Source organism: Microtus oregoni, unplaced genomic scaffold, assembly GCF_018167655.1.
Source record: "Microtus oregoni isolate MIOR12 unplaced genomic scaffold, Mior012 000046F_ref0000063, whole genome shotgun sequence".
Taxonomy (NCBI): Eukaryota; Metazoa; Chordata; class Mammalia; order Rodentia; family Cricetidae; genus Microtus; species Microtus oregoni.
Genome location: NW_024543220.1, coordinates 3,625,045 through 3,697,133, shown reverse-complemented (window position 1 = coordinate 3,697,133; position 72,089 = coordinate 3,625,045). Strand labels below are relative to the sequence as shown.

The following is a 72,089-nucleotide window of genomic DNA, read 5'->3' as shown; positions in this document are numbered from 1 at the left end:
GAGACTGCATTTTGAAAATATTTATTTCTCTCTCTGTGTGTCCCATATGTGTGCAGGAGCCCATGGAGAACAGAAGGGGGGGCTGAATGACCTGGTACTGTAGTTACAAGTGGTTGTGATCCAACTGACAAGTGTCCTTGGTGTGAAACTGGGGTCCACTGTTACAGATGGTTGTGAACCAACTGACAAGTGTCCTTGCCATGAAACTGGGGTCCACTGTTACAGATGGTTGTGAACCAACTGACAAGTGTCCTTGCCATGAAACTGGGGTCCACTGTTACAGATGGTTATGAACCAACTGACAAGTGTCCTTGCCATGAAACTGGGGTCCACGGTTACAGATGGCTGTGAACCAACTGACAAGTGTCCTTGGTGTGAAACTGGGGTCCACTGTTACAGATGGTTGTGAACCAACTGACAAGTGTCCTTGGTGTGAAACTGGGGTCCACTGTTACAGATGGTTGTGAACCAACTGACAAGTGTCCTTGGTGTGAAACTGGGGTCCACTGTTACAGATGGCTGTGAACCAACTGACAAGTGTCCTTGCCATGAAACTGGGGTCCACTGTTACAGATGGTTATGAACCAACTGACAAGTGTCCTTGCCATGAAACTGGGGTCCACTGTTACAGATGCTGTGAACCAACTGACAAGTGTCCTTGCCATGAAACTGGGGTCCACGGTTACAGATGGCTGTGAACCAACTGACAAGTGTCCTTGCCATGAAACTGGGGTCCAGTGGGAGAGCAGTATCACTCTTAACTCTTGAGCCTTCTCTCCAGCCTTAAGACAGAACTTCCCTTATGGAATAAATTACTGAGGTAACTCATTTCTTCAGTTATATACGTATGATTACACACATATACACACACTTTCCATTTTAAATAAAACAGTAGCAAAACAAGACTTGATGGGAAAGTTCCACAGTTATTTTACAAGGCAGGCTAACAGCCTTAGTGCAAAAAGAAAGCCATATTCTTTGAAATTTGGAATGTTAAAATGAAAATAGGTGGAAATGAGTCAGGAAAGTCCAATATGTAAGCACAGGTCACACAGTGATAGATTGTGTGCTCAAAGTGAGTTAACTTTGTGTCAATATGTGTTATCCTAAACAGGGATAAGAAATTAATTCTAATGGGATGTTAGTGGGTGACAAGCTTACAAAAATCCTTGTAAGATTTGAGTTTTTCGCCCAGCACCCCTCCCCAACCCTGCCCCACTGTATGCTAGGACCAGTGCTCAACTACAGTCTTAAGCTCCTAAACTAAGGCGACCCACCCAGAGCGGTGAGTGCCTGCCAGCCGGGCAGGCCTCAGGGTCCCCTGTAAGGGAGCCGGGCACCTTCAGCTCCGGCGCCAGGCTTCCTGCGCGCTCCTGGATACCCCCCCCCCCCCCACTTGCTCCATTCATCCTGTTGGCCCTGGATCATTGGGCTACCGGCGGCCCTGTTTAGTTGCTGAGGAATCCCATCAGGACGGTTGCTGAGGAATCCCATCAGGACGGTTGCGGAGGAATCCCATCTGGACGGGAACGGTTCCTGCTTCTACACTGAAGAAATATACCCTGAGAGTCAATCACAGCAAAGTCTGGACCAAGAGACCAGGCCTCTCCTGGCTCCATTTGAAGGAAGAGATGGGAAGGCGCCAATACAAGAATCTGAAAGGCAACATGACACCACCAGAAACCAGGGATCCCGAAATAAGAAGAATTGTACACCCTACTCCTGAAGAAATAGAAGAAATCGACTCAAAAGTGAACTATATGAAAATAATAGAGGACCTTAAACAGGAGGTGAAAAACTGCCATAAACAATTAGAGATTACAAACAAAAAGGTAGAGGAAATGAATAAATCGCTCAAAGACACGCAAGAAAACCAAGAGAAACAAGAAAAAGCAATCAAACAGGTTAGGGAAGCGGTTCAAGACATGAAGAATGAAATGGAAGCAATGAAGAAAGCACAAACCGAGGGAAGAATGGAGATGGAAAATCTGAGTAAACGAACAGGAATGACAGAAACAAGTACTAACAACAGATTACAAGAGATAGAAGAGAGAATATCAGACACTGAAGATACCATAGAAAAAATAAACACACTGATCAAAGAAAACAGCAAAACCAACAAATTCTCATCACAAAACATTCAGGAAATTTGGGACACAATAAAAAGACCAAACCTAAGAATAATTGGAGTAGAAGAAGGAGAAGAAGTGCAGCTCAACGGTACAGAAAATATACTTAATAAAATTATAGAAGAAAACTTTCCCAACCTGAAGAAAGAGGTACCTATGAAGGTTCAAGAAGCATACAGAACACCAAATAGGCTGGATCAAAAAAAAACATCCCCTCGCCATATAATAATCAAAACACAAAATACACAGAATAAAGAAAGAATATTAAGAGCCGCAAAGGAAAAAGGCCAAGTTACTTATAAAGGTAAACCTATCAGACTTACACCTGACTTCTCTATGGAAACCATGAAAGCCAGAAGGTCCTGGATAGATGTACTGCAAAAACTAAGAGATCATGGATGCAAGCCCAGACTACTATATCCAGCCAAGCTTTCGTTCACTATAAATGGAGAAAACAAAATTTTCCAGGATAAAAACAGATTCAAACAATACGTAGCCACAAATCCAGCCTTACAGAAAATTATAGAAGGAAAATCACTAACCAAGGAGTCCAACAATGCCCACAATAACTCAGTCATCTAGAGACCTTTCACCAGCGCAACTCAAAGAAGGGAAACACACAAACCCTACTACTAAAAAAGTGACCGGAGTTAACAACCACTGGTCATTAATATCACTTAATGTCAATGGGCTCAACTCACCTATAAAAAGGCACAGGCTAAGGGATTGGATACGAAAACAGGATCCAACGTTCTGCTGTCTACAAGAAACACACCTCAACCACAAAGACAGGCACCTACTCAGAGTAAAGGGCTGGGATAAGGCTTATCAAGCAAATGGTCCTAAGAAACAAGCAGGTGTGGCCATACTAATTTCTAACAAAGTTGACTTCAAACTTAAATCAATCAGAAGAGATGGAGAGGGACATTTTATACTCATAACAGGAACAATTCATCAGGATGAAGTCTCAATCCTGAATATCTATGCCCCGAATATAAAAGCGCCCACGTATGTAAAAGAAACATTACTAAAACTCAAGGCAGCCATCAAACCACACACACTAATAGTAGGAGACTTCAACACTCCTCTCTCACCAATGGACAGGTCAATCAAACAGAAACCTAACAGAGAAATTAGAGAATTAATGGAGGTAATGAAGCAAATGGACTTAACAGACATCTATAGATTATTCCACCCGAAGAGGAAAGAATATACCTTCTTCTCTGCAGTTCATGGAACCTTCTCGAAAATTGACCACATACTCGGTAACAAAGCTAACTTACACAGTTACAAAAAAATATTAGTAACCACCTGTGTCTTATCAGATCACCATGGATTAAAGTTAGAATTCAACAACAATGCTACCCCCAGAAAGCCTACAAACTCATGGAAACTGAACAGTCAACTTCTGAACCATACCTGGATTAAGGAAGAAATAAAGAAAGAAATTAAAGTCTTCCTTGAATTCAATGAAAATAAAGAAACAACATACTCGAACTTATGGGACACTATGAAAGCAGTGCTAAGAGGAAAGTTCATCGCACTAAGTGCCCACTTAAAGAAAACAGAGAAAGCACATATTGAAGACTTAACAGCCCACCTGAAAGCTCTAGAAAAAAAAGAAGCAGACTCACCTAGGAAGAGTAGAAGATTGGAAATAATCAAACTAAGGGCTGAAATCAACAAAATAGAAACACAGAAAACAATCCAAAGAATCAATGAAACAAAAAGCTGGTTCCTGGAGAAAATCAACAAGATTGATAAACCCCTATCCAAACTAATCAAACGGCAGAGAGAGAATACGCAAATTAATAAGATCAGAAATGAAAAGGGGGACATAACCACAGACACAGAGGAAATTCAGAGAATCATCAGATCATATTACAAAAGCCTGTATAACACAAAACTGGAAAATGTAAAAGAAATGGACACTTTTTTAGATAAATACCATATACCAAAGTTACACCAGGACCAGGTGAACAATCTAAACAGACCTGTTGGTCGTGAAGAATTAGAAGCTGTTATCAAAAACCTCCCTACCAAAAAAAGCCCAGGACCAGATGGTTTCAATGCGGAATTCTACCAGATCTTCCAAGAAGAGCTAATACCCATACTCCTTAATGTATTCCACAATATAGAAACAGAAGGGTCATTACCTAATTCCTTTTATGAAGCTACAGTTACTCTGATACCAAAACCACAGAAAGACTCAACCAGGAAAGAGAATTACAGGCCAATCTCACTCATGAACATCGACGCAAAAATCCTCAACAAAATACTGGCAAACCGAATCCAAGAACACATTAGGAAAATTATCCATTATGATCAAGTAGGCTTCATTCCTGAGATGCAGGGCTGGTTCAACATACGAAAATCTATCAATGTAATCCAGCATATAAATAAACTGAAGGAAAATAACCATATGATCATCTCATTAGATGCTGAAAAAGCATTCGACAAAATTCAACATCCATTTATGTTAAAAGTCTTGGATAGATTAGGGATACAAGGGTCATACCTAAATATAATAAAAGCTATATACAGCAAGCCGACAGCTAACATCAAATTAAACGGAGAGAAACTCAAAGCCATCCCGCTTAACTCAGGAACACGACAAGGATGTCCACTCTCTCCATACCTCTTCAATATAGTACTTGAAGTTCTAGCAATAGCAATAAGACAACATAATGGGATCAAGGGGATTCGAATTGGAAAGGAAGAAGTTAAACTTTCGTTATTCGCAGATGATATGATAGTGTACTTAAGCGACCCCCAAAACTCCACCAAAGAACTTTTACAGCTGATAAACAGCTTTAGTAATGTGGCAGGATACAAGATCAACTCCAAAAAATCAGTCGCCCTCTTATACACAAAGGATAGGGAAGCAGAGAGGGAAATCAGAGAAGCTTCACCATTCACGATAGCCACAAACAGCATTAAATATCTTGGGGTAAATCTAACCAAGGAAGTGAAAGATCTGTTTGACAAGAACTTTAAGGCATTGAAGAAAGAAATTGAAGAGGATACCAAAAAATGGATGGATCTACCTTGCTCTTGGATTGGGAGGATCAACATAGTAAAAATGGCAATTCTACCTAAGGCAATTTATAGATTCAATGCAATCCCCATCAAGATCCCATCAAAATTCTTCACAGATCTGGAGAGGACAATAATCAACTTTATATGGAAAAACAAAAAACCCAGGATAGCCAAAACAATCCTATACAATAAAGGATCTTCTGGAGGCATTACCATCCCTGACTTCAAACTCTATTACAGAGCTACAGTAATGAAAACAGTGTGGTACTGGCATAAAAACAGAGAAGTCGACCAATGGAATCGTATAGAAGACCCAGATTTTAACCCACAAACATATGAACACCTCATTTTCGATAAAGGAGCTAAAAGTATACAATGGAAGAAAGAAAGCATCTTCAACAAATGGTGCTGGCATAACTGGATGTCAACCTGTAGAAGAATGAAAATAGACCCACATCTTTCACCGTGCACAAAACTCAAGTCCAAATCGATTAAAGACCTCAATATCAGCCCGAACACACTGAACCTGATAGAAGAGAAAGTGGGAAATACCCTACAACAGATGGGCACAGGAGATCGCTTCCTATGTATAACCCCAGAAGCACAGACATTAAGAGCAACATTGAATAAATGGGACCTACTAAAACTGAGAAGCTTCTGCAAAGCAAAGGACACTGTCACTAAGACACAAAGGCAACCTACTGACTGGGAGAAGATCTTCACCAACCCCGCAACAGACAAAGGTCTGATCTCCAAAGTATATAGAGAACTCAAGAAACTAGACTTTAAAATGCTAATTAACCCAATTAAAAAATGGGGCAATGATCTGAACAGAGAATTCTCAACAGAAGAAGTTCAAATGGCCAAAAGACACTTAAGGTCATGCTCAACTTCCTTAGCAATCAGGGAAATGCAAATCAAAACAACTTTGAGATATCATCTTACACCTGTCAGAATGGCTAAACTCAAAAACACCAAGGATAACCTTTGCTGGAGAGGTTGTGGAGGAAGGGGTACCCTCATCCATTGCTGGTGGGAATGCAATCTTGTGCAACCACTATGGAAGTCAGTGTTTCGGTTTCTTAGGAAATTCGGGATCAACCTACCCCTGGACCCAGCAATACCACTGTTGGGAATATACCCAAGAAATGCCCTATCATATGACAAAAGCATTTGTTCAACTATGTTCATAGCAGTATTATTTGTAATAGCCAGAACCTGGAAACAACCTAGATGCCCTTCAATGGAAGAATGGATGAAGAAAGTATGGAATATCTACACATTAGAGTACTACTCAGCGGTAAAAAACAATGACTTCTCGAATTTTGCATGCAAATGGATGGAAATAGAAAACACTATCCTGAGTGAGGTATCCCAGGCCCAAAAAGATGAACATGGGATGTACTCACTCATAATTGGTTTCTAGCCATAAATAAGGGTCACGGAGTCTACAATAGGTGAATCTAAAGAAGCTAAGTAAGAAGGGGAACCCAAGGAAAAACATATAGTTATCCTCTTGGCTAAGGGAAGTAGACAAAATTGACGGGGAGAAAATTGGGATCTTGGGGTGGGGTCGGTTGGGGGTAAGGGGAGATGGGGAGAGAAAAGTTAGAAGGGAAGGAGGTCGGGCCTTGGGAAAGCAGGAGGATTGGGATAAAGGAAGGTTGGACAGGGGAGCATGGAACCACAATTCTTATTTAAGGGAACCACTTTAGGGCTGGCAAGAGACCTGACCCTAGAGGGGCTCCCAGGTGCCCAAGCTGAGGTCCCCAGTTAGTTCCTTGGGCAGTTGAGAATAGGGAACCTGAAATGACCCTATCCTTGAGCAATACTGACGAATATCTTGCATATCATCATAGAACCTTCATCTGGTGATGGATGGAGATAGAGACAGAGACCCACACTGGAGCACTGGACTGAGCTCCCAAAGTCCCAATGAGGAGCAGAAGGAGGGAGAACATGAGCAAAGAAGTCGGGACCACGAGGGATGCACCCACCCACTGAGACAGTGGAGCTTATCTATTGAGAGCTCACCAAGACCAGCTGGACTGTGACTGAAAAAGCATGGGATAAAACTGGACTCTCTGAACATGGCGAACTATGAGGGCTGATGAGACGCAAAGGACAATGGCACGGGGGTTTGATCCTACGTAATGTGATGGCTTTGTGGGAGCCCAGCCAGTTTGGATGTTCACCTTCCTAGATATGGACGGAGGTGGGAGGTCCTAGGTCTTACCACAGGGCAGAAAACCCTGACTGCTCTTTGGACTGGAGAAGGAGGGGGAAAGGAGTGGGGGGAGTGGGAGAAGGGTGGGAGGAGGGGGCGTAGGGGGGGAGGAGGGGGAGGGAAATGGGAGGCTGGGAGGAGGTGGAAACTTGTTTTTTTTTCTCCTTTTCTCAAAAAAAAAATTAAAAAATAAAAAAAAAGCAAAAAAAAAAAGATTTGAGTTTTTCATTACTCAAGGCTTCTTTTTCAAATGACAAAAACCTTATGAAGTCTTTTTAGCCTAATTATTTTATATAAATTAAGTCATACTTAATTAAACCTTTGCTATTAAAAAAAATTTTTGAGGCAGAGTCTCTGTACATTAGCTTACTGTGTAGATCAGGCTGGCCTCAAACCCACAGTGATCTGCCTGCCTCTGCTTCCTGAGTGCTGGAATTCACGACCAGTGCAGCCATACCCAGTCTTTTCTTTCGTTTTTATTTTATGTGTGTGGATTTTCTGCCTGCATGTGCACACAGTGACCCTGGAAGCCAGAAGAGGGGTTTGTATCCACTGGGACTGGAGTTACTAAGTTGCCTTGTGGGTACTGAGAATCAAACCTGTGTCCTTTGGAAGAGCAACAAGTGGTTATAACCACCTAACCATCTCTGGGTTAAATCTGTTTTGGAGTTCCGATGGTTCCCTCTGCTCTCTGATGGTTTCTGCCCTCTTGCACACTAAGTGACTTTCTCCTTTGCCTACTGATCCACACTTCCGAGTGAGTAGAGATGGTCATGATCTCTCAGTCCAATGCTTCCCTCGTTTGTTTTCTTTATTTTTTCTCTCATACACACTTTGTTACTAGCCCAATGCCCATATCTAGAATACAGGATATAGATACTTTATGGGTCAAGAAATGCCTACTGTGTGAGGGACCACAGATGTGAGCCTGTTCCACCTTGACTAAAGGTCCCAGAGTTTGATCTTCATTTTGTTCTTCCAAAGTTGTTGACAACAGGTGTGGCTACAAACCAAAGATACTTAGGGTGTGGTTAATTAGCATTTTGAGTATAGATGTGACTCCCTCCACCTTGCTATTCCTGCTCCTTCAAAGGAGATTGGCAGGAGGTTCCAGAGAGTAGCTGCCCAAGGATACCTGGTTTATTCCTTATATTATGTTAATGAAGTCTGTTGCCTCTTCCTTCCCCCTTTGGAGTGAGCTATTTAAGACATGTGAAACATAAATGTGGGCAATTCAGTGTTCACTGAGTTTCCCTCCCAATGCTGTTCTGCATTTCTGTCATCTCTCATTTCTCTCAGTTTCTTTTGCTTAATAATTCTAATACGCACGCTCCTATCCTGGCACATATGAACTCCATCGAGGCTGGATCCCTACAGATGCCTCCCCAGCGAGGGGTTTAAGACACTAATGACCTACTCATAGACATTCTCTCTAATAAAAAACTTGAGAAGAAGCAACATGTGCATCTGTAGGCCTTTAGCCTAAATCCTGTGTGGGAACATGAACACTGAGGTGGAATGAGAACAAAATTCATTTTGTGTTGCTTTTAGTTTCAGATTCAAGATTGTGACCACTGAATACATTAAGCTGTTAGCTATTTGGTTGAGAATTCAAGTACATTGAATAAATTGGAAAACCGATAATTGAGGGGAAACCAGAATTATCTTTTAGGATTATAATATATTTTAAGAAAGATATTAACAAACTCAATTTATCAGGGTTTTATTTAGATTTTGCATTTATATATTCAGTGATATTTATTTATATTTACTATTTTTTATTTATTCTTTGAAAACAGACATAGGCACAATATATCTTGATATTATCATCCCTATGCTTCTGCTTCCTCTTTCTCTAGGATTCTGTAAAGTTTCTTGTGTTGCATTTTTTTGTGAAGTTATAATAACTTATAGAATCTGTTGAGCACCGTTCTTGTGCTTCTCTGAAATTGTTCAATTTTTTAAAAAATATATTTTCGCTTTTTTTTTGTCCCTGGCTTATTGGGCTACCAGGCGCCCCTGTTTAGGTGCTGAGGAGTTCCATCTGGATGGGTCTTTTGCTCAAGAACAGTTCTCTGCTCCTACACTAAGACTACCCACCCAGAGCGGTGAGCGCCTGCATACAGGGCAGGCCTCAAGGTCCCCTGCAAGGGAGCCCGGGCACCTTCAGCTTGTGCTGCAGGGTCTCCTGTGCTCCTCTGGATCCCGACCCCGCCCTGCCTGCCATGTTCTTCCCTTTGTCCCCTGCTCATTGGGCTACCAGGCATCCCTGTGTAGGTGCTGAGGAGTTCCATCTGGACAGGTGAGTGTGTGCTATCCAGGGGCGGATTGTCCCGGAAGAGAGCACAAACCCCCCTCCCCCAGCTCCTTCTTCAGGGCTGTCTTTCTTACACACGACCTCCCCCCTCCCCCAAAGCCTGCGTTTTCTGTAAGGTCCTTTGCTCAGGAACAGTTTCCTGCACCTACACTAAGGCTACCCAACCAGAGCAGTGAGTGCCTGCCTATCAGTCAGGCCTCTAGGACCCCGGCAAAGGAGCCCGAGCACCTTCAGCTTGTGCTGCAGGGTCTCCTGTGCTCTACTCGACCCTGCCCTGCCTCCACAAGTTCGCCCTTTTATCCGCGGGTCATTGGACTACCAGGCGTCCATGTTTCGGTGCTGAGGAGGTCCATCTGCACGGGAAAACGGTTCCTGCTTCTACACTGAGGAGATACACCCAGAGAGTCAGTCACAGCAAAGACTGGACCAAGACACCAGGCCTCTCCTGGCTCCATTTGAAGAAAGAGATGGGAAGGCACCAATGCAAGAATTCCTCTAACAACCTGAAAGGCAACATGACATCACCAGAATCCAGGGATCCCAAAATAAGAAGATTTGTACACCCCACTCCAGAAGAATTAGAAGAAATCGACTCAAAGGTGAATTATGTGAAATTAATAGAGGATCTAAAACAGGAGGTGAAAAACTGCCATAAACAATTAGAGATCACAAACAAAAAGGTAGAGGAAGTGAATAAATCACTCAAAGATACCCAAGAAAACCAAGAGAAACAAGAAAAAGCAATCAAACAGGTAAGGGAAGCGGTTCAAGACTTGAAGAATGAAATGGAAGTAATGAAGAAAACATAAACCGAGGGAAGGATGGAGATGGAAAATCTGGGTAAACGAACAGGAACTACAGAGACAAGTACTACTAACAGATTACAAGAGATAGAAGAAAGAATGTCAGACACTGAAGATACCACAGAGAAAATAAACACACTGATCAAAGAAAACAACAAAACCAACAGTCTCATCACAAAACATTCAGAAAATCTGGGACACAATAAAAAGACCAAACTTAAGAATAATTGGGATAGAAGAAGAAGAAGAAGTACATCTCAACGGTCCAGAAAATATATTTAATAAAATTATAGAAGAAAACTTTCCCAACCTAAAGAAAGATATTCCTTTGAAGGTTCAAGAAGCATACAGAACACCGAATAGACTGGACCAAAAAAAAAAAAATCTCCTCATCATATAATTATCAAAACACAAAACATACAGAATAAAGAAAGAATATTAAGAGCTGCAAAGGAAAAAGGTCAAGTTACTTATAAAGGTAAACCTATCAGACTTACGCCTGACTTCTCTATGGAAACCATGAAAGCCAGAAGGTCCTGGATAGATGTACTGCAGAAATAAAGAGACCATGGAAGCAAGCCTAGACTACTATACCCAGCCAAGCTTTTGTTCACTATAAATGGAGAAAACAAAATTTTCCAGGATAAAAACAAATTTAAACAATACATAGCCACAAATCCCGCCTTACAGAAAGTAATAGAAGGAAAATCACAACCCAAGGAGTCCAACAATGCCCACAATAACTTAGACATCTAGAGACCCTTCACCAGCACAGCTCGAAAAAGGGAAACACACAAACCCTAATTCCAAAAAAAGAAATAATGACCAGAGTTAACAACCACTGGTCATTAATATCACTTAACATCAATGGACTCAACTCACCTATAAAGAGGCACAGGCTAAGAGATTGGATACGAAAACAGGATCCAACATTCTGCTGTTTACAAGAAACACACCTCAACCACAAAGACAGGCACCTACTCAGAGTAAAGGGCTGGGAAAAGGTTTATCAAGCAAATGGACCTAAGAAACAAGCAGGTGTGGCCATACTAATTTCTAACAACGTTGACTTCAAACTAAAATCAATCAGAAGAGATGGAGATGGACATTTTTTACACATAACAGGAACAATTCATCAGGATGAAGTCTCAATCCTGAATATCTATGCCCCTAATAAAAAAGCACCCACATACGTAAAAGAAACATTACTAAAACTCAAGGCAGCCATCAAACCGCACACACTAATAGTAGGAGACTTCAACATTCCTCTCTCACCAACGGACAGTTCAATCAGACAGAAACCTAACAGAGAAATTAGAGAATTAATGGAGGTAATGAATCAATTGGACTTAACAGACATCTATAGAATATTCCACCCAAATAGGAAAGAATATACGTTCTTCTCTGCAGCTCATGGAACCTTCTTGAAAATTGACCACATGCTGGGAAACAAAGCAAACTTCTACAGTTACAAAAAAATATTCATAACCTCCTGTGTCTTATCAGATCACCATGGATTAACATTAGAATTCAACAACAATGCTACCCCCAGAAAGCCTACAAACTCATGGAAACTGAACAGTCAACTACTGAACCACACCTGGATCAAGGAAGAAATAAAGAAAGAAATTAAAGTCTTTCTTGAATTCAATGAAAATAAAGACTCAACATACTCAAACCTATGGGACACTATGAAAGCAGTCCTAAGAGGAAAGTTCATAGCACTAAGTGCCCACTTAAAGAAAACAGAGAAAGTACACATTGAAGACCTTAGAGCCCACCTGAAAGCTCTAGAAAAAAAAAAAGAAGCAGACTCACCTAGGAGGAGTAGAAGACTGGAAGTAATCAAACTAAGGGCTGAAATCAACAAAATAGAAACACAGAAAACAATCCAAAGAATCAATGAAACAAAAAGCTGGTTCTTGGAGAAAATTAACAAGATCGATAAACCCCTATCCAAACTAATCAAACGGCGAAGAGAGAATACGCAAATTAACAAGTCAGAAATGAAAAGGGAGACATAACCACAGACACAGAGGAAATTCAGAAAATCATTGGATCTTACTACAAAAGCCTGTATGCCACAAAATTGGAAAATGTTAAAGAAATGGACACTTTTTTAGATAAGTACCATATACCAAAGTTAGACCAGGACCAGGTGAACAATCTAAGTAGACCTGTTAGTTGCGAAGAATTAGAAGTTGTTATAAAAAACCTCCCTACCAAAAAAAGCCCAGGTCCAGTCGGTTTCAATGCAGAATTCTACCAGAACTTCCAAGAAGACCTAATACCTATACTCCTTAATGTATTTCACAATATAAAAACAGAAAAGTCATTGCCAAATTCCTTCCATGAAGCTACAGTTACCCTGATACCAAAACCACACAAAGACTCAACCAAGAAAGAGAACTACAGGCCAATCTCACTCATGAACATCGATGCGAAAATCCTCAATAAAATACTGGCAAAGCAAATCCAAGAACACATTAGAAAAATTATCCATTATAATTAAGTAGGCTTCCAGGGATGCAGGGCTGGTTCAACATATGAAAATCTATCAATGTAATCCATCATATAAATAAACTGAAAGAAAAAAAACCATATGATCATTTCATTAGATGCTGAAAAAGCATTTGACAAAATTCAACATCCCTTTATGATAAAGGTCTTAGAGAGATTAGAAATACAAGGGTCATACCTAACTATAATAAAAGCTATTTATAGCAAGCTGACAGCTAACATCAAATTAAATGTAGAGAAACCCAAAGCTATCCCACTAAAATCAGGAACACGACAAGGCTGTCCACTCTCTCCATACCTCTTCAATATAGTGCTTGAAGTTCTAGCAATAGTAACAAGACAACATACGGGGATCAAAGGAATTTGAATTGGTAAGGAAGAAATTAAACTTTCATTATTTGCAGATGATATGATAGTGTACATAAGCGACCCCCAAAACTCCACCAAAGAACTCCTACAGCTGATAAACACCTTTAGTAGCGTGGCAGGATACAAAATCAATTCCAAAAAATCAGTTGCCCTCCTATACACAAAGGATAAGAAAGCAGAGAGGGAAATCAGAGAAGCATCACCTTTCACGATATCCACAAATAGCATAAAATATCTTGGGGTAAATCTAACCAAGGAAGTAAAGGATCTATTTGACAAGAACTTTAAGTCTTTGAAGAAAGAAATTGAGGGGGATACCAGAAAGTGGAAGGATCTCCCTTGCTCTTGGATTGGGAGGATCAACATAGTAAAAATGGCAATTCTACCAAGGGCAATTTATAGATTCAATGCAATCCCCATTAAAATCCCATCGAAATTCTTCACTGATCTTGAGAAGACATAAATCAACTTTATATGGAAAAACAAAACACCAAGGATAGCCAAAACAATCTTATACAATAAAGGAACTTCTGGAGGCATTACCATTCCTGACTTCAAACTCTGTTACAGAGCTTCAGTATTGAAAACAGCTTGGTATTGGCATAAAAACAAAGAAGTCGACCAATGGAACCAAATAGAAGATCAAGATTTTAACCCACAAACCTATGAACACCTAATTTTTGATAAAGGAGCTAAAAGTATTCAATGGAAGAAAGAAAGCATCTTCAACAAATGGTGCTGGCACAACCGGCTGTCAACCTGTAGAAGAATGAAAATAGATTCATATCTATTGCCATGCACAAAACTCAAGTCCAAATGGATTAAAGACCTCAATATCAGGCTGAACACACTGAACCTAATAGAAGAGAAAGTGGGAAGTACTCTACAACAGATGGACACAGGAGAGCACTTCCTACGTATATCCTCAGCAGCACAGACATTAAGGACAACATTGAATAAATGGGACCTAGTGAAACTGAGAAACTTCTATAAAGCAAAGGACACTGTCACTAAGACAAAAAGGCAACCTACTGACTGGGAGAAGATCTTCACCAACCCTGCAATAGACAAAGGTCTGATCTCTAAAATATATAAAGAACTCAAGAAACTAGACTTTACAATGCTTATTAACCCAATTAAAAAATGGGGCACTGAACTGAACAGAGAATTCTCGACAGAAGAAATTCAAATGGCCAAAAGACACTTAAGGTCATGCTCAACCTTCTTGGCAATCAGGGAAATGCAAATTAAAACAACTTTGAGATACCATCTTATACCTGTCAGAATGGCTAAAATCAAAAACTCCAATGATAGCCTTTGCTGGAGAGGTTGTGGAGAAAGGGGTGCACTCATCCATTGCTGGTGGGAATGCAAACTTGTGCAACCACTTTGGAAATCAGTGTGGCGGTTTCTCAGGAAATTCGGGATCAACCTACCCCAAGATCCAGTAATACCACTCTTGGGAATATACCCAAGAGATGCCCTATCATATGACAAAAGCATTTGTTCAACTATGTTCATAGCAGTATTATTTGTAATAGCCAGAACCTGGAAACAACCTAGATGTCCTTCAATGGAAGAATGGATGAAGAAAGTGTGGAATATATACACATTAGAGTACTACTCAGCGATAAAAAACAATGACTTCTCGAATTTTGCATGCAAATGGATGGAAATAGAAAACACTATCCTGAGTGAGGTATCCCAGACCCAAAAAGATGAACATGGGATGTACTCACTCATAATTGGTTTCTAGCCATAAATAAAGGATATTGAGCAAATAATTTGTGATCCTAGAGAAACTAAATAAGAAGGTGAACCCAAAGAAAAACATATAGTCATCCGCTTGGATATGGGAAGTAGACAAGATTGCCGGGCAAAAACTGGGTACTTGGGGGTGAGGTGGCATGGGGCTAAGGGGAATTGAGGTGATAAACGTGAGAAGAGGAGGATTGGGGGAGCTTGGGGAAATGGAATGGGATGGTTGGGACACGGGAGCAGAGAAATATATATCCTAATTAAGGGAGCCACCTTAGGGTTGACAAGAGACTTGACTCTAGAGGGGCTCGCAGGTGTTTAGGGAGATGTCCCCAGTTAGTACCTTGGGCAACTGAGGAGAGGGAACCTGGAATGACCCTATCCTATAGCCATACTTATGAATATCTTGCATATCACCTTAGAACCTTCGTGTGGCGATGGATCGAGATAGAGACAGAGACCCACATAGGAGCACTGGACTGAGCTCTTAAGATCCAAATGAGGAGCAGAAGGAGGGAGAACATGAGCAAGGAAGTCAGGACCACGAGGGGTGCACCCACTCATTGTGACAGTGGAACTGATCTATTGGGAGCTCACCAAGGACAGCGGGACTGGGACTGAATAAGCATGGGATGAAACCGAACTTTCTGAACATGGCGGACAATGAAGGCTGATGAGAAGCCAAGGACAATGGCACTAGGTTTTGATCCTAATACATGAACTGGCTTTGTGGGAGCCTAGCCTGTTTGGATGCTCACCTTCTGGACCTGGATAGAAGTGGGAGGACCTTGGACTTCCCGCAGGGCAGGGAATCTGGACTGCTCTTCATTCTTGAGAGGGAGGGGGAATAGAGTGGGGGGGAGGAAGAGAGGAGGAGGGGATTGGGGGAGGGGGCAATGTGTGGGAGGAAAGGGAGGGAAATGGGAAATGGGGAGGAGGCGGGAACTTTTTTTTTTCTTCAACTACTAAAAAAATAAAAAAAAAAAAGAAAAAAATATATTATCATTGAAGATTCTGTAAACTTCACACAGGTGTTCTTCCCTTTTAGAGGTGATAGTTGGTGAGAGACAGATGTTTGATATAAATTAAATTTTTTTTAATAGTGACTTGCATCTAAATTATTTACATTTCCAGACAAAATCTTTTTTCATATAGGGTTTCAACTGTCTTTGGCCGAAAATTACTCATATGAGTGTGGAATAAATCCCTGCTAGAGCTGCAGCTAGTGCGAACTTTTGTTTCCTGATATTGTTTATTATTTGTGTCTTTCCCCATTGTTTTCGAATTAGACATTGGTACAATTTTAAGGCTTTCCAGTGTCTGTACAAATTTTATTTATCCTTGTTTTTCTGATTTAATTTAATTTAAATGATATTTCTATCTTTATTCTTTAGTTGCATTTTGTCACTTTCAATTTTATTTTATTCATTTATTTTTCTGTTTTTATTGAGCTATACATTTTTGTTTGCTCCCTTTTCTTCCTCCCTCTCCTTTTCTACCCTGTCCCATGACTCCCACACTCCCCACTTACTCGGGAGATCTTGTCTTTTTCTCCTTCCTATATTGATCCATGAATGTCTCTCTTAGAGTCCTCTTTGTTGTCTAGTTTCTCTGAGGTTGTGGTCTGTAGGCTGTATTTTTTTCTTTTTTCTTTATGTCTAAAGTCACTTATGAGTGAGTACGTATTATATTTGTTTTTCTTGGTCTGGGTTACTTCACTCAATATAGTTTTTTTAGCTCTATCCTTTTGCCTTCAAATGTCAAGATTTCATCAATTTTTTTTTTACGACTGTCCAGTATGCCATTGTGTAAAGGTGCCACATTTTCTTTATCCATTCTTTGGTTTAAGGGCATCTAGATATTTTCTGGGTTCTGGTTATTACAAATAATGCTGCTATGAACATAGTTGAACATGTTTTTGTAGTATGATTGAACATCCTTTAGGTAAATGCCCAAGAGTGGTATTGCTGGTTGATTGTAGGTTGTAGGTTGATTTCCAATTTTCTGAGAAACCTCCATACTGCTTTCCAGAGTGGTTGTATGAGTTTGTATTCATACCAACAAAGGGGGAGTGCTCCTCTTCCCTTACATCCTCTCCAGCATAAGAAGTCATCAGTGTTTTTTATTTTGGCCATTCTGACAGTTGTAAGATGGAATCTCAGAGTTTTTTTTTTTCTTTTTTGATTTGCATTTCTCTGATAGCCAAGGATGTTGAGCATTTCCTTAACTGTCTTTCAGCCATTTTAGATTCAGCTGTTGAGAGTTTTCTGTTTAGGTCTGTGTTCCATCTTTTTATTGGATTTTTTGCTCTTTTGATGACTAATTTTTGAGTTCTTTATCTGATTTTGGAGATCAGACCTCTGTCTGATGTGGGGTTGGTGAAGATCTTTTCCCATTCTGTAGGCTGTAGTTTTGTCTTGTTGACTGTGTACTTTGCAAGGCAGAAGTTTCTCAGTTTCAGAAGATCCCATTTATTAATTGTTTCTCTCAGTGTCTGTGCTACTGCGGTTGTATTTAGGAAATGGTCTCTTTTGCCAATGCGTTCAAGTGTATGTCCCACTTTCTGTCTATGAGGTTCAGTGCAATTGGTTTTATGTTGAGGTTTTTAATCTATTTGGATTTGAGTTTTGTTCATGGTGACAGATATGGATCTATTTGCATTCTTCTACATGTTGGTATCAAATTAGGCCAGCACCATTTGCTGAATATACTTTCTTTATTCTGTTTTATTTTTTTATCTTTATTTTTTTGTCAAAAATCAGGTGTTCGTAGGTGTGTGGATTGATATCTGGGTCTTCAATTTGATTCTATTGGTCCTTCTGTCTGTTTTTATGCCAATAGCAGGCTGTTTTTATTACTGTAGCTCTGTAGTAGAGTTTGAAGTGAAGGATTGTGATGCCTCCAAAAGTTCCTTTATTATACAGAATTATTTTGGCTAATCTGTTTTTTTAATTTTTCCATATGAAGTTGGATATTGTTCTTTCAAGGTCTGTGAAGTATTTTGCTGAGATTTTGATGGGCATTGCATTGAATCTGTAGATTGCTTTTGGTAGTATTGGCATTTTTACTATGTTAATTCTACCTACCCAAGAGCTTGGTAGGTATTTCCATTTTCTGGTGTCTTCTTCAATTTCTTTCTTCAAAGATTTAAAGTTCTTGTTATATGGGTCTTTCACTTATTTGGTTTGAGTTACTCCAAGATATTTTATGTTATTTGTGGCTATTGAGAAGGTTGATATTTTTCTGCTTTCTTTCTCAGCTCATTTATCAACTTTATAAAGGAGGGCTACTGATTTTTTTGATTAATCTTGTATCCTGCTATGTTACTGTAGGTGTTTATGAGATGTAGGAGTTCCCTGGTAGAATTTTTTGGGTCACTCATGTATATTATAATATCATCAGGAAATAGTGAAAGTTTGACTTCTTCTTTTCCAGTTTGTATCCCTTTGAACTCTTTTTGTTGTCTTATTGCTCTTGCAAGAACTTGGATAAAAGTTTGTCTATCTTGTTGATTTTCTCGAGGAACCAACTCTTTGTCTCATTGATTCTTTGTATTATTTTCTTTGTTTATATTTTGTTGATTTTGGCTCTCAATTTGATTATTTCTTTCATCTAGTCCTCCTGGGTGAGATTGCTTCTTTTTGTTTTATAGCTTTCAGGTGTGGGATTTTTCACTAGTGTGGGATTTTTCAAGCTTCTGTATGTAGGCATTTAGTGCTCTGAACTTTCCTCTTAACACTGCTTTCATTGTGTCTCATAAGTTTGGCTATGTTATACAGTCATTTTTGTTGAATTTTAGAAAGTATTTAATTTCTTTCTTGACCCACTGGTGATTCATTGTTCAATTTCCATGTGTTTGTGGGCTTCCTGAAATTAGTGCTTCTGTTGAATTCTAACTTTAAGCCATGGTGATCTGATAAGATGCAAGGGGTGATTCCATTTTTTTTTTTGTATATGTTGAGGTCTGTTTTGTTACTGAGTATGTAGTCAATTTTTGAGAAGGTTCTATGAGGTGCTGAGAAGAAGGTATATTGTTTTATGTTTGGATGAAATGTTCTATAGATGTCTGTTAAGTCCACTTGATTCATAACATCTATTAGTTTCCTTGTTTTTCTGTTAAGTTTCTGTCTTGCAGTCCTGGCCAGTGGTGAGAGTGGGGTATTGAAGTCTTCCACTATTAATGTGTGGGGTTTAATGTGTGACTTAAGCTTTGGTAATGTTCCTTTTAAATATGAGGGTGCCCTTGTATTTGGGGCATAGATGTTCAGAATTGACATATTCCCTTGATAGATTTTTTTCTGTGACAAACATGAAATGTGCTCCTTTGTCTTTTTTGCTTGGTTTTAGTTTGAAGTCTCTCTTGTTGGATATTATGATAGCTGCACTGGTTTGTTTCTTAGGTCCATTTGATTGAAAAAATTTCCAAACCCTTTACTCTGAACTGATATCTGTCTTTAAGGTTGAGGTATGTTTCTTGCAAGCAGCAGAAGGATGGATTGTTTTTGTATTCAATCTATTAGTCTGTGTCTTTTTATAGGTAAGTTGAGATCATTTATATTAAGAAATATTAATGACCAGTGATTGCTAGTTCCTGTCAGTTTAGTTTTGGTTGATGATGATGCTATTGTGTGTAGTTTTTCCTTCTTTGGAATTTGCTGTTGTGAGACCATCTATTGTCTGTGTTTTTGTGGATGTAGCTGACTTCCTCTGGTTGGAGTTTTCCTTCCAGGACTTTATGTAGGACTAGATTTGTGTCTAGGTATTATTTAAATATGGTTCTCTTATGAAATATCTTGTTTTCTCCATCTATGGTGATTGAAAGTTTTGCTGAGTTTAGTAGTCTGGGCTGGCATGGCTGGCATCCATGGTTTCTTAATGTCTGCGTAATGTTTGACCAGGACCTTCTGGATTTCATTGTTTCCACTGACAATTCAGGTGTAATTCTGATAGGTCTGCCTTTATATGTTACTTGGCCTTTTTCCTTTGCAGCTCTTAATATTCTTACTTTATTTTGTATGTTTAGTGTTTTGATTATTATGTGGCGAGGGGACTTGGTCAAGTTTATGGTCAAGTTTATTTGGTGTTCTGTAGGCTTCTTGTATTTTCATATGCATGTCCTTTTTTAGGTTTCTGGGAAATTTTTCTTCTATGGTTTTTGTTGAATATATTTTCTTTGCCTTTGAGTTGACCTTCTCCTATCCCTATTATTTTTAAGTTTGGTCTTTTCATGGTGTTCCATATTTCCTTGATGTTTTGTGTTAGCCTTTGTTAGAGTTAAATTTTTCTTTGACCTATGCATCTATTTTTTCTATCATATCTTCAGCTTCTGAGAGTGTTTCTTTCATATCTTGTATTTTGCTGTTTATCCTTGCATTTGTAGTTCCTCATTGTTTATCCATATTTTCCATTTCCAGAATTCCCTTGGTTTGTGTTTTCTTTATTCCTCTATTTCAGTTTTCAAGTTTGAGTCTTTTCTTTCACCTGTTTGATTGCATTTTCTTGGTTTTCTTTAAGGGATTTGCTGATTTCTTCCAAGTTCTTTTTGTCTTTCCTCCATTTCCATGAGTGAATTTTTCATTTTCTCTCTAAGGTCCTCAAATATTTTCCTAAAGTTCTTTTTAAGGTTATTTTCTTCTGATTCATCTGTGTTGGGGTGTTCAAGACTTGCTGTTGTACAGCCACTAGTTTTTGGTGGTGTCTGTTGCTCTTTGTGTTTTGAGTGTGTTCTTACTTTGTTGTTTATCCACATTTTCCCCCAATTAGTGTAATTGGGGTTGTGTCTCTGATGATCACTTCTCCAGGTGCCACTGGGTTCAAGGCTCCGAGAATTGCTACTTGAGGTGGAGTTGGGCAATGATTCTGGTTGCTTGGTGTATTTTAAATTAAAACATAATTTTATTACTCCTCACTTCCCTTTCCTTCCTTCAGTATCTCCGCACCATGCTTGCTCACTCTCAAATTGATAGCCTATTTTTCTTGGATAATTACTACTATTTTTTATTTTTTTTAGTTGAAAACCTGATATAAAAATCTTATAAGTATACTCATTTAAACTGAGTCACATATCCCTCGTCCCTGTAAAATTAGCTGTGTATACTTGTTTTGTAATTTGTTTACAACTGCTTTGCTACTTGCTTTATAACTTCCCTTTCAGATTTTTTTGAACAAGCTAAATAATTGCATAGTCACACACTCTGTGTCAGTCACTCATGAGGGATATAGAAAGAAAGCATGGATCCTGTCTGTTTCTAAGACACACTAACGATAGGTTTGACAGCTGCATGGAGAATCTGCTGTGTGTTGAGTAAGTCTCTGGCTCAGCCTCAGCCTTTACTGACCCAGTTGACTAATGCCTGGGTGAGGAGTGCCAGACTAAGAGCTCGAGCCAGAGTGTCCAGAGCCCAGCCTAACTTTGGCCATAGATCAGTGAAGGTCAGTGACCACTTCAAGGCTGGAGGAGGCCACCTGGTAGGAGGAGCAGGGTCCCACAAACAGGCTAAAGAGTCAGAGACTCTCTGTTTTGGTTGTTGTAAACCCTTTCAGGCTTCCTAAGAGAGGGCACTGTTTTCATTCATTTCAAGATGAAAATGGTAACTGAAGAGCAAAGAATACTGAAGGGATTATTTTACCAAAAAATATCCAAGAGGGCATCATTAGCAATGACTGCACTATTGAATAAATAAAGTCTGGCTAAAAACTATGTGGGGAACTTCTACAAAGATTTATAAGAAATCAATTCCTGTGGCTAACTATTGGCCCTAAATACCTAAGTAAAGGCAATATTTCAGAGTTCTTGGCCCATGGGCATATCTGCAGGAGACGATCCCAATTCTTGACTATTTCTGGAATATACATCCTATTGTGGGTCACATCATATCCTGAACTGTATAAGCAAAGAAAGCTAGCTGAGCATGTGCAACCTAGCAAGCAAGGGTGCTTTTGTTTTTTCTCTGCTCTTCATTGTGGACACGGTATGACTAGCTGCTTGAATTCCTGCCTTACCTTTCCCTCAATTGTGGATTGTTATCTGGAACTGTAGGCTGAGCAAACCCTTTCCTGTCCTAGGCTGCTCTCTGTCAAAAGTGTTTTATTACTGCAATAGAAATGAAAATAGAGTAATGCCTTAGGAACATCTGTAATATTTAAGAGTTGGAAGACTTGTAAATCAGTTTTTAATAAATTATGCAGGTAAAGAACATATTATATTAAAAATATGAAAAATGAGTTAAATATTATTGCTAAACTTGGTGACACACACCTTTAAAACTAGCCCTTGGGGGACGGAGGGAGTGGATATCTGTGGATCCAGATCAGACTGGTCTGAATAGTTCCAGGCCAGGCAGGACTACATAGTGAGATCCTGTCTCCCAAAATAAATATTATTGTTTGAGGCATGAAACTAAATCAAGTTTTGAAAAGACTTATTTTATTGAAAGATGTTAAAACACACAAAGATTTGTGTTTGTGTGTGTGTGTGTGCACATGAGCACACACGTGCACATATTGAAGCATGTATGTGAAGATGACAGATCTCTCCTTCCATCACGTGGACCTGGGGACTGCACCAAGGCTCTCAGGCTCAACAGAAGTCCTTTTACTTGCTGAGCCATCTCACTGGCTCTCCATACTTTTGTTGTTATAGAATTGAGATTGATAGTTTATGTTATTTTTTCTTTTACTCCTTTTCTCAATAAATAATAATAATAATAATAATAATAATAATAATAATAATAATACTTTGGAATAATGAGTTCAAGACACCAAGATGTGTGGGAAATGAAACCGAGAATGACATTTTCATGCATCATGGAGTGAGTGCCAAACTTTACAACAAATGACACCAATGCCTACTTCAAAGTTAATTCATATAACCTCAAGCTGGGATTCATGTGTGTCTGCAAGGCTCAAATAAATCAAATCAAAAATAAAAGAGGAAATGTTACCAACACTGATATTATACATTGCTGTCCTGTGATCAGAAATTTTAAGTGGTGTCACGATCAAGACCCCAGTGGACTGCATTCATTCTGAAGGCTGTAGATCCAAGTTTGTGCAGATTTCTGGCAAGTTTTTTTTTTTTTCAGTTCCCTTACACACAGTTCTGTGCCCCTCAGAACCACAAGTAACAAAGGCCTAATGAAGACCTTCACACAGAACAGAAGATCTTTCCATGATGACATTTTTCTTCCTTGTTACTCACTTATTTAAGGGGAAAAAACTTACAGATTGCCGTCCCAGACAACAGCCCTCTGCGCAATCAGGAAGGGAGCCTAGTTGCTGGAAGCAGAGCTGGAAGCCAGAGAGCAAAGGAGGGAAGTGGACACTTTTTTTTTTTTTGCATTTTTTTTTTATTGCGAAAAGAAGAAAAAAAAACATAAACAAAAAACAAGTTTCCACCTCCTCCCAGCCTCCCATTTCCCTTCCCCTCCTCCCACCCTTCTCCCCCTCCTCCCACCCTTCTCCCCCTCCTCCCACCCTTCTCCCCCTCCCCCCACTCCTCTCCCCCTCCCTCTCCAGTCCACAGAGCAGTCCGGGTTCCCTGCCCTGTGTTAAGTCCTAGGTCCTTCCCCCTCCGTCCATATCTAGGAAGGTGAACATCCAAACTGGCTAGGCTCCCACCAAGCCAGCACATTAAGCAGGATCAAAACCCCGTGCCATTGTCCTTTGCTTCTCATCAGCCCTCATTGTTCGCCATGTTCAGAGAGTCCAGTTTTATTTTTTTTAAAGTCATATAATGTAATAACACCTTGCTGTGGTGGTACATGGATATAAGCTCAGGAAGTTGAGACAAAGGTTTAGAGCTAGAGCGTCAACTGTAAGATCCTGCTTCAGAGCACAGATATGTAAGCAAGGAGTCTGTTTTGCACCATATAAAATCGGTGATGCGTGTCATAAGAACACCAGAGCTCTTCTTCCTTTCCTCATGACAGGGCTGCCCAGCTTCCATTTCCCACACAATTTTCATGTACTTTGAAACCTTCAGTTTCATTATTTCCGCTGTTCCCACCATCTGGTAACCTGGCAGCTTTATGGTGTTCTCGGGTTTGCTGATGAGCCAGGACACAGCGGTGGGAGGCAGTGGTACTGTTTGTGTTTTTGTGAACAGTTTGGGCTGGGAAGCATTAGCTATCTGTCATAAGGCACTGAGATAAGAGTGCACTTTGCCTCTTTCATAAATTCACTGTCTACTGCCCTTCACAAAAGAAGTATGAGTCCCATCACTATTGGATAAAAAAGTGAGTTGTATTTAAAAAAAACATTTATTTTACTCTTTGGGTTTATAATATAAATTACATCATTTTCCTCTTTCCTTTTCTACCTCCAGACCTCTCTTTTTTCTCTTTCAAATCCATAACCTTTCATTAATTTTTGCTTTATACATACATGGGTATTCATATCCACACATATTTCTAAATACATAAACATGACCTGCTCAATCTGTATATTGTTACTTATATGAATATGCTTTCAGGGCTAAACATTTGATATTAGATGACTAATTCATTTGCTGTTTCTTGGAGAAGATTATTTCTCCCACTCTCAACATTCCTTAAGTTGCATGTAGATTTGTACAGGGTTGAGGTTTCATGGGCCTCCTGTCCACTTTAGTACATTTATTATTATCCTTGTTTGGCTCACATTTAGGCAGTCATTTTGGTGAGGTTCTATGGTTGTAGCTTCTGACTTTACCATGAGACAAAAATCTCAGCAAACTCACCAATCCTCTCACCCTTACGATCTTTCTACCATCTCTTCTGCAATGATTCCCCAATGATTTGGTTCAGGGGTTGTACTATAGATATATCTGTTGGGACTGGGATCCACAGCTATTCATTTTGATTGGCTATAGTTTTCATCTTCTGGAAGAGAAGTTTCCTTGATTAGGGGTGAGGATGATTATCTGTGAGTATAAGGATAAAAGTTTAGAATGTAGTTAGGGATTATGCTGGTTTAGTAATGTGGTTGTAGGTTCTTCTCCTAGATCCTAGACTTCATTATCCCTGAGTGATTGGCTAGGTTTCCAGTACCAGGCATGATTCCCCTCTTCTTAAGGAGGTATGACTGCATCCTTAGGGTTATCATGCCATGCTGGTTATTGGTATGGCTCATAGATGTTATATTACGGCTGGGTAGGACTGTTGTTTACTTCCCTTGTTTGAAAGCCAGAATGGCCTCTTTTAGAACCATGAAAACTAATGCTGAAGAAAAATGATTTCAGGTAAGTTCTAGTTCAGGGGCCTCTAGACCTTGGGTCTGAGCTGCATGGTGTCTTCAGAAATAGGGACTTATTTCCCACCTGGGGACTGGTGATCAGTAAAGGGTGATGTCAATAGCTTCTAATGTCTTAGGAGTCTCTTAGACAACCTTGACCAACCACTCCAAAAAGTGTTTCCTATGCTTGGTGCTGGGATTTTGTTAGATGGCATTTGATTCTTAGATTAATTTTGGCTACCCAGGCTCATGTAGTCTATACTATGCATGTGGTCATTCCATATGAATTTTAGTTTTTTTCTGTTTCTATGAAGAATGAGATGGGCTCTTAAATTTCTAATCTGAGCTTTGTCAGCTCAGATTAGAAAACTTCAAGTGAACTAGACTTGTATGTTTAAACACAGATTTATGTGGATCACAATTCTTTGTGATAAGTCTCTGTTAATGAGTTTTCATGACTTTCAAAGACATCTTTACTCCTCTCTCCTTCTGTATTTATGTTCCCCCTTCTGAATTAGAGCTCTCCCTGTTCTTTCCATTTCCCCATTTACATCACTTATACCCTGCTGTTCTCCTCTCTAATGCTGACAGTAGTACTCCTTTTTGCTTTCCTGGTTTCTGTAGTTACTTCAGGATGTGTACTCATATTCTAAATTTGGGCCTAGGAACCTCAGATGAGAAATTAACATGTAACATTTGCCTTTCTGTATTTGGGTTATCTAAGTTAATATAATCCTTTCTAGTTCTATCCATTTTCCTGGAAAGTTCCTGATTTCATTTTTCTTTACAACTGAATAGTATTCCATAGTGTAGATGCATTACATTTTCTTTATCCAATGTTCAGCTGCAGGACATTTAGGTTGTTTCCACTTCCTAGGTGTCGTGCATAGTCAGTTAACATGGCTGAGCAAGTTACTGACGAGTAGGGTTTCTGTTGCGTAGGATGTTGAATCATTTTGGCATATGGCAAGGATTGGTATAACTGGGTCATATTGTAGATTTATATTCAGCTTTTTGAGAATTCTCCACACTGATTTCCAGAGTGGCTGGATCAGTTTGCAATCTCACTAACAGGGAATGAAGGGTCTTATTCCCCCATACTCCTTCCAGCATGTGCTGTTAGGTTGTTTCGCTGATCTTTCCCATTCTGACTGGGATAAGATGAAATCTCAATAATGTTTTGATTTGCATTTCCCTAATTATAAAGGATGGTGAATGTTTTTTTGAGATATTTCTTAGTCATTTATTCTTATTCTTTTCTTTCTTTTTATTTAGAATTCTCATTTAGGTCTCAGGTCTATTTTCTGAATGGACTCCTCCTCTGTTGACTCTGACATCTGAGACTTATAAAAGTATATATGTGTACTCTGGGCATTAATCCCCTGTCATATGCAAAGTTTCTATTCCATTCTGCTTTATCCAGTTGATGTGATGTTCTGTTTACACGGGCAGAAGATTTTTTTTAGTTTTAAGTCCCACTTATGGTATTTATAATAATACAAATCACTGTTGTTTGTGATATATGTATATGTGTGTCTGCATGTGTTTTATATGGTATATCCCATGTGTTTTTAACTTCTTCAGGATGTTTACATGAAGCCATGTTGAAATTGTCAAATGCCCTTTATATTAGATAGCCAACTGGTATACTCTTCCCTGGGAAAGACCATTTCTCCTGTTCTCAGCGTTCCTCATTTGCCTGTAGCTCTTTGCTTAGGTGAGAGGCCTTGTGAGCTTTCCCCATTCTCCATTAGCATGTCTATTGGTAAAATGCTTGTTCAAGTCATGTTTGGGCAGCCATGTTGATATAAATTCATGGATGAAGCTTCTGACATTTCTAGGAGACACAATCTGGAAACAAACTTGCTCCTTATGCTATTAAAAATCTTTGTGCTCTCCTTCAGTGATCTCCGAACCTTGGGTCCAGCAGTTCTGTCATAGATGTATCAGTTTGATATAATAGCATCATAAACTGAAAAAGAAATAAACTATTATCCTCAAAGTGTCTTTTTCTCTACCTATGGAGAAAAAAGCATGACTTCTGTCCTTTATTTATATTATTTATTGCATTTATTGATTTGTGTTATTGAGGTAGTCTCACACTCCTGGAATGAAATTAGCCTAGTTATGATGTATGATCTTGCTATATTCTTGAATTTAGTTTACAAGTATTTTGTCAAGAATTTTTGTATCTGCATCTATCATGGGATTGGTTTTTGGCTTCCTTCTCTGGCTATATATTTATTTGGTTTTGGTATCTGCCTAATACTGCCTTCAAAAAGCAAATTTCATAGTGTTCCTTTTCTTTCCATCTTATAGAATGATTGGAAAGTATCTGTGTTATATTATCTTAGACAGTTTTGTGGAGTTCAGCAGTGAATCCATCTACTCCTGATTTAAAAATGTTTTATGTGTTTGAGTATTTTGCCTGCTTATATTTGTGTGAGTCATATTTGTGTTCAAAATATCCAGAAGAGGGCATTGTATCACTGGGATTGGAGTTATGGACACTGTGAACCACCTTCTGAGTGCTAGGTATTGATCCCAAGTTCTGAGGAAAAGCAACAATTTCTCTTAAGCTGTTAGCCATCTTCAGCTCTTCTGGCTTTTCTTTGTAGGAAGACATTTACTTTTTGCTAAAATATTGCCATTATTAATTTATTTAAATTTTATAGATCTTCTCAGTTTAATAGATCATACCAGTTTAGAAATTTATCCAGGTGTTCTGACTTGTAGTATAACATTGCATAGTATTTTCTAGTGATTGGGTCAGGTAGAGGTATGTTGTAACACCTCTCTGTTCATTTCTAATTTTACTAATTTGTAACTTCTTTTTTTCTTTGTTTAGTTTGATGGGTTGTTTTCAGTATTGTCCATATATTGAAACAACCATCTATTTGCTTATTTGATCTTATTTGTGGATCCATATTTGTTCTTATTTCTTATTCTATACTGGCTTTGCTTTATCTTCGTATCTTTCTACAGGTTTCAGGTATATCACTCTGTTTTATCTGAGACCTCTCTGACTTTAATAAATATCCTTACTTAAATTTTGTGTGTGCATGAGTGTGTTTTTCTACACATATTTAAGTGCATAGTCATATTAGTGTTTGTGGAGGTCAGAAGGGGACATCATATGTCCTGTAACTGGAGTTACAGACAGTTGTGAGCCGCTGTGTGGATGCTGGGAACTGAAGCTTGGGTCCTCTGCAAGAGCAGCCAGTGCTTTAACTGCCAAGATACCTCTTCTGCCCTCTCTTTGACCTTTTAATACATTTACTTACAGCTATATCCATCCTTTCCACATCTGTCATGAATGTAACCTAAGGAATCTGATAGCTTGTGTTATAATTTTTATTTGATTGTTTGGATTAGAAAATACTTTTTCTCCAGTTTTTTTCAGTGATTTATTCATACTCAACATTGTAATTTTAGATCTCCAGTATTAGTGTAGGCTCTGTGTTTTCTTGGTTTCTAACTTAATCCACTCTAGTTTGGGAAGATATAAAGAATTATTCTAATAGTTTTGTATTCATGAAGTCTAGCTTTGTGTCCTCTACTGTGGTCCCTTTTATATGAAGTTCCATGAATCATTTAGGTGAACATGTACTCTTCATATGTTAGATGGGATGTTTTATAGATAGCTCTTGAAATAGTTGATATATATATATATATATATATAATTTAGCTCTGAAAATTATTTTCGACTAAAGTAAAAAAAATTCTCAATTTAAAAGTGGGATATTAAAGTCTCTCACTATTATTGTTTTAGGATGTATGTGACATTTTATATCTTTAATGATTTTGTTACTAAGCTGAATGCCCAGAGTTAAGTGAATCAATATTTACTATAGTTATGTATTCCTAATGATTTGTTCTCTCTGTTAATATTCTGGAGGATGCCATTTTCTCTTATGATTAGTTTTGTTTTCAATTTTGGTTTATCCAAAATGAGAATCATGAATCTAGATTACTTATAGTTTCTCTTTGCATGGTAAGTTGATTTCCATCCTTTGGTTTTCAGTTTTTGAATGTCTTTGCTACACAGGTGTCTTTCTTGGAGACAATAGATTATTGAAACTTATTTTTTTAAATCCAATCAGTTGCTCAGCATATTTTCCTTGGTGAGTTAATGTCATTTGCACTTAATTATTTTGAAGAGATGTCTGCTCTTTCCCATGATTTTCTTGGTTATTCTAATTGGTTGGACTATTGATAGTTCTTTTGAACCTTCCATGGTAATGCTGGGGTGAAGGCATAAATCACAAACAATCCCACACCAGTTTGCAATTATAATTAATAGAATAGTTATTTATTTAAGGGGAAAAAACTTACAGATTGCCGTCCCAGACAACAGCCCTCTGCGCAATCAGGAAGGGAGCCTAGTTGCTGGAAGCAGAGCTGGAAGCCAGAGAGCAAAGGAGGGAAGTGGACACTTTTTTTTTTTTTTTTTGCATTTTTTTTAATTGCGAAAAGAAGAAAAAAAAACATAAACAAAAAACAAGTTTCCACCTCCTCCCAGCCTCCCATTTCCCTTCCCCTCCTCCCACCCTTCTCCCCCTCCTCCCACCCTTCTCCCCCTCCTCCCACCCTTCTCCCCCTCCCCCCACTCCTCTCCCCCTCCCTCTCCAGTCCACAGAGCAGTCCAGGTTCCCTGCCCTGTGTTAAGTCCTAGGTCCTTCCCCCTCCGTCCATATCTAGGAAGGTGAACATCCAAACTGGCTAGGCTCCCACAAAGCCAGCACATTAAGTAGGATCAAAACCCCCTGCCATTGTCCTTGGTGTCTCATCAGCCCTCATTGTTCGCCATGTTCAGAGAGTCCGGTTTTATCCCAGGCTTTTTCGGTCACAGTCCAGCTGGCCTTGGTGAGCTCCCAATAGATCAGCTCCACTGTCTCAGTGGGTGGATGCACGCCTCGTGGTCCCGAATTCTTTGCTCATGTTCTCCCTCCTTCAGCTCCTCCTTGGGACCTTGGGAGCTCAGTCCAGTGCTCCTGTGTGGGTCTCTGTCTCTATCTCTATCCATCACCAGATGAAGATTCTATGATGATATGCAAGATATTCGTCAGTATTGCTCTAGGATAGGGTCATTTCAGGTTCCCAATCCTCAGCTGCCCAAGGAACTAACTGGGAACCTCATCTTGGGCACTAGGGAGCCCCTCTAGGGTCAAGTCGCTTGCCCACCCTAAAGTGGCTCCCTTAACTAAGAATTGTGGTTCCGTGCTCCCCTATCCACCTTCTTGAACACTTTTTTTAAAGGGAGAGAGACCACACCCCAATCGCTGGTATCTCAGCGGCTATTGGCTGAAAGAGCAGAAGGAGCTCCCACAACACTGGGGATCTTCTGGTTTGCCATGTTGACATGATTGGTTCTTTCCTGGCTGTCCTCTGATCATCTGCTCCTCTCACGAAATAAATGTATTCCTTTCTGTGTTTTCACTGGCGAGACTGTCTTCTCTTTTTCCCATGTATGACATTCCTTTAAGAACTTTCTACAAATGGTAGTTTAGTTTTCATGAATTGCCTTAGTTTCTCTGTCTTGAAATATTATTATTTCTCTTGTCTGTTTTAATTTGCTTGGTATGATAAAGCTGGTTGACAGTTATTTACCTTCACACTTGAAACACAGTTCTTTACATTTTTCTGTCCTGTACAGTTGCTGACAACAGATCTGATGTTAGTCTGATGGGTTTGCCCTTGTATTATAGCTGGCATTTTCTCTTTAATAATGCTTATTTTGTTTGTTTTATTTTTACTTTCAATCTGATATACTGCCTTCTCTTGACTTTGTATTCAAGACCAAAGCCAGCAACACATATGATCACTTGAGAGCACTTCTGATGTTCGTTGCAGGAGAAGAAATTTGTGTACTACACTTTTACCTCTTAAAAGTACCAGAATTGCTAAAAGACGTTGGATAAAATGTAGCTTAGATATGTTTTCTTTAGGTTTGAGGGTGTCAACAATTAATGATTAAGAGTGAAAGGAAAAGGGGTAAAAGTAGGAAATAAATAACAACAAGAAAAGTGTGTATGATAGAGAATTGAAAGGTAATAGGAAAAATATTATTTTTAGGTAAAGAGAAATATAACAGCTACGTATATATTTCAGATACAAGTTCAAACACATGAATAATTGAAGTAAAAATTAAATACTAATATTAACAAAATTAAAGTTTAAAATTAAGGTAAAAAGTAAAAATAATGAATACCTGAAAGGTAAAACAGAAGGAATTATGCCAATGGTCTATATTTCTTCCTAATTGCAAAGATGTAGTTTCTAATTTATCTTTTTAAATTTTTTTTCCTTTTTTTGTTGTGCCAGGAATCGATTTTTGGGCCTTCCAAATGCCAGGCAAACACTCTAACACTGAACCATTCCCCATTCCATAATTCATTTTTATTATGTATATACCACTCCCAAAGTTGTTAGGGAGGGGTACTAGTCTAAGAAATTCAAACAAGTTAGGTCAGTGCTTATTTCTAGAGGTTCCAGGGGAATCACTTTCTCCTGAAATTCCCCCTTCTCATTTCTCTATAGCTAACAGTTTGGGGGAAAATTATCAAGTCTGTCCTGGGCTTCCTTTTATTGATTGAGTTTCTAAGGTAGAGTGGAGATCCTATCTAGGGCAAGTTCTACTGCCAACTTCCTGTAGTCATATATATCATGTCCTGGTAGTGACCAGGATGGCTGTTGGGAGGTTGTAAGTAAGAAGAAGTGGAGTGTGAATGTGAGGGCTGGTGGGTTGGGATCTGAGTGAGTTTGTGTACCACTCAAAGCCTCAGATTCCCGTTTCCAACATTGCTGTTAATTGTCAGTACTACTGTATCAAGTTCTCTGTGTACTTCCTGTGACCTGGATCCCTTTCTTCCCCAGGCAATGGGGTCCTGCAGTGTGTGACATATGTTTTGGAAGCATGGCTGTTAAGTAGCTCTGTGTCGTTGATAGAGAATATGTTGGCCTAGGAAACAGAGTGTTGAAGTGTCATCTGTCATCATAACTTCCAGTTGTGAGCATCCTGGAAGATCAGATATGTACATAAAGTATTTGACAGTAATGTTAGATTGTTGACAAAGATTTCTGTTGCTTGTAGTCCTGCAGCCATTCAGTCCCAAAGAAACACACAGAGGCCTAAATTAATTATAAACTGGTTGGCCTATTAGCTCAGGCTTCTTCTTAACTCTTTCTTACATCTTAAATTAGTCCATAATTCTTGTCCATGTTAGCAACGTGGCTTGATACCTTTTATCAGTGAGGCATTTTCAACTTGCTTCCTCTGTGTCCGGGTCACGACTACAAACTGAGTTTTTCCTCTTCCCAGAATTCTCCTGTTCTGGTCGCCTACCTATATTTCCTGCCTGACTACTGGCCAGTCAGCATTTTATTAAACCAGCATAACTGTCAAACCATTACAGTGTACAAGAGCATTGTCCCACAGCATCAGACTGTTATCCAAAAGCCATGCCGATTTATATACTTCCACCAGCTGTGCTTCATGTTAACAGCATGCCTTTGTTTCACACTCACATTTGGAATTTTCCTTTTGTCAGCAAATTCAAAGACACAATACACAGTACACATTTGAACTTCCAAATGCGCCATGAACTCTGAGTCATTTTCTGGCCAGTAGTGGAAAAGAAGAAAAGTACAGGTCAGCTAGTCAGAGTGACAGCTGGATGGAGCTGAACTGTGATGGTGGAATAACTTGAAACTTTTGTTAGTTCTGCTTTGAGATTTCAGTGTTACTCTGGGAAGAGTTGCTCATTGTGACTTTGGGCATGCTCTCTTCTATGCCAAGTGGTGAGTCCCCAGTCCTGTCCTCAGTCACTAGGATTCTAATGTATCTGATTATTATCATTTTTTTGTGAATGCATTCTGGAAAACAGTGGTAAAGAAATCTTTGGTTATCTGGGCAGATATAGCAGTCATTTGGGGAAAATGACAAAGTCCATTATGAAGTTGTAGAAGCCTATTTTTGCATGGCTAATTGAGCACAGAGTTCATTTCAGCCTCTTTTATTTTACTACAGGGATACATACAAGACAGGAACACTTCTCCCAGTGGGTATATTGGTGACCATGATTTGTGGGAGAACTTCCAATTTATGGTGTTAAAATGATTTCATGTGTAATAGTCCCTTTGTATCCAGTTGTTGGGAATACATTCTCCAGGTCAGGACATATGCCCTTAGCTGGCACAACTTCTGCCTTCCCTTGTATGACAGCATTTGATTCAGAAAGAAAATTGGATCTGTCAACTCATGAAGTCCACATGCTGCACCCTAATCCACCCTGGATTTAACATATCCTGATTCCATTTCCTACATTCAAGATCCAGTGGCTGTTTGAACTCTGTTCCCTTACTTTCATTTCCTTCTGCTCCTCATTTCCTTTCAATGTGATTTCTCCTTATTGCTCCAGTCACTGTGCCCCTTTCTTCCTGCTACAGCATGGTATCTTTTTCTCTTACTCTGATATGTCCTGATATTCATTGTTATCTGACCTTCATAGGCAGGTAGGAAATGTTCCCACTTACCAGAGACTTCAATGTTCTGGAACAATTTGGCTTTGGGACATATGCAAGTAGTTTATGTTGCATGAGGATCAAGGTCCTTGATGTTTAGATCGTTCTCAGTACTGACTTTGACCTGAAGCAAAGGAAGTTAAAGGGGAAAGAGTTAAAGTGTGTCAATACAGAGAAGGCAGCCTCGAGTTGACCATGAAGCAAAATAAGTAATTTCCAGGATCCTATGTGCTTGGACTACCAAGTATTTCCTCTTAACTATCAGGGTACACCTGATACTTAGCAAGTTCTCTGTCATTCATGTGTCAAATTCAACTTCAGCCCCCATTAAGTGTAAGAACTGATTCTTTCCCTGGGATGAATGACTGGAGTTTATAGACCCTACTCTCTGACTTTCGTGTTCTGGCTTTGTGACAGTTTCTGTCACACTGATTTTTCTTTCTAGCTCTGGGAGATGAAAGTACCGATACCTGGATCTCTTGCAGGAGGTCATGAATCTTTATGGTACTTTCTGAGTGAAAGTTACTGTTTTAGACTTAAAGATGTTCATTGCAAACCTAAAAACAATCTCAGCTTGAATGTACCTGGCACTGTACTCTGATTAATATTTAGACATTGTTTTTTTCAACCAAAAAATATAAAACTTTTACTCAATGATCAGACATAAGGAATGACTTCTACATGGGCTAAACTATCTACTGCGTTCAAAACTGAACAGAGAGACCATTAGGGTATCTTCCCAATACCAAATCAAAAAGCATCATATTTATTTGTGTAAATATCAGCAACTGTCATATTCTATTATAGCTTTTGGGATATTTAAAACTCTCCTTCTTTTCCATCATGATGTTTTATTTTATTTATTTATTTTTTTTACAAAGATATACTTGAGCCAGGCGATGGTGGCGCATGCCTTTAATCCTAGCACTCTGGAGGCAGAGGCAGGCGGATCTCTGTGAGTTTGAGGCCAGCCTGGTCTACAAGAGCTAGTTCCAGGACTGGAACCAAAAGCTATAGAGAAACCCTGTCTCGAAAATTCAAAAAAAAAAAAGAGATATACTTGAATTTATTTTATGTGAGTGAGTGGGTGTGTGTGTCCAGTGTCCACAAAGACCACAAGATGGTATCAGATGCAGTGGAACTTGAACGATGGAGAGCTGCGAGCCATCCTGTGTCCTCTAATAGAGCAGCGAGTGCTTTTATCCACTGAGCCATATCTCCAGCCCTCAACTGTTCTTTCTTTTTGTAACTCTTCTCTAAACAACCAGAGAGAAAGTTAAGGAACTGTTAAAGACAGTGGACAGGAGGTGAAGAGTTTGAAACAATTAAAAAAAAAGTAGACCCAGGAATGTAGGCGGAAACAGTGTGTGTCTGTACTTCTTGGGTATAAATAGGCCCTCACATTGGGGAGTGGTGCATGCTCACCTCATTCCTATATTTACTGCACGTACCAAAGCGTATTGATCGGTATCTTCTTGACTTCCCACCATTACTGCTTGATGTGGAGTCAGGGTTTGAGGTAGGGACATAAGACCAATAGTATTTCCTGTTCACTGCTGCTCAGCCATATTTATCTGTGTTTCATTGCCATTTTCCCTCTCCCAATTTGTTTTCTTTCCTCCTAAATTTTAATCTTGTTTTCTTGGGAAGACCTTTAAGTTCATAGTTCAAGCCATGCTCACCTACCCTCTTTATGACACTATTATTTTAACTTTAGAATAGAAATTTGTAACACATGCATTTCTAACCCAATTTCTCTGGGTTTCAAAGCTTTTAAAATAGAAACATTAAATAGGGCAGCATTTAGCACAATATCAAAATCATTGAAATTTATTATAATACTTAATTTTTCATGTTAACTCTCAATTATTTACTTGCCACCATGCCTTTATCCACATTTTTTTTAAACTGCAAGTTCTACTATAAATTTGCTTGTATTGGCTAAATTTAAACATTAACAATATAAAACATTTTATAAGCACAAATGTTACATAACCTATTTTATTTCATTGTAGCTGATGCTTCTGATGACCATCACCTGGCATTGGCATTTCTAAAACTGTTAAGGTCCATCCTTGCAACTGGCCTTTTTTTGGGACTCTAGTCTCTGTTGCTCCCTGTGATCCCTTTACGTCTTTCACTTGTGTGACTCTTGAATTGTAAAGTTTAGCTGCCAGAGTAAGCTACATTCTTGTGTAAGAACATTGAGGTGCAGCTTTTCAATAAGGAACAACATAAAACAGTTTTAATAACATTACCTTCATCGAAAAGACATCTGAATTCTGGCTAATCCAAATCTAGTGACCAGAGCTCAGGAAAATTTACAAGTACAAAACTTACAATTACACCAGAAAATGTAGACTAACTTCAAAAAACAAACATCCATAATTTTCTCAAGAAATAGACGTAACCCTTTAGCAAGGCAAACAAGACTTTTAAAAATCAGAATTAATTTAATATGTTCAAACATTTAGCTATATATATATGTATATACATATATACATATTAGTGTTTGTAGGTATGAGAAACCACAGAAAACATATTTTATGTCCTCTGGCCCTTTAACAACATTTTTAAATGACCTAAGAGTATTTATTTAGCATATCATAAATACAGAAGATCCTTCTATTTTTTTATTTTTTAAAAAAGAAAACAAACTATCTTTTTCATTATATATACCAATCCAACTTCCCACTCCCTTCCTTCTTCGCATTTCCTCCACATACCTCCCCCCACTACATCCTCATCTAATCCTCAGAGAGGGTAGGGCACATTGCTTTGGGGAAGGTCAAGGTCCTTCCTACTATATCTTGGCTGAGCAAGGTATCTATTCAAAGAGAATAGGTTCCCCCAAAGCCAGTACAGGCAGTAAAGACAAATCTTGGTGCCACTTGTCAGTGGCCCCTCAGTCTGCCCCAGCCATATAACTGTCAACCACATTCAGAGGGACTACTTTGGTCCTATACTTGTTCCTTCCCAGTCTGGCTGATTTTGGTGAGCTTCCATTAGCTCAGGTAAACTGATTCAGTGGGTGTACCCATTTTGGTCTTGACCTCTTTGCTCATATTCTCACTCCTCCCACTCTTCAACTGGACTTTGGGAGCTCAGTCCAGTGCCCTGATGTGGGTCTCTGTTTCTATCAGTTACTGGATGAAGGTTCTCTGGTGATATTTAAGATATTCATCACTGACTATAGGGCAAGGCCAGTTCAGGTACCTTCTTCTCTATTGCTATGTTACAACTTTTTCCATACCTTTTTTGATTTTCATATAGCTTTTGCAATGTTTAGGTCTGGCTTTTTCTGTCTTTGCTCCTCTGTTGTTGTTGTTATTATTATTATTATTATTATTATTACTATTTTAATGGTCTACATTTTCTTGCTTTTTAGACAACATAAAAACCTTCATTAAAAACTTTTTTTGTCTTTTTTTTTCATTTTTTAGACAACATGAAAATTTTTATTAAAGTCTTTTTCTGTGATTTCTTTCAGCATTCCAGAACATTGCATAGATATAGCATTTAAGACAAAAACAGAATAAGTAATCTATATTTTAATTAATAATAATTTATACCAAAATTTTTTAAAAGATAATAATTATTTGTAACCCATTGGATCTAAATGACTAAAACCCATATTTTTTCCCCTGTGGAAACAAAAGCATAATTTTTCTGAACATAATGTATCTTTGACTTTTAATTTAAAATCAGTGCTTCCCAAAGTGTACAGGTTGGTATAATTTCACATTTTAATTTAAGCAGTATCAGAACAGAAAAGGGTTAAGAAGGGAAACTGCAGGCCAGCAGAAGAGACCTTGATTGTTATCGCAATGAATAAAAACTTGGCATAGAAGGAAAAGAGGGGAGAAGAGCTGGTGGGCAGAGAGTGTGTCCTTGGCTGGCAGTATTTTTGAAAAAAAAAATACCCCCCTCACTATTTCAGATTCTCTGTTTTACATTCATGCACTTTTTCAACTGCAAGCAGCCAATTCCCTGCTGACTGTGTACAGGTCTCTCCCTCCGTCAGATGCATGTGTGGATGCATGACCCTCAAGATGCAGAAATAGGGCCTTGTGGGTGGGAGGTGGAGGAGGCTGCCCCGTGGCTCACCACCGTTCTCCAGCTTGCCTGTGCCAGCCTCTCTTAGCTGCTCTGCTCCTCTTCCTTCTGAAGAGGCATCCCTCTGCCTCTTTCTTTTCCCTACATTCAAGCTCTTCCCTTCTCTCAACAAAATTTACACATGGTTGGGGTATAGGGAAATTTCTTTTTTTTTTTTTCCGTTTTTTTATTGAGAAAAGGAGAAAAAAAAAACAAGTTTCCACCTCCTCCCAGCCTCCCATTTCCCTCCCCCTCCTCCCACCCTTCTCCCCCTTCCCCCACTCCTCTCCCCCTCCCTCTCCAGTCCAAAGTGCAGTCAGGGTTCCCTGCCCTGTGGTAAGACCTAGGACCTCCCCCCTCCGTCCATATCTAGCAAGGTGAACATCCAAACTGGCTAGGCTCCCACAAAACCATCACATTACGTAGGTTCAAAACCCCGTGCCATTGTCCTTGGCTTCTCATCAGACATCATTGTTCGCCATGCTCTGAGAGTCCAGTTTTATCCCATGCTTTTTCAGTCACAGTCCAGCTGGCCTTGGTGAGCTCCCAATAGATCAGCTCCACTGTCTCAGTGGGTGGGTGCACCCCTCGTGGTCCCGACTTCTTTGCTCATGTTCTCCCTCCTTCTGCTCCTCATTGGTACCTTGGGAGGTCAGTCCAGTGCTCCAGTGTGGGTCTCTGTCTCTGTCTCCATCCATCGCCAGATGAAGGTTCTATGATGATATGCAAGATATTCGTCAGTATTGCTATAGGATAGGGTCATTTCAGGTTCCCTATGCTCAGCTGCCCAAGGAACTAACTGGGGACCTCGTCTTGGGCATCTGGGAGCCACTCTAGGTTCAAGTCTCTTGCCAACTCTAAGGTGGGCTCCCTTAACTAAGAATTGTGCTTCCATGCTCCCCTATCCAACCTTCCTTTATCCCAATCCTCCTTTTTCCCCAAGTTCCCTCCATTCTCCCTTTCTCCCTTTTTTCTCCCCATCTCCCCTTACCCCCATCCCATCCCACCCCCAAGATCTCAATTTTCTCCCCGGCAATTTTGTCTACTTTAGGGAAATTTCAAAACAGTGGTTAATCATGTATTTACAAGGATGCTTGAAGCAAGTAGATGTTGTTTGGACACCCTGGTGGGTCACTGACCAGGAGAGGCACAGTTTCTTGGGAATGTTTATGACTTTGATACACTGTATTCACCACCCTCCTTAGGTTCTGTCTAAAATGCAGTTCTTTTTCAAAATGGAGTTTGTTGTATTCTTTCACATTGAAAGCCAGGACTCAAGTGCTCTTGTAGTCAGAGACAGCACCAGAGCCAAGTGCTTGGAGACTATTTCTAGACAATACATATATCCAACAGTATGAAGTAAAGCAGGGTCAAAATAAAACATCACAGTTCTGGTGAGTGTGGGGACCTGGGCTGGCAAAGCAACATTTCTTTGTTTCCAGTCAGCATTCCACAGTAGAGATTTATGAATTTACAGTTAACCTTGGTGAAACCCTTATAACTTTTCCTTATACAATTATCTAAAATTCATCAAAGCTCTCTTTCTACCAAAAGTTGAAGTAGCAGAAGGATTTGAAACCCCAAGATCAACAAAAGGTGCTGGTGTAACTGGATGTCAACCTGTAGGAGAATGAAAATAGATCCATATCTATTGCCATGCACAAAACTCAAGTGCAAATGGATTAAAGACCTCTATATAAATCCAACCACACTTAACCTGATAGAAGAGAAAGTGGGAAGTAGTCTTCAATGCATGGGCACAGGAGACCACTTCCTAAGTACAACTCCAGTAGAACAGACAATAAGAGCAACAATGAAAAAAAAAAAGGACCTCCTGAAACTGAGACACTTCTGTAAAGAAAAGAACACAGTCCATAAGACAAAAAGGCAGCCTACTGAATGGTAAAAGGTCTTCATTCAACACCACATCACACAAACGACTTATATCCAAAACATAAAAATAACTCAAGAAATTGGACATTAAAATTCTAAATAACCCAATTAAAAAAATGGTGTACTGAATTAAACAGAGAATTCTCAACAGAAGAATTTTAAATGTCCCAAAGATACTTAAGGACATGTTCAACTTCCTTAGATATCAGGGAAATGCAAATCAAAACAACTTTAAAATACCATCTTACACCTGCCAGAATGGCTAAGATCAAAAACACCAATGGTAGTTTATGCTGAAGGGTTGTGGAGTAAGGGGAACACTCATCCATTGCTGGTGGGAATGAAAACTTGTGCAACCACTTTAGAAATCAGTATGGTGATTTTTCTGAAATAATGGGAACCAACCTACCTCAGGATCCAGCAATACCACTCTTGGGCATACACATAAAAGATGCTCAATCATACTACAAAAGCATTTGTTCAACTATGTTCATAGCAGCATTATTTGTAATACCTAGAACGTGGAAACAACCTAGATGCCCCTCAACAGAAGAATGGATATAGAAAGTGTGGCACATTTACACATTAGAGTACCACTCAGTTGTACAAAACAATGATATCTTGAATTTTGCATGCAAATAGATGGAATTAGAAAAAATATGTTATGAATGAGGTAACCCCGACCCCCCAAAACGAATATGGTATGTACTCACTTATAAGTAGATACTAGCTATAAGCAAAGGACATTGAGCCTATAGTTCATGATTCTAGAGAAGCTAAGTAATAAGGTGAACCCAAAGAAAAACACCTGGAAATTGGAAACAGACAAGATCGCCTGACAAAATTTGGGAGTATGGGGGCAGGTGGTAGAAGGAAAGGGAGAAGGGGAGGATTAAGGAGAATTTGAGAGAGTGAGATAGTCGAGATGCAGGAAGGATAGATATGAGAGCAAGAAAAAAGATATCTTGATTGAGGGAGCTATGGTAGAGTTAGCAAGAAACCTGGCTCTAGAAAAAATTCCCAGGAATCCACAAGGATGACCCTAGCTAATACCCTAAGCAATAGAGGAGAGGATGCCTGAACTGGCCTTGCCCTGTAGTCAGACTGATGATTATCTAAAATATCACCATAGAACCTTTGTCCAGCAACAGATGAAAACAGAGGCAGAGACCCACATTGGAGCACTGGAATGAGCTCCCAAGATCCAGTTGAAGAGTGGAAGGACTGAGTATGAGCACGGAAGTCAAGACCATGAGGGGTTCACCCACTGAGACAGTTTGCCTGAGCTAATGGGAGCTCACCAACTTCAACTGGACTGGGAGTGAACGAGCATGGGATCAAATTAGTCCCTCTGAATGTGGTTGATAGTTGGGGCAGACTGAGGGGCCACTGACAGTGGCACTGGGATTTTACTCTACTGCATGTACTGGCTTTTTGGGATCCAATGCTCTTTGGATGTATACCTTGTTCAACCTAGATGTAGTAGGGAGGGTCTTGGAGTTTCCACAGGGCAGGATGTCTTGCCCTCTCTTAAGACTGGAGGGGGAAGGAGTGGAGGATGAGTGGAGGGAGTGGGAGGGAGTGGGAATTTGGATTGGTATTTTTTTAAAGTAATAAAATAAAATAAGGCAATAAAAAAGAAATCTATGAAAACCCAAATGAAAGGAAGAGAAAAATGAATAAAGCAGCGTAACACATGAATGTGTAAAAAGAATCAATAAAGACAACCCCAAACTGAGGGAAAAAAGAAAACCCAGTAGTGTCCTAATTCTATTATGTGGATCAACCCAGCTTATAGTAGCAGGGATTCATCTCAATATTTTCCTTCAGTTCACTGTTCTTTAAGCCTGAGATAGGGAGCACCAAAAGTTCTAAGTGATGAAAGTTTGATTCTCAACTCAGATCCTCTTGGCATTGTTCCCTGTCTTGTCCAGTACTCTGCCTCTCTTACAGAAATGTCCCTTGGCAGGTAAAATTCCCATTTAAACCTTAATGGATTCATCACCATTTGGTAGCGTCTCCTTTTGCACATGATTCTTGGTACAACTAATGGACTCTGATTTCCCCCTGTAACTAAAGGCTTCCCTCTTGTCAAACGTCTTAGAACATGGTAGTGCATACCACCTTTAAAGCCTAGCACTCAGGAGGCAAGTGGATCTTTGTGAGTTCAAGGACAGCGTGGTTTAAAAATAAGTTCCAGGACAGCCAGAGATGTTACAGAGAAACCATGTTTGAACAACCCACAAAAAGTCTTAGAACACTTTGTATAGCATTTTCCCCTTTAGGAATTAGAATCTGATATTTAATTCTCTTTATGGTCATATACTTAGGGAACAGAATTATCACATGAGGAAACTTGGGTAAAGGAACAGGTATAGAAGAGGGGTATATGATCAAGTTTCTGCACTTTTTCTTTTGTTTAAACAAACCTACTCCAGTTGTAGTCAACAGAGTCATGCATATTATAGTTGATTGTTGTGGGAGCTGCGGGCCTCTTCCCACAGCCCTGCTCCTGGCCGCCTGCTAGCTTTACCCGAAATAACAACACAAAAACTGTATTCTTTTAAACACTGCTTGGCCCATTAGGTCTAGCCTCTTAATGGCTAATTCTCGCACGTGGACTAGCCCATTTCTAATAATGTGTGTAGCACCTCAAGGTGAGCTTACTGGGAAGATTCTAGCCTACGTCCATCCTGGGTCGGAGCTTCATCGTGTCTGCCCCAGAGAGGAAAGCTATCAAGTCTGAGCTCACTTCCTCTTCTTCCCAGCATTCTGTTCTGTTTACTCCACCCACCTATGTTTTAACCTATGAGGCCAAGCAGTTTCTTTATTAATTAAACAATGACCTTCCTCCATCATTTCCCCTTTTTCTGTTTAAACAAAAAAAAGGAAGGCTTTAACTTTAACATAGTAAAATTACATATAACAAAACAGTTATCAAGTAAAAATTACAATATTTATATCTATTTTATTTTTATCATAACTAAGGAAAACTATAACTATAACTATCTATCTATTCTTCAACTCCATCAAAGACTCCAGAAGGATATAATAATACCTGAGTAAACAAGAAATAAGCAACTTTCAAAACTCTAGAAATCACAGAGACATTTTGCTGCCTGGACAGTCACCCAAAGTTCCTCTGTACTGTTGGGGCATCCATCTTTGGCCTATAGACCCATAGTTTCCAGCAGACATTTCCATGAAGCAGGAAATTTCAAAGGCAGTTCAGTCACTTTCTGCTGTGTCCTTCAGAATGTCATGTAGATTCCTTCATGAATCAGGAACCCCAAAAGATCATCTCACCTTTAGGCAAGTTCAGTAGTCCTCTATCTGCAGGTTCTCTGTGTCCAGTTTATGCAACAGTCCAGGCAAAAGCAGTTTCTTGCCCAAATGGCTAGCCAACTCCATAAGGGGCCTCTTCGATGCCCATTTTTTTCTTGAAGTAGCTGATGCTGCCAGGAGCAGAGTATCTCATTGTCATGAAAAGCCCTAAGTTATTAAAACATTTAAAATGCCATGTTCTATAATCTTTGAAAGATATGAAGAATGCCTATCTAAAACATATCTATGTACATCTAGAAAGTCTTAACTAACATGACTACAAACTTGACTATTATAGATAACTATTTATTAACAACTTATATTCATAACATTTTTACATGAGCTACACAATCACAATACCTTAATCAATATCAGAAATACATATACACATAACAAAATTGACCTTAAATTTAAATCACTAAAGCAAAATCCATATCAATGTAAATTATTCATACCTATATCATATCCCCCTTTATATGTAAAAGAACATTTATAAACATTATTTGGGAATATGGACGGAGTTATTTCTCTCCAAACTGCTTTCTGCTGTATGGGGGCACTGATATTTAAGTCTTTCATGGTATAACCTGTGTGCTAGATTCATCTCAGTCAGAAGTCGAGTGAAGTAATTTTTTGAAGGTGTTCACAGCAACCCTTCAGGAGGGCATGGTCTATGGGATAGAAGCAATCCACAGGTGTCATCGTCTGTGAAAACAAAAGAAGAATCTCTTTTCCAAAGTGTATCCTTAGTTCCAAATTCTGAAGTCAAGGTGTTTTCAAAATATCTATCTTGGATTAGTTCAGCAGCACTTATAAACAAATATCTTTTAGCAGATGTTGCTCCTTCCTCAGCATTCAAACAATTCAAAGAGAGCATAATAGCATACAGTATCAAAATTCTCTGCTTATTTTCCATCTTTGTGCAGCTTTATTTTAACTCTATTTTGTTTATTTTTACTTTTAACTTTTTGCTTTTTGAGACAGGTTCTCTGTATATCTTTGACCTGGAATAACTCTGTGGACCAGGCTGTCCTTGAACTCTCAGGGATCCACCTGTCTCTGCCTCCCAGGCATTGGGATTAAAGGCGGGTGCTCCCACACCTTGAAGTCACAGAGGTCAATCTCCCTCTGCCTTCCAAGTGTTTGGATTAAAGGTGTGCCCTACCACACCCAACTACTCTCTTTCTTCCTTTTTTTTTGTTTTTTACTTTACGAACTTTAACTTTTAGTCTACATATATTTTCAACACACTGTAAATCATTTAGAGGTTTTCTTTGTTTTGGAATCTCTCTTTACTGTATCTCTCTTTTTCTGAACACATGAGCCTTTAAATTATGGAGCAATATGGGTAGGATTAAAGCCGTGGCTTTGGCAGCTAGATCCAGCCCATTCCTTAGTTTTCCAGCCTCATGGCAAAGGTACCGGTTGTAGCCATGTTTACCACCACAACTCTATGGCATTTTAAGGTCCCTGCCAGCAAGTAAGCTGTAGCATTCTGCTCATAGAGCACACTCAGTTGGACTGGACTGTCTGCCTGAAAGAGTCAGAGGTAGCAATGAATGAGTGTTCCCCTTACTCCGCATCTTCTCCAGCATAAGCTACCATTAGTGTTTTTGATCTTAGCCATTCTGACAGGTGTAAGATGGTATCTCAGAGTTGTTTTGATTTACATTTCCCTACTAGTTAAGGAAGTTGAAAAAATCTTAAGTATCTTTTGGCCATTTGAAATTCTATTTTTGAGAATTCTTTGTTTAGTTCTGTACCACATTTTTAAATTGGGTTATTTAGAATTATAATGTATAATTTCTTGAGTTCTTTATATGTTTTGGAGATCAGTCCTTTGTGTGATGTGGTGTTGGATGTAGATCTTTTACCATTCAGTTGGCTGCCTTTTTTGTCTTATTGACTGTATCCTTTGCTTTACAGAAGCTTCTCAGTTTCTGGAGGTCCCATTTATTTATTGTTGCTCTCAGTGTTTGTGCTACTGGGGTTGTATATAAAAGGTGGTCTCTTGTCCCCCTACATTGGAGACTACTTCCCACTTTCTCTTCTATCAGGTTCAGTGTGGTCATATTTATATGGAGGTCTTTAATCCATTTGAACTTGAGTTTTGTGCATGGGGAATAAATGTGGATTTGTTTTCATTCTTCTACAAGGTGACATCCACTTAAGACAGCACCATTTGATGAAGATGCTTTTTTTTTCCATTGTATAATTTTAGCTTCTTTTTCGAAAATCAGGTGTTCATAGGTGTCTGGATTAATGTCTGGGTCTTCAGTTCAATTCCATTGGTCAACATGTCTGTTTTTATGCCAATACCTAGTTGTTTTTATTACTGTAGCCCTGTAATAGAGTTTGATGTCAGGCATAGTGATTTCTGGAAGTCCTTTTATTGTACAGGATTGATTCGGATATCCTGGGCTTTTTTGTATTTCCATATGAAGTTGATTATTGTTCTTTCAAGAGCTGTGAAAATTGTGTTGTGATTTTGTTGGGGTTTACATTGAATCTATAGATTGCTTTTGGTAAGATTGCTATTTTTACCATGTTGAATCTTCATATCCAAGAGCATGGGAGATCTTTCCATTTTCTTGTATCTTCTTCAGTTTCTTTCTTCAGAGACTTAAAGTTCTTGTCAAATAGGTCTTTCACTTCTTTGGTTAGTGTTACCCCAAGATACTTTATGTTTTTTGTGGCTATTGTGAAAGGTGATGTTCCTCTGATTTCCTTCTCAGCTTCTTTATCCTTTGTATATAGGAGGGTACTGATTTTTTTTTTTTGAGTTGATCTTGTATCCTGCCACATCACTGAAGATATTTAACAGCTGTTAAGAGTTCTCTGATAGAGCTTTTGGGGTCACTTATATATACTATCTTATCATCTGCAAATAACAAAAGTTTGACTTCTTCCTTTCAAATTTGAATCACTTTGATATCCTTTTGTTGTTTTATTGCTATTACTAAAACTTCAAGAACTATGTTGAAGAGATATGGAGAGAGTGGACAGCCATGTCTTGTTCCTGATTTTAGTGGAATCACTTTGAGTTTCTCTTCATTTAATTTTATGTTAGCTGTCAGCTTGCTGTATATTGTTTTTTATTATATTTAGATATGTTCCTTGTATCTCTGATCTCTCCAAGACCTTTATCATGAAGGGGTGTTGGATTTTGTCAAATATTTGTCAGCATCTAATGAAATGATTCATGGTTTTTTCTTTCAGTTTATTTATATGATGGATTACATTGATAGATTTTTGATGTTGAACCAGCCCTGATTCTCTGGAATGAAGCTGACTTGATCATTGTTGATTTTTTTGTGTGTTCTTGGATTTGGTTTGCAAGTATTTTATTGAGAATTTTTGCATATATGCCCATAAGTGAGACTGGTATGTAATTCTCTTTCTTGGTTGAGTCTTTCTGTGGTTTTGGGATCAGGGTAACTGTAGCTTCATAAAAAGAGTTTGGCTAAGTCTCTTCTGTTTTTATTATGTGGAAAACTTCGAGGAGTATAGGTATTAGCTCTTCTTGGAAGTTCTGGTAAAATTCTGCACTAAAACCATCTGGCCCCGGCCTTTTTTGGGTTGGTAGTTTTTGATGACAGCTTCTATTTCCTTGTGACTTATAGGTCTACTTAAATTGCTCACCTGGTCTTGATTTAATTTTGGTATATGTTATCTATCTCAAAATTGTCCATTTTTTTTTTAAATTTTCCAATTTTGTGGAGTACAGGTTTCTATAGCAAGACCTAATGATTCTCTGAATTTCCTCAGCATCTATTGTTATGTCCCCCTTTTTGTTTCTGATTTTGTTAATTTGGATGCTCTCTCTCTGCCTTTTGATTAGTTTGGATAAGGGTTTGTAAATCTTCTTGATTTTCTCAAAGAACCAGCTCTTTGTTTCGTTGATTCTTTGTATTGTTTTCTTTGGTTCTCTTTTGTTGATTTCACCTCTCAGTTTGATTATTTTCTGTCTTCTACTCCTCCTGGGTGAGTCTGCTTCTTTTTGTTCTAGAGCTTTCAGGTGTACAATTAAGTCACTACTGTGAGCTTTCTCTGTTTTCTTTATATGGGCACCTAGTCTTATGAACTTTCCTCTTACCACAGCTTTCATAGTGTCCTGTTGGTTTGGATATGTTGTGCCTTCATTTTTGTTGAACTCAAGGAAGACTTTAATTACTTTCTTTATTTCCCCTTTGACCCAGGGGTGGTTCATTTGTTGACTGTTCAATTTCCATGAGTTTGTAAGCTTTCTGAGAGTAGTATTGTTGTTAAATTCTAACTTTAATTCCTGTTGATTTGAAGACACAGGGGGCTACTCCAATTTTTTGTATCTGTGGAGTTTTGCTTTGTTACTGAGTACATGATCAATTTTAGAGAAGGTTCCATGAGATGCTGAGAAGAAGGTATATTCTTTTGTGTTTAGGTGGAATGTTCTATAGATGTCTGTTAAGTTCATTTGATTCATTACATCTGTTGGTTCTCTTATTTCTCTGTTAAATTTCTTTTTTTTAATTTTTATTTTTTAAATTTATTTATTTATTAAGGATTTCTGCCTCGTCCCCGCAACCGCTTCCCATTTCCCTCCCCCTCCCCCGATCAAGTCCCCCTCCCTCATCTGCTCGAAGAGCAATCAGGGTTCCCTGACCTGTGGGAAGCCCAAGGACTGCCCACCTCTATCCAGGTCTCGAAAGGTGAGCATCCAAACTGCCTAGGCTCCCACAAAGCCAGTACGTGCAGTAGGATCAAAAACCCACTGCAATTGTTCTTGAATTCTCAGTATTCCTCATTGTCCGCTATGTTCAGCTAGTCCGGATTTATCCCATGCTTTTTCAGACCTAGGCCAGCTGGCCTTGGTGAGTTCCCAATAGAACATCCCCATTGTCTTAGTGTGTGGGTGCACCCCTCGTGGTCCTGAGTTCCTTGGTCGTGCTCCGTCTCCTTCTGCTCCTGATTTGGACCTTGAGATTTCTGTCCAGTGCTCCCATGTGGGTCTCTGTCTCTGTCTCCTTTCATCGCCTGATGAAGGTTAATATTCATGAGGATGCCTATGTGTTTGTCTTTGGATTCACCTTCTCATTTAGCTTCTCTAGGAACATGAATTATAAGCTCAATGTCCTTTATTTATGGCTAGAAACCAAATATGAGTGAGTACATCCCATGTTCCTCTTTTTGGGTCTGGCTTACCTCACTCAGGATAGTGTTTTCTATTTCCATCCATTTGTATGCAAAATTCAAAAAGTCCTTGTTTTTTACTGCTGAGTAATACTCTAATATGTATATATTCCATACTTTCTTCATCCATTCTTCCGTTGAAGGGCATCTAGGTTGTTTCCAGGTTCTGGCTATTACAAACAATGCTGCCATGAACATAGTTGAGCATATACTTTTGTTGTATGATAGGGGGTCTCTTGGGTATATTCCCAAGAGTGGTATTGCTGGGTCCAGGGGTAGGTTGATCCCGAATTTCCTGAGAAACCGAAACACTGCTTTCCATAGTGGTTGCACAAGTTTGCATTCCCACCAGCAATGGGTGAGTGTACCCCTTTCTCCACAACCTCTCCAGCAAAGGCTATCATTGGTGTTTTTTATTTTAGCCATTCTGACAGGTGTAAGGTGGTATCTTAAAGTTGTCTTGATTTGCATTTCCCTGATCGCTAAGGAAGTTGAGCATGACCTTAAGTGTCTTTTGGCCATTTGAAGTTCTTCTGTTGAGAATTCTCTGTTCAGCTCAGTGCCCCATTTTATAATTGGGTTGATTAGCCTTTTGCGGTCTAGTTTCTTGAGTTCTTTATATATTTTGGAGATCAAACCTTTGTCAGTTGCGGGGTTGGTGAAGATCTTCTCCCAGTCAGTGGGTTGCCTTTTTGTCTTAGTGACAGTGTCCTTTGCTTTACAGAAGCTTCTCAGCCTCAGGAGGTTCCATTTATTCAATGATGCCCTTAGTGTCTGTGCTGCTGGGGTTATATGTAGGAAGTGGTCTCCTGTGCCCATGTGCTGTAGAGTACTTCCCACTTTCTCTTCTATCAGGTTCAGTGTGTTCGGACTGATATTGAGGTCTTTAATCCATTTGGACTTGAGTTTTGTGCATGGTGATAGATATGGATCTATTTTCATTCTTCTACAGATTGACATCCAGTTTTGCCAGCACCATTTGTTGAAGATGCTCTCTTTTTTCCATTGTATACTTTTAGCTCCTTTATCAAAAATCAGGTGTTCATAGGTTTGTGGGTTAATGTCAGGGTCTTCTATTCGATTCCATTGGTCGACTTCTCTGTTTTTATGCCAATACCAAGCTGTTTTCAATACTGTAGCTCTGTAATAGAGTTTGAAGTCAGGGATGGTAATGCCTCCAGAAGATCCTTTATTGTATAAGATTGTTTTGGCTATCCTGGGTTTTTTGTTTTTCCATATAAAGTTGATTATTGTCTTCTCCAGATCTGTGAAGAATTTTGATGGGATTTTGATGGGGATTGCATTGAATCTATAGATTGCTTTTGGTAGAATTGCCATTTTTACTATGTTGATCCTCCCAATCCAAGAGCAAGGGAGGTCTTTCCATTTTCTGGTGTCTTCTTCAATTTCTTTCTTCAAAGACTTATAGTTCTTGTCAAGTAGATCTTTCACTTCCTTGGTCAGAGTTACCCCAAGATATTTTATGCTATTTGTAGCTATCGTGAAAGGTGATGCTTCTCTCATTTCCCTCTCTGCTTCCTTATCCTTAGTGTATAGGAAGGCAACTGATTTTTTGGAGTTGATCTTGTATCCTGCCACATTACTAAAGTTGTTTATCAGCTGTAGGAGTTCTTTGGTAGAATTTTTGGGGTCGCTTATGTACACTATCATATCATCTGCAAATAGCGAAAGCTTAACTTCTTCCTTTCCAATACGAATCGCCTTGATCCCCTTATGTTGTCTTATTGCTATTGCTAGAACTTCAAGCACTATATTGAAGAGGTATGGAGAGAGTGGACATCCTTGTCGTGTTCCTGATTTTAGTGGGATGGCTTTGAGTTTTTCTCCGTTTAATTTAATGTTAGCTGTTGGCTTGCTGTAAATAGCTTTTATTATATTTAGGTAGGACCCTTGTATCCCTATTCTCTCCTAGACCTTTATCATAAAGGGGTGTTGAATTTTGTCGAATGCTTTTTCAGCATCTAATGAAATGATCATATGGTTTTTTTCTTTCAGTTTATTTATATGGTGGATTACATTGATAGATTTGCGTATGTTGAACCAGCCATGCATCTCTGGGATGAAGCCTACTTGATCATAATGGATAATTTTTCTTATGTGTTCTTGGATTCGGTTTGCCAGTATTTTATTGAGAATTTTAGCATCGATGTTCATGAGTGAGATAGGTCTGTAATTCTCTTTCTTGGTTGGGTCTTTGTGTGGTTTTTGTATCAGGGTAACTGTAGCTTCATAAAAGGAATTTGGCAATGACTCTTCTGTTTCTATATTGTGAAATACATTAAGGAGTATAGGTATTAGTTCTTCTTGGAAGTTCTGGTAGAATTCTGCATTGAAACCATCTGGTCCTGGGCTTTTTTTCGAGGGGAGATTTTTGATAACCATTTCTAATTCTTCGCGAGTAACCGGTCTATTTAGATCATTCACCTGGTCTTGGTTTAGTTTTGGAATATGGTACTTATTTAAAAAAATGTCCATTTCTTTTGTATTTTCCAGTTTTGTGGCATACAGGCTTTTGTAGTAAGATCTAATGATTCTCTGAATTTCCTCTGTGTCTGTGGTTATGTCCCCCTTTTCATTTCTGATCTTATTTATTTGCTTGTTCTCTCTCTGTCGTTTAATTAGTTTGGATAGGGGTTTGTCGATCTTGTTGATTTTCTCCAAGAACCAGCTTTTTGTTTCATTGATTCTTTGGACTGTTTTCTGTGTTTCTATTTTGTTGATTTCAGCCCTCAGTTTTATTATTTCCATTCTTCTACTTCTCCTGGGCGCGTCTGCTTCTTTTTTTTCTAGAGCTTTCAGGTGTGTTGTTAAGTCCCCAATGTATGCATTCTCCGTTTTCTTTAAGTGGGCACTTAGTGCTATGAACTTTCCTCTTAGCACTGCTTTCATTGTGTCCCATAGGTTTGAGTATGTTGTCCCTTTATTTTCATTAAATTCAAGGAAGACTTTAATTTCTTTCTTGATTTCTTCCTTGACCCAGGTGTGGTTCAGTAGTTGACTGTTCAGTTTCCATGAGTTTGTCGGTTTTTTGGGGGCAGCGTGGTTGTTGCCTTCTAACTTTAATCCGTGATGATCTGATAAGACACAGGTGGACACGGATATTTTTTTGTATCTGTGGAGGTTTCCTTTGTTTCCGAGTATGTGGTCTATTTTTGAGAAGGTTCCATGAGCTGCAGAGAAGAAGGTATATTCTTTCCTATTTGGGTGGAATATTCTTTTATTTATTTATTTATTTATTTATTTATTTATTTTAATTTATTAATTTATTAAAGATTTCTGTCTCTTCCCAGCCACCGCCTCCCATTTCCCTCCCCCTCCCCTAATTAAGTCCCCCCCCCCTCAGCCCGAAAAGCAATCAGGGTTCCCTGTCCTGTGGGAAGTCCAAGGAACCCCCCACCTCCATCCAGGTCTAGTAAGTTGAACATCCAAACTGCCTAGGCTCCCACAAAGCCAGTACGTGCAGTAGGATCAGAAACCCAGTGTCATTATTCTTGAGTTCTCAGTAGTCCTCATTGTCCGTTATGTTCAGAGAGTCCGGTTTTATCCCAGGCTTTTCCAGACCCAGGCCAGCTGGTCTTGGTGAGTTCCCAGTAGAACATCTCCATTGTCTCAGTGTGTGGGTGCACCCCTCATGGTCCTGAGTCCCTTGCTCGTGCTCTCTCTCCTTCTGCTCCTGATTTGGACCTTGAGAATTCAGTCCTGTGCTCCAATGTGGGTCGCTGTCTCTGTCTCCTTTCATCGAAACAACCTAGATGCCCTTCAATGGAAGAATGGATGAAGAAAGTATGGAATATATACATATTAGAGTATTATTCAGCAGTAAGAAACAAGGACTTCTTGAATTTTGCATACAATTGGATGGAAATAGAAAACACTATCCTGAGTGAGGTAAGCCAGACCCAAAAAGAGGAACATGGGATGTACTCACTCATATTTGGTTTCTAGCCATAAACCAAGGACACTGAGCCTATAATTAGTGATCCTAGAGAAGCTAAATAAGGAGAACCCAAAGAAAAACATATAGGCATCCTCCTGAATATTAACCTTCAGCAAGCGATGAATGGGTGGAATATTCTATAGATGTCTGTTAAGTCCATTTGCTTCATTACCTCCAATAATTCTCTTAATTCTCTATTAGGTTTCTGTCTGATTGACCTGTCCCTTGGAGAGAGAGGTGTGTTGAAGTCTCCTACTACTAGTGTGTGTGGTTTGATGTCTGCCTTGAGTTCTAGTAATATTTCTTTTACATAATTAGGTGCTTTTATATTGGGGGCGTATATATTCAGGATTGAGACGTCATCCTGATGAATTGTTCCTGTTATGAGTATAAAGTGACCGTCTTGGTCTCTTCTGATTGATTTTAGTTTGAAGTCAGTTTTGTTAGAAATTAGTATGGCCACACCTGCTTTTTTCTTAGGACCATTTGCTTGAAACACCTTTTCCCAACCCTTTACTCTGAGTAGGTGCCTGTCTTTGTGGTTGAGATGCGTTTCTTGCAAACAGCAGAATGTTGGATCCTGTTTTCCTATCCAATCTTTTAGCCTGTGCCTTTTTATAGGTGAATTGAGCCCATTAATATTAAGTGATATTAATGACCAGTGGTTGTTTACTCCGGTTATTCTTATTGCTTTTGGTAGTAGAGATTGTGTGTCTCCCTTCTTTGAGATGTGCTGGTGAAGGGTCGCTAGATGCCTGAGTTATTGTAGGCAGTCTTGGCCATGTTGGATTCCTTGGGTTGCGATTTTCCTTCTAGTACTTTCTGTAGGGCTGGATTTGTGGCTACGTATTGTTTAAATTTGTTCTTATCCTGGAATGTCTTGTTTTCTCCATTGATAATGAACGATAGCTTGGCTGGGTATAGTAGTTTGGGTTTGCATCCATGGTCTCTTAGCTTCTGCAGAACCTCTATCCAGGACTTTCTGGCTTTCATGGTTTCCATAGAGAAGTCAGGTGTAAGTCTGATTGGTTTACTTTTATAAGTTTCTTGCCCCTTTTCCTTTGCAGCTCTTAATATTCTTTCTTTAACCTGTATATTTTGTGTTTTGATTATTATATGGCGAGGAGATGTTTTTCTTTGATCCAGTCTGTTTGGTGTTCTGTATGCTTCTTGAATATTTAAGTGAATATCTTTCTTTAAGTTGGGAAAGTTTTCTTCCATAATTTTGTTGAAAATATTTTCTGGGCCTTTGAGCTGTGACTCTTCTCCTTCTTCTATTCCTATTATTCTTAGGTTTGGTTTTTTTATTGTGTCCCATAGTTCCTGAATGTTTTGTGTTGAGAATTTGTTGGCTTTGCTGTTTTCTTTGATCTGTTCGTTTATTTTCTCTATGTTGTCCTCAGCATCTGAGATCCTCTCTTCTAGCTCTTGTATTCTATTGATTATGCTTGTTTCTGTAGACTCTGCTCGTTGGCCTAGATTTTCCATATCCAGCTGGTCCTCAGTTTGTATTTTCTTCCTTGCCTTCATTTCAGTTTTCAATTCTTGAACTGTTTCCATTACCTGTTTGATCGTTTTTTCTTGGTTTCCCAGGGTATCATGTACGTATTTACTCATTTCTTCAAACTTTTTGTTATACTTATCATCCATTTCTATAAGGGCATTTTTTTACATGTTGTTTAAGGGACTCTATTGTCTTCATAAATTCGATTTTTTCCACTTCTTCTGTGTTAGGTTGTTCAAATACTTCTGTTGTAAGATCCTTGGGTTCTGGTGTTTTCATGTTGTTTTTCAGATTATTGGGCGAATTCTTCCCTTGGCGCCTGCCCATCTCCTCCTATTGATCCTATCCAATGGGTCTTTTAAAAACTGGATCAGGTTTCCCTGCTGGCCAAGGGCTCCGCTTACAAAATGCCCTCACTCTCTTTCGTGGTTCCTGCTGCAGGCCAAGAACCCTCTCACCCCTCCGAAGGATCTTCAGGACAGGACCAGGCTCCCCGTGTGCCAGTGACCTGGCAAACCAAAGGCCTACCTCTTTGATTCAATTGTAGTAGGGCGATCTGCTCTCCTTATTGCATGCCTGTCCCCGCCGCTTGGGTCTCCTGCTGCTCTGGTCCCCGAAAGCCTCTTCCTGTATGCGGTGTCGCTCCGCAGTGTCTGGGCGCCACCGCTCAGCCTTGGTGAGTCTGGGCACCACCGCTCCGCCTCTCTCTCTGTTAAATTTCTGTCTGGTTGACCCGTCCATTGGCAAGAGTAGAGTGTTGAAGTCTCCTATTATTATTGTTTGGGATTTGATGTGTGATTTAAGTTTTAGTAATGTTTCTTTTACATATATGGGTGCTCTTGTATTGGGGCATAGATGTCGAGGATTAAGACTTCATCTTGATCAATTGTTCTTCTGATGAGTATAAAATGTCCTTCTCCATCTTCTCTGACTGATTTTAGCTTGAGATCTTTTTTGTTACATATTAGGATAGCCACACCCACTTGTTTCTTAAGTCCATTTGATTGGAAAACCTTTCTCCAACCATTTACTCTGAGGTATTGTCTGTCTTTGGGGTTGACGTGTGTTTCTTATAAAAAGCAGAAGGCTGGGTCCTATTTTCGTGTCCATTTTCTTAGCCTGTGTTTTTTTATAGGTGAATTGAGTCCATTGATATTAAGTGATACTAATTACCAGTGGTTGTTAACTCTGATTATTTTTTGGTAGTAGTGTTTGTGTGTCTCCCTTTTTTGGGTTATAATGGTGGGGTGTTATCTGATGATTCTGTTTTTGTGGGTGTTGTTAGTTTCCTTCAGGTGTGGTTTTTCTTCTAGTACTTTATGTAAGGCTTGGTTTGTTGATATGTATTTTTTAAATTTGTTTTTGTCATGGATTATCTTGTTTTCTCCATCCATGGTGAATGATAGCTTTGCTGGGTATAGTAGTCTGGTCTTGCATCTGTGGTCTCTTAGTGTCTGCAGCACATCTATTCAGGACCTTCTGACTTTCATGGTTTCCATTGAGAAGCTGGGTGTAATTCTGATAGGTTTACCTTTATATTTTACTTGACCTTTTTTCTTTGCAGCTCTTAATATTCTTTCTTTATTCTGTATGATTTGTGTTTTGATTATTATATGGTGAGGGGATTTTTTTTGATACAGTCTATTTGGTATTCTATAAGCTTCTTGTACCTTCATAGGGATATACATCTTTAGGTTGCGAAAGTTTTCTTCTACAATTCTTCTCCTTCTTCTACCCCTATTATTCTTAGGTTTGGTCTTTTCATAGTGTCCCAGATTTCCTAAATGTTTCGTGTTAAAAATTTGTTGGATTTAATGTTTTCTTTGACCAATGAGTCTATTTCCTCTATAATATTTTCAGCACCTGAGAGTCTTTCTTATATCTCTTGTATTCTGTTGGTTATACTTGTCTCTGTAGTTCATGTTCATATATCCAGATTTTCCATATCCAGAGTTCCCTTCATTTGGGTTTTCTTTTTACCTTTATTTCAGTCTTCAAGTCCATAACTGTTTCCTTCACCTGTTTGATTGTATTTTCTTGGGTTTCTTTGAGGGATTTATTAAATTTCTTCCAATTTTTTGTTTGTCTTCTCTTCCATTTATTTTAGAGAGTTATTCATTTCCTCTTTAAAAGTCTTCATCATTTTCATAAACTTACATTTAACTTTGTTTTCTTCTACTTTTTCTGGATTAGGATGATCAATTCTTTGTGTTGTGGAACCACTGGGTTCTGGTGTTGCTTTTTAGGTTTTTGGAGGAATTTTTGCTTCGGTCCCTACTCATCTCTTCCTTCAAATGAGGCCAGCAGTGTCTTTGCATCTTAGTCTAGTCCTTTCTGTGGCTGTCTGAGTATCTTGGAGTTTTTCTTGGTCTGATCTGTACTATCAATATCTGTCTCATAAAGCTTTTGAGGTTTCCACACACCTGCTCCCTTGGTCTTCTCTGGTGGTTTGCTGTCTTGGTGCTCCCTCTTAATTCCCTCAGTATTGTAGCAAGCTCTTGGTCCCCTCAGTATTATAGCAAGCTCTCAGTTCTTAGACAGGGTGTGGCTAGTAGCTTGGGGGCATCCAGTGAATGGGTTTGGGTTTAGGGGGAGCCTAGTTGCAGGAAACTTTTTGTTTGCTGGCTAGAAAGGCTTAGGAAATTGGGAAAGGGACCCTGGTTTTGTCCCACTGGGGAAGTCCTAGAGAGTGGGTAGGATGTTTGGTTGTGTGGTTGTTCACTCACCTCTTAAGTTCCCTCAGTATTGGAGCAAGCTGAGTTTCAGTGTTCCACCAAGGTTGCTGAAGGATAGGCGGGTTGGGGATGGGGGTGGTGTAGCTAGTAGTTTGGATATTGGCTGGATGCTTTGGGGAGGAGCCTAGCTGCAGGAAACTCCTTGCTTGCTGTCTAAAAAGCTAAGGGAGTTGGGGAAGGCCCCCTGGGTTTTGTCCCACAGGGGAGGTTCTAGAGAGTGGTGCATCTGGCCCTGTGACTGTTCACTGTCCCCTTTAGTACCCTCAGTATTGGAGCAAGCTGGATTTCACAGATCTACTGATTTCAGGAGGATCCAATTTTTTTTTTTTTTTAGTGATCTATTCATACTGAAAATTGTAGTTTAGAAACTCCAAGTATCTGTGTAGGTTTTTTGTTTTCTCTTGATGATTTTAACTTTATTCCACTGTAGTTTGATAAGATACAAGTAATTATTCTAATAGTTTTGCAATCATGAAGTCTAGTTTTGTGTCCTGTACTGTGGTTGATTTTATACAAAGTTCTAGGTACCATTTAGATGAACACATAATCTTTATATGTTAGACGCTATGTTTTATACATATCTCTTAAAATAGTTGATGTTTGGTATAATTAAGCCCTGAAATTTATTTTCAGTTAAAGTAAAAAAAAAACTCAATTTAAAAGTGGGATATTCAAGTCTCTTACCATTATTGTTTCAGGATGGATGTAACATTTTATGCCTTTAATGCTTTTGTTATTAAACTGAGAGTCCTGGTGTACAGTGAATCAGTATATAGTGTAGTTATGTTTTCTTAGTTAAGATGCCATTATCTCTGATCGTTAATTTTGTATTGAATTCTGATTCATCAAGAATGAGAATCATGACTTCAGTTTACTTACGGCTTCTCTTTGCTTGGTAGGACGATTTCCATCCATTTATTTTCAGTTTTTGGATGTCTTTGCAACACAGGTGTGTTTCTTGGAGACAGTAGATCATTGAAACTTATTGTCTAATCCAATCCACTACATAGCATCTTTTCCTTGACAAATTAATGCCATTTACATTTAAAGTTATAATGACGAGATGTCTCCTCTTTCCCATGATTGTCTGGCTGTTCTGATTGGTTGGATTATTTATAGTTCTATTGAACCTTCCTTGGTAATGTTTGGCAATTCTGGTTTTCCGTGTTGACATGATTGAGTCTTTCATGGCTGTCCTCTGATCATCTGTTCCTCTCATGATATGTACTTTTTCCTGTGTTCTCACTGTTGAGACTGTCTTCTTTTTTTTTCTTGTATATGTCATTTTTTTAAAAGAACTTTCTTCAATGTTAGTTTAGTTATCATGAATGGCTTTAACTTCTATTTATTTTGAAATATTCTTATTTCTCTATATATTTTAATTTTCTTTGTATAATAAAGTCAGTGGACAGTTACTTATTTTCACTCTTGAAATTAGAAACTTCATGCTTTCCTTACTTTTAGGGATACTGATAACAGATCTGAAGTTATTCCGATTTTTCTGACTCTATCAGAGTTGGCATTTTTTTTTCTCATTTTAACAATTCTTTTGTTTGTTTGTTTTATTTTACTTTGAATCTGATATACTATCTTCTCTTCAATTTATATTCTAGAGCAAAACCAGTAGCAGACACAATTGTTTAAAAACAGTTCTGTTGTTAGTTGAAGGAGAAGCGTACTACACTTTTGTCTGTTACAAATTTCAGAAACTCTGAAGTGCTTGTTGAATAAAATGTGTTTATATATGTTTTTCTTAGGTCTAGTTTCATCAATAATTAGTAAAGTTAGGAGGGAATTAAATAGAGGTAAAGTAGTGAAGAAAGAATAACAAGAAATGTGTATGTGATAGAGATATAAAAATTAATATAAAGTATATTACTTTTAGATAAAGAAAAGAGAAACATATATCTTTTTCATTCAGATGTAAGTTAAACAGCTCTATAGTTAAAGAAAAATTAAACACTAATAATAATGAAATAAAAAATTTAAAAAAAGGTAAAAATAAAAAAGATCCATAATGTGAAATATTTCATACACAATCTGGATGTTTCTGCCCACTGGGAGCTAATTTTTTCTACTTCATTTTAAAAATATTTTATTTCCCTTTTTTTGCACTGGTGATTGAATTTAGGTCCTCCCAAATGCCAGACAACCACTCCTCCACAGCACTATATCCCTAACCTATATTTCCTTTTTTGTTATGTACATATAACTTCTTAAAGGTGTTGGGGAAGTAGTCTAAAAATTCAAGCAAGTTAGGGCAATGTTTTTTTTTTTTTGAGGCACTGAAATTCCTCTTTCTCATTTCCCTATAGCTGGCAGTTTGGGGGTAGATTAGCAAGCCTGTGCTGGGCTTTTTTTGATTGACTGAGTCTCTGAGGTAAAGTGGAGCTCCTATCTGCCCATATTGTCCTTTTGTCTTTGTCTGTACTTAGGTTACAAAGTTCTACTTCCATTTTCCTGTGGTCATAGATCTTTATCTCTTCTCATCTATCTATCTATCTATCTATCTATCTATCTATCTATCTATCTATCTATCTATCTATTATCTATGTATCTATCTATCTATGTATCACCAATCTATCTATCGTCTATCTATCTATCTATCTATCTATCTATCTATCTTTCACTAATCTATCATCTATCTATCTATCTATCTATCTATCTATCTATTATCTATGTATCTATCTATCACCTATCTATCTATCTATCTATCTATCTATCTATCTCTCCTTCTATCCCTCCATCCATCAGCTATCTATCTATCTATCTATCTATCTATCTATCTATCTATCTTTCATCGTTTCCTGGCAGTCATGAGGTTGGGTATGAGGGGGATATGGGATGGCAGAGAAAGGAGAAAGTAGTGTGTGAATGTGAGAAAGTGGATAAGGATCTGGGTGGGTTTGTGCATGTTTCAGCTATAGACTCCCTTTCCCCAATATTGCTTATGTTTGTTTCCACTCTCAGTGCTACTATATAAAGTTCTCTGTGTACTTTCTGTGACCTGGATCCCTTTCTCCCCTAGGCAATGGCTGAAGGAAAGGGAATAAGGGTTCTGGAATGTGTGACATATATTTTGGAAGCATGGCTGTTAAGCAGCACTGTGTCCTTGAGAGAGAATATGTTGGCCCAGGAAACAGAGTGTGGAAGTGCCATCTGTCATCATCACTTCCAATTGTGAGCATCCTGGAAGGTTAAGTATATAAAGTATTTGACAGTAATGGCAGACTGTTATCCCAAAGCTTTGCCGCCGTATATTCTCCCCCAGTTGTGCTGCATGTTTCTGATATGCCTTTGTTTCACACTCACATTTGCCATTGCTCAGCTCCTCAAAGTTTACTTTTTGCAGGAAAGTCAAAGTCACAATACCCAAGATGCCTGGACTTCCAAATGCACCATGAACTCTGAGTCATTTTCTGGCCAGTAGTGGAAGAGAAGAAAAGTACAGGTCAGCTCGTCAGAGTGACAGCTGGATGGAGCTGAACTGTGATGGTGGAATAACTTGAAACTTTTGTTAGTTCTGCTTTGAGATTTCAGTGTTACTCTGGGAAGAGTTGCTCATTCTGACTTTGGGCCTGCTCTCTTTATGCCAAGTGGTGAGACCCAGTATTTTCCTTACTCACTAGGATTTGAACGCTTAATACATCATTTTGTGTGTGTGTGTGTGTGTGTGTGTGTATGTGTGTGTATGTATGTATGTATGTATGTATGTATGTATGTGTGTAAGTATGTGTGTGTATGTGTGTGTGTGTGTGTCCTGGGAAAACAGTGTTAAAGAAATCTTTGACTATTTGGGCAGATAGAGCAGTCATTTTTGGAAGAAAGATACAGATAGTCCAATGCGAAGTTGCAGAAGTTTATTTTTACATAGCTGTTTGAACACAGAGTTCATTTCACCTTCTTTTATTTTGCTGCATATATACACACAAGAAAGGAAAACTTTTCCCACTGGGAAGTTTGGTGACCATGATCAATGAAAGACCTTCCAGTTTACGGTGTTACATGGATTTCTTGAATAATATTCCCCTGGTAGGTGGTTACTCGGTGTATTCTCTCACCTTCAGGACATATGCCCTTAGCTGGCACAACTTCTGCCCTTGCTTGTAGGAAAGTGCTTTCTACAGAAAGAAAAGCAGATCTGTTACCTCATGAACTCCACATAGCTTCATCCCCACCCCTCCCTGCTTAACATACTGATTCCACTTTCTATACACATGGTACAGTAGCTGTTTGAACTCCCTTCCCTTAGTTTCGGCTCTTTCTGTCCTCTCATATCCTGTCAACTTGGTATCTTGTCAGTATTACATCCATTTTCCCCTTTTCTGCCTGCTGTCACATTGATTCTTTTATTTATTTATTTTTGAATACTCTGATACATCCTGACCTTCAGTACTCTCTGACCTTCATGAGCAGAGAGGAAATGTTCCCACTTACCAGAGACTTGGATTTTCCAGAAGAAGTCGTCTGTGGCACATATGCAAGCCGTGTATGTTGCATGAGTACTAAGGTACGTGATGTATGAATTGTCCTTAGTACTGGCTCTTACCTGAAGCAAAGTGAGTGGGGGAAGGGTTAAAGAGTGTCAAAACAGAGACGGCAGCATGAGATTGACCACGAAGCAAAATGAGCATTGCCAGGGCAGTATATGCATGGACTACCAAGTGTTTCTTCTTCACTATCAGGATATGCTTGAGACTTAGCAAGTTCTCTGTTGTTTATGTGTCAGGTTCAACTTTAGCCCCTACTGAGTGTAAGAAAGAAAGCTACTGATGTTTTCTCTGGCATAGTGAATGACTGAAGTTTAAATGTGTTTGTACACGTTGTCTATTGCATTTTCCATCTAATGCAGTGGAACTGTGTGTGAGTGACTGTGTGTGTGTGTGTGTGTGTGTGTGTGTGTGTATGTGTGATTGAGTGCATGTATCTGGGTTTTGTTTAGCTCATCAGCTGGTTTAGGGTAGATTTATTAAGACCTTTATTTTAGAAATAAGAGGGCCAAAGAATATTGTTGCATTGTGTTGAGGGCATTAGTTCTTTTTCACCTGCCTGAGGCTGAAGATCTCTAAATCTTAGTCAAAGAAAATGGTGCAAACCTCCCCAGAAACAAGAGGTATTAAAGCAGGAGGCACAGGTTCTCTACTCTGATGTATGACAAAGACTGGCAAACAAATGGAGTTTATAATCCCAGCTCTCTAACTTTGGTGTTCCGGTTTTGTGACAGAGTTCCTGCCACACTGATTTTTCTTTCTATCACTGGGAAATGATAGTACCGATACCTGGATTCCTTGCATGAGGTCATGAATCTTTGTACTATCTTAATGAAGGATACCGTTTTTAACTTAAAATAACGTGTTCATTGCACAAAGAGAAAATGTCCCAGGTTGAGAATTCTTGTCTGACTACGTTAGATTTCTTTTTTCTTTCATCCAAAAGATATTACACTTTTAATCAATGGTTATATAAAATGAATGAATTCTTGTACTTGACTTAACCCATCTGCTGTGCTCAAAACTAAGTAGAGACAATCAGCATATCTGCCCAATTCCAGATCAAATAGCATTTCTAGCACTTATTTTTTAATCCGGGTAACTACCAGGGACTTTTACCCTGTATTTCTATTATGGGTTTTGGTATAACTAAAAGTTTCCTTTCTCTTTTTGAAATAATTTTTAGTTAAGTTTTTTTTTTTAAAAAAAATTACATACATATATTGTGTGTATATATGGATGTGTTTTGTGAGCATATGTGAATGTGGTGTGTGTGTGTGTGTGTGTGTGTGTGTGTGTGGTCTGGTGTTCACAAACACACGAAGCCATGGTGTTAGATGCCCTAGAACAAGACCCATCTGGGGTCCTCCAAAAAGCAGCAAGTGCTCTTAACCATTGAACCATATCCCCTGCCCTTGAACTTTCATTTTGTTTGAACATTTTCAAAAAGACCAAGGAGAATGTTAAGGAATTGTTAAAGACAGTGAGAAGAAGGTGAACATTTTGGAACAATTGAAGAAAACAGTAGACCCAAGAATGAAGGAGGAGACATTGTGTGTCTGTGCATATTGTGTATAAATAGTCCCTCACCCTGAAGAACAGCAGAGTCACCTTTCTCCTATAGTTCCCCTTCCTTCCAAAGTATATTGATCTGCATCTTCTTGACTCTCCACCATTGCTGTATGATGTGGAGTCAGGGGAGAGAGGAGGTAGGGCCATAAGACCAATAGTGTTTCCTGTTCACTGCCAGTCCTATTTGTCTTTGTCTCATTGTGATTTTCCTTGAATTTTAGGTTTCCAATTGTTTTTCTTTCCGCTTAAACGTTCTTCTTGTTTCATTGTGAAAGACCTTTATCCACAGCTACAATTCCTCACTCACCAACCTCATTCACTACCTTATTACTTTACATTAGGAATTTCTAACACATACATTTCTAACACAAGCTCTCTGAGTTTCAAATCCACATATACAGAAACATTCAAAGGGCAGCATTTAGCACAATATTAGCTCACTGAAACTTCTTTACTATATAATACTTTTTTGTGCTAACTCTCAATTATTCACTTACCGCCATACATTTATTTTCATTGTTTGTAATTGTGAGTTTCACTTCAAATTGATTTGCATTTTTCATTGGAGAAATTTTCATGTTTAGTGAAAGTAGATTACGCCTGTAAGAGCAGAAAATGTAGAAACAAAGAATCACATTAAAGTCAAATACTCAGGTGTCCTTTATGGACAGGCAGAGAGAGCCCGCAGGACAAACTGCTTAGGAGACACCTGTAAAGCTTAACGCTTTACTCTGTAAGGCTTCTCTGTATCTGACTTATCTCAAAGTATTCCATGTTTCTAGCCAACACACGTATCTAACAGGATGAGATGATGGAGGCCAGAAAAACAAGTCACAGTCCTTGACACCCTCTTGAATGTGGATGCCAGGGCTGGCCAAGCTTCTTTCTCCTTGTCTGTTCCTAATTATCATCCCACGGTGGAACTTTATAATTTCACAGTTTACCTCAGTGCACTCATGTTTCCCTTTTCTTTATACAATTGTCTAAACCTCCCCAAATCTCTCTACCTTCCAAAAGCTGAAGTAGCAGAAGGATTTGAAACTTTCAGGTTCTCCTTATTCAATCTTGTAGATCAACCCAGCTTCATAGTAACCATTGATGTACCTCACCATTTTCCTTCAATTTGCTGCTGCTTAGGTGTGAAGTAGGGAGCAGGTACAGTTCTAGCTGACGAAATTTCAATTTGTAACTCAAATGCCCTTGGCCTCATTTCCTATGTTGCCCAGTGCTCTGCATTCCTTAGAAGGTAAATATCACTACCTAAACCAACACTGATTCATTACCATCTGGTAGAGTCTTTTTTCACATATGCTTCTGTATACTGTTAGTGGATTCTGATTCCTTTCTGTAATTAAAGGCTTCCTCTTATGAAAAGGGTTAGGAGCCTTTGTATACATTTTCTCCTTACAGGAATTAGAATCTGGTACTTCTTTCCCCTTCAGCCACAGAGTTAGATAATATAGAAACCTTGTGGTAGTATAGAAGGTGTATAACCGGTATATAAGTGGTATACAATCAAGTTTCTGCAGCGTTTTCTTTTGTTTAAACAAACTTGATTCAGTTGTGGTCCAAAACACCCTGCATATTGGAGTTGATGAAGATGTTGACTTTTACTGTACAATTTAGATAATTGTTCTGTGAGTAATTGATTCGTTTTGTTTTTGTTGTTATTTGAGTCAAGACATCCACTCTGTCACCAGGGGAGTCTTGAAAGTGCATTCCTTTGTATCTATATACCAGGTTTAAAATTAGAGATGAAATATACACTATCCATAGCTTATCCCCAAAATACAGTCAAGGCTCACCTCTCTGCCGATACTTCTCATGGTGATTAAATTGAGGAGACTGTAAACCTAGGCAGAAAAATCAGTTTGAACAGAAACTTTTGTTACCTAGTCATTTGGTATAAGGAATAGGCTTGTGAAGGTACAAAATGCTTCAGAGTTTAGAAAAGTGAAACTCAGCCACAAATAGTGAGTGAGAATCCAATATGTGTCCCCACCAAGAAGGAACATAGCTCTAGGAAGGTGGTATGGAAAAGGGGGTGCCTTACCAAGTGATCTGGCCATGGGCAGTCTCCAGAATTAAGCACACAATCAGGAAACGCATAACAGCCCTGGGCTGGTAGAAAACTTGAAGAGAAGGCATGCTGCAAGAGAGGACACTCCTGAGTCTTGACCATCTGGAACCTAGATCTCTCCTTTTATTTATAGCAGGAACACAATGAAACAAATGGGCAGCTCCACCCAGCTAAATTTGTCATATGTCGGGAACCCCTTCCATTGTGATCTTTTTTATTCTTCAGAAACAAAGGTCAGTATTCAGTTGGAACATCAAATTAGATTGTAGTGAATAAGATATGAGTTTTTTTCTGCCTGTATGTGAATAGAATGTTCTTAGATTAAGAAGATGGATCCAGTTCCAGTTTCTCTAAATAAGATTTGTTCTCTTTTATCCTTTGCTTTCTAACCTGCTCTTAATATGAAAATATGGAAATTTAAATAATTTCTCTTTGTCTCTGGAATACCATAAAATTTCACCTCCCTTGTGACTCAGAGAACTCCAACTAAAAAGTTTTCCATAGTTGAGCTAAGATTCAGAAGTTTATTATTCTTCATTCCCCTTACTTGTCACCTTAGGTCTAGGGAACTATGCCCAAATTCTTTAAATGATTGTTTATAAATGCTTGTTTACATTTAAAAGGAGATATGCTATAGAGATTTGCATTGGTAAGGATCTTGGTTTATTGATACAAATTTAAGGTCAGTTTTGTTATATGTATATTTCTGCTCTTGATTAAGGTATTGTTTGTGCATCTCATTTACAAATGTAATGTATAATTTAGAATTACAGGTTAATAGATAATCATCTATAATAGTCAATCTTATAGTCATGTTAGTTATGTTTTCTAGATATATAGAGATATATTTCAGTTAGATAGGTATTCTACAAATCTTTCAGAGACCTTCACAATGTTTTAAGAATTTAGACTTTTCATGACAATGACACACATCTGCTCCTGGCAGCATCAATGTACTTCAAGAGGAGGATGGATATCAGGAGGCTCTTTTGGAGTTTGTTAGCCATTTAGTTAAGTCACTAGAATGCTTAGTGTTATGCATTATATACTGGACAACAGAACTGAAAAAAAAATGAATACTAAAGCTGCCTAAAGAAGGTAAGTCAGTCCTTCAGGGTCTCTGCTTCATGAAAGTGTCTACCAGATATTCTGTAGGACATACAAAAAAGTGACTGACAAACTGTCAATCTAGGCAAAACTGTCTTTTAAATTTCCTGCTTATTGGAAAACTCTGCCATGCACTATGGGCCTGTAGACTAAAGGCGGATGCCCCAACGGTAGAGAACTTTGGGTGACTGTCCAGGCAGCAAGATGTCTCTGTCAATTTTACAGTTTTAAAACTTGCTTACTATGTACGTCCTGTAACTTAGGTAAAATCATATCCTCGTGGGGTAAAATATGTAGTTATAGTTTTCCTTAGTTATGATAAAGCATAAAGTAGATATAAATATTGTAACTATAATTCTTGCTTAACACATGTTTTGTTATATGTAATTTTACTAAGTTAAAGTTAAGAATTTCCTTTTTATTTAAACAGAAAAGGGAAAATAGTATGAGAAGACCTTCTGTCTATGTGTTGCTTTTATTGGTTAATGAATAAAGAAACTGCCTTGGCCTGTGATAGGACAGAGTAAAGCTAGGTGGGGAAAACTAAACTGAATGCTGGGAGAAAAAAAGGCAGAGTCATGAGATACCATGTAGCCACCAGAAGGGAAAGAAGTGAGCTGCCAACTGGAACCTTGCAGATAGGCCACAGCTTCATTGTAAAATATAAAATAATGGAAATGGGTTAATTCTAGATGTAAGGGATAGGGAGCAATATGCTCAAGCTATTGGCAAACAGTATTACAAATAATATAGTTTCTGAGTGATTATTTTGGGTCTGGGTAGCCAAAAACGAACAAGGGGTCTTCTCCAAACACTGTAGGATATGATAAGTCTTCCCTTGCATACAGAGAGAACTTCTTAAAAATTCAAGGCATAAATTTATGAAGAAGTCACGTGTGAATAGGTGGTACAGATTTATTTGATATAATTTTAACTATATCACCAGAGAGCAGATTTTGTATTGGTTTTTCCAGAAGTCTTGGGTTCCTGTTGAAGGGACTCTGGATAGCTGGAACATGGTGAGCATGGCTCTGGTAGGCCTTGTCCTTGTCTCCAATTCCCTCTCTTTGTTAAAAACCATTAGACTACACTCCTGAAGTTGGTCACCAAGGTTTATTCCCTTATTGGATTCTTTCTCCTCCTGAGGATGATTACCAACATACAGCTATCAAAGTATTGAATCAAGAAATGAAACGTTTCCTTTGGCTCACCAAATTAACTTTAACAGTTAAAATTAAACATCTCATTATAATGTGAGGTTTTGTATGTACTTTATAAGCTGCCATTTTCCTATATGCCACATTTGTCTCCTCTCTATCTGGAGGCAGTCTTGGTCCCTCCAGGAAAAATAACCCTGTCCCTTTCTTTTGTTCCTTTTCACTTCCCCCTTGTTCTCTATCTCCTGTCTTTGTCTCTTTTTCACTGCCCTCTGTCCCTGTTGGGCAAATAAACCTTATTTGTTCTGAGAATTTCGTCTTGGGATGCTAAGGGGTCCTTTTTCTTCCACACATTAGATTTGTATGGATTGTAATCCAGAAACTTCCAGGAGAGGTCTTGTCATTCTAGTCCTCCACTTCTCACACATCAGTTATTGCTCAGCCTGCTCTCTCCATAGGTGGGGAGCTCAGGTGTGGAGAAAGATGCCAGGATTAATTTTCAAAGGTAATTTTGCTTACCTCCTTTAAGGTGTAAGATGATAAGCAAGCTAAAGAAACTCTTGGAGAGTTAGAGTAACTAGGAAATACATATGTGTGCCCACTTACCATTGAAATAGGAAAATCTTGGTACCCTGTGTGATGGCAAGGTGATATCCAAGCCTGTATGTGTTAGATAAGCTCAGAATTCAGAGTGTCAGCTATTCTTGCATTCTCCTTGAAATAGAATGCTGAAGTGTCAAGATCTCAAGTTTATGTATGGTTTAAGATGGCATCTGCTGCATCAAGTTTTTATTTTATGTGCTGTCTATGGATTGAGGAGGGCTACTGTCAAACACCAGGTGCCATATGGCCCTAGATTTCATTTTTAATATAAACTTATTAAATGAACTATCTCACTTTGCTTACATTCATTGATTACTTAATATTTTTTGAACCTTCCTTATCTTTTGTTTAAATTGGATGTTTGTCAACCTTGGTTTATGTTTCAAAGAATTGTTTTTTATTGCAATGATTCTTTGTAATTATTAAAGTTTCTATTGCATTAAGTTCAGGAAAATGAGGAGAAAGATGACCTGGATTGGCAGATCATTCTTCAATGTCAGGATCCTGGGAGAAAAGACCAAGAGATCAGAAGATAAACAGGAGAAGTTAGAAACTAAAAGAAAGTTTGAGATTAGGAGTTCTTGCAAAAGATTTGTCTTATTGTAATGTTATTAAGAAGTACAGCCTCTTATATAGTATTTCTGAGGGGAAATGAGGAAGAAGTTAACAAAAAGCTAATCAAATAATGTTTCACAAGGAAACACAGGGTATCTCAAGATCCAGTGTTGTACAAGGGAACACAGGGTATATAAGATTATCTCTGACTGAGCACACAGCAGCCTTGAGACTGATAATCATTGCCCCCTACAGTGGCAGCTGGGTTCTTGGGATCTCTCTATATACATCTGGGCTTTAGGGAATAGTTCCCAAAGAACTGGCCCCAGGCTATTATTGGCTTTGCTAAGCATGTTTTTGTTTTTGCAAAGGAATTATATTCCTTTTCCATACATGAAGGCCTCTGGGCAAGACTCAGTTGATCACACCAGGCTTTGAAGGGAGAATAAGATAAGGTACTGTGGAGTGAAGCATAGTCAAATAATATTACATGTATGGAAAAGCCTGGCATCATATTCAAACTCAGTAACTCTTCTTAACCAACAACGAATAATAGTTTAGCCTCTTTTTGGTTTGAGTAGATATGGCTCCCATACTTTCATGTTGTTGACTGCTTGGCCCACAGTTAGTGGCACTAATAGGAGCTGTGGTCTTGCTGGAAGATGTGTATTGTTGTGTGGGTATGCTCTGATCATTATATGCTTAATATGCCCAGGGTAACAATGCACATTGTCCTCTGCTGCCTGCAGATCAAGATGAAGAATCTCTTAGTTCCTTTTCCAATACTGCCTCTGCCTGCATGCTGCCACACTTCTTGCTATAATGATAATGGATTAAACTTCTGAAACTGTCAGCCAGTCCCAGTGAAATGTTTTTTTTTTTTTAATAAGAATTTCTGACCAGGAGAGCCATCACTGGGGTGAGTTTGGGACCCACGGCAGCAGCCAGGGACAGGGAACTCAGACTTTCCTGTTCCTCCCTATACTTCCTGGGCTTCCTGCTGGGCCTATACTCCCAGCATACTGCCTCTCTCTTCCTACCCCACCCAGATTTCATCCAGAACCCTCCCCCCTTTCTGCCTCCCTTCCCTCTTGGGGCGCTGGGGCCGAATCCCGAGGGCAACCTAGCGGGTGGAAGCTCCTTTGTTTCAATAGCCTGCCTATAGCAAGCAAGGTAGGCACTTTGTTTACGAGCTACCCAACCAGCACAGAGATCTGATCTCAGCACCAGGAGAGCCATCACTGGGGAGAGCCATCATTGGGAAGGTACATCAGTAAGCAAGGAGACCTGATCCTGTAAAAGAAGATACATAGGGAAGCATTCGGAGGAAGAGATGGGCAGGCGCCAATGCAAGAATTCACCCAACAATCTGAAGAACAACATGAAACCACCAGAACCCAGCGACCTCACACCAGGAGGACAGGAACACCTTAATCAAGAAGAAGTAGAAAAAATTGACTTTATGAAAGTGATTGACGCCCTTAAACAGCATGTAAAAATGCCCTTATAGAAATGGATGAGAAGTATAACAAAAAGTTTGAAGAATTGAATAAATCAGTGAATGATACCCTAGGAAACCAAGGAAAAACAATCAAACAGATAATGGAAACAGTTCAAGACTTGAAAACTGAAATGGAGGCAAAGAAGAAAACACAAACAGAGGACCAGCTAGACATGGAAAATCTAGGTAAATGAATAGAGACTACAGAAACAAGCATAACCAGCAGAATACAAGAAATAGAAGAAAGAATCTCAGATTCTGAAGATAATATAGAGAAAATAAACACACTGATCAAAGAAAACAGAAAGTCCAACAAACTCTCATCACAAAACATTCAGGAAATATGGGACACAATAAAAAGACCAAACCTAAGAATAATTGGAGTAGAAGAAGGAGAAGAAGTGCAGTTCAATGGTCCAGAAAATATATTTAATAAAATTATAGAAGAAAACTTTCCCAACCTAAAGAAAGATGTACCTATGAAGGTTCAAGAAGCATACAGAACACCGAATAGGCTGGATCAAAAAAAAAATCCCCTTGCCATATAATAAAAATTCTGTATGCCAAAGCATACAGAATAAAGAAAGAATATTAAGAGCCACAAGGGAAAAAGGCCAAGTTACTTATAAAGGTAAAACTATCAGACTTACGCCTGACTTCTCTATGGAAACCATGAAAGCCAGAAGGTCCTGGATAGATGTACTGCAAAAACTAAGAGACCATGGATGCAAGCCCAGACTACTATACCCAGCCAAGCTTTCATTCACTATAAATGGAGAAAACAAAATTTTCCAGGATAAAAACAAATTTAAATAATATGTAGCCACAAATCCAGTCTGACAGAAAGTAATAGAAGGAAAATCACTAACCAAGGAGTCCAACAATGACCACAATAACTCAAACATCTAGAGACCCTTCACCAGCGCAACTCAAAGAAGGGAAACACACAAACTCTACTACTAAAAAAGTGACCGGAGTTAACAACCATTGGTCATTGATATCACTTAATGTCAATGGACTCAACTCACCTATAAAAAGGCACAGGCTAAGAGATTGGATAGGAAAACAGGATCCAACATTCTGCAGTTTACAAGAAACACACCTCAACCACAAAGACAGGCACCTACTCAGAGAAAAGGGCTGGGAATAGGTTTATCAAGCAAATGGACCTAAGAAACAAGCAGGTGTGGCCATACTAATTTCTAACAACGTTGACTTCAAACTTAAATCAATCAGAAGAGATGGAGAGGGACATTTTATACTCATAACAGGAACAATTCATCAGGATGAAGTCTCAATCCTGAATATCTATGCCCCTAATATAAAAGCACCCACATACGTAAAAGAAACATTACTAAAACTCAAGGCAGCCATCAAACCGCACACACTGAGCAAGGAAGTCAGGACCACGAGGGGTGCACCCACCCACTGAGACAGTGGGGCTGATCTATTGGGAACTCAACAAGGCCAGCTGGACTGTGACTGAAAAAGCAGGGGATAAAACCGGACTCTCTGAACATGGCGAACAATGAGGGTTGATGAGATGCCAAGGACAATGGCACGGTGTTTTGATCCTACTTCATGTTCTGGCTTTGTGGGAGCCTAGCCTGTTTGGATGCTCACCTTCCTAGACATGGATGGAGTGGGGAGGACCTTGGACTTTCCACAGGGCAGGGAACCCTGACTGCTCTTTGGACTGGAGAGGGAGGGGGAGAGGAGTGGGGGGAGGCAGAAGGGTGGGAGGAGGGGGAGGGAATTGGGAGGCTGGGAGGAGGCAGAAACTTTTTTTTTCTCTTTCTCACTAAAAAAATTAAAAAAAAAGAATATGATTAAAAAAATAAAGAATTTCTGTGGTCATGGAGTCTCTCTCTTCACAGCAATAGTAACCCTAACATATCAGTGCAGAACAAGGGAGGGAATGTGGGTAAATATAGTTAAATTAATGGCCGTTTTAGGGGGAGTAAAGAGACTTGATACAGTAGAGTTTTCCTACAATATGTGCAAAAATGAAGGTAATAATTAAACAACCAATTAATGGGGGAGACAGAGCCTCAAATGACCATCTCTTATTACCAAATAAATCTTCCATAGTCAGGACTGGATTATAGTTAATTGAGTCGTTGGCCCAAGTTGTTGCATGGGAATCCCCAAACAACCCAAGCTTTTGCTGAGACTATAACTTATTCTACACAAACTGACATCAAAGGCCCATTGCTAAAGATAACACTTCATATAATTCATTTAACATGGAGAAATTGAGTGGGTGTCTACAGAGAAACTTCATCCCTACATTCTAGTGTCTTTGGTGCAGAAAGGTACTTTGCTGTTTACCAAAGAAGAAATGTAAACACCAACCCATACAAAATATGCTAGTGTAATGGTGACACAAAGATTATGGGTGTAACCAATCGATAGCTGATATAATTTTAATTCTCACTTCACCAGATGG

The 72,089-nt window shown here is 38.9% G+C and overlaps 1 protein-coding gene across 1 annotated transcript; it reads right to left on the bottom strand.

Annotated features, from left to right (window-relative positions):
• Positions 1-33,476: 33,476 nt before the first annotated feature.
• LOC121435723 (prolactin-inducible protein homolog) lies at positions 33,477-64,785 on the bottom strand. The gene is made up of 4 exons (XM_041635189.1): positions 64,691-64,785; positions 63,135-63,237; positions 61,013-61,124; positions 33,477-33,604 (listed from the first exon to the last, which is right to left on the bottom strand). The coding sequence occupies exons 1-4, from the start codon at positions 64,783-64,785 to the stop codon at positions 33,477-33,479; spliced, it is 438 nt and encodes a 145-aa protein (XP_041491123.1).
• Between the last annotated feature and the right edge of the window lie 7,304 nt (positions 64,786-72,089).

Bases quoted from the DNA above. Each gene is read 5' to 3' on its own strand.
- LOC121435723 (XM_041635189.1), bottom strand. From the start codon at position 64,785: ATGCCTTCTCTTCAAGTTTTCTACCAGCCCAGGGCTGTTATGCGTTTC. The intron at 63,238-64,690 runs GTAAGGCACCCC...CTGCTCTTACAG, and splicing joins GCCCATGGCCAGATCACTTG to GCGTAATCTACTTTCACTAA. The intron at 33,605-61,012 runs GTAAGTGGGAAC...TTCTTTCTGAAT, and splicing joins CTGGAAAATCCAAGTCTCTG to CAAATGCTGTCATACAAGGG.